Source organism: Rhinolophus sinicus, chromosome 14 (assembly GCF_057876585.1).
Source record: "Rhinolophus sinicus isolate RSI-liver-muscle chromosome 14, RSI-T2T, whole genome shotgun sequence".
Classification (NCBI taxonomy): Eukaryota; Metazoa; Chordata; class Mammalia; order Chiroptera; family Rhinolophidae; genus Rhinolophus; species Rhinolophus sinicus.
Window position 1 is genome coordinate 16,309,241 of NC_142514.1, and position 53,408 is coordinate 16,362,648.

Here is a 53,408-nt window from a genome sequence, read left to right on the forward strand (position 1 = left end):
AAAAAAAGGTAAAAATAACATTTCATATCTCCCTTAGTAATGTGTTTATAAATTAAAGGCTTAAACACGTCCATATTAGATGAAGATCTTTATGTGAGAAATTTAAATATGTAGCAGAAAAATGACAATATGTGAGCGGTGGAACCAATATATTGGTAAATAAGCTTCATATCCTAATAAGGAACTAAGGAATCCAAAACATTTTGATACTATAAAAGTTATTTATTCACTATACACAGAACATGTCCCCTATAAAATGCACATGTAAATCACTAAAAAGTATAACTTGGTGAACATTTTCTCAATTACAGAACATAACCAAATCAGTTGGGATAACAGCTCTGTTTGCCTCAAAATAATCTTAATATAGCACCCAGAGTCTCCTTTATGTCTAGTGCAAAGTTAAATACTTTTGGGGGATTATTTCCTAATGTGTTTGAGGAAGCAGAATTAACAATTTACTATAATTCTAGTATATTACAGTCACTGCACAATAAATCAGTTTATTACAGATTAAAACATCATTTTTTCATTATTTGTATTAATGGGATGCAAACAAATACTGGATACTTTTAAATGGCAGATAACCACAAAATTACTTATCTTTGATAATATATTGGGTTTTATAATTACATTAGGATGAATGGTGTAAAATAGTCACAAATAATACACCTCAAACAAAACAATGAGGCTGTGATATTATTCACTAGATTGTGCTCAGTAGATAATTAAGTGAATTTTATTTTTCTCCCCAATTACCCAGTACAATTTTTGCCCACAGTAAGGGCTCAGTAAATGTTTGCTGAATATACTGACTCGGAAAGAGGTGCGAAGAGATGGAACCTCTTAGCTGTATATCAAGTATTGTCATTGGAATTTACCTGGGAATGAGTTATTTAAGGAAGATGTAAACTGCACATGGCATACAGGTAAATAAACTCGGATGCCAATAAAACAAACCATTAAGCAGAAAACACTGGCACTAGAATAAACAAAGGCAAGATTTACCAATAGCAAAAATGGAACTGACTTGAGATAACCAAGGAAAAGTTTATATAGAACCATACCTTTTCTTACCCAATTCAGTTTGATACAGACCAAGAGAGGCACTGTAAGAGACTATGACCATGTTGATATTCAGACATCCTAGTTTCCAGTAATTTATTACGGACCTGTTACCCATGAATTAACATAAACCTATTCAGATTTAGGGATTAGTTTCCACAAGTACAAAGTTGAGTTTCCTTGTATTTGTCCTAAAATGCTTACTTTCAAACTTGAAGGGACTTCAATTATTCCATGTAGTTTCAATAACGTTCTTTTATCTTTTCGGACCAGAGTCAAAATACTCATACAGTATTCATACTGCAGCACCTTCCACCCACCCTTTGGTCGCTTGAACTGCCCTTCTTTGGTTCTTTTTCCGCTTTCTCAGATCTTTCTTGAAGTGTAGTAAGCAGAACTGTACTGGGTATTCCAGCTGCAGTTTGGTCTTAAATAAAAGAAGGATGTTTGTCAGTTTGGTTTTCTTTATTCTTCTCTGTGGTATACAGGATTTTGTTAGTTGAACTGGATGTAGCAGGCTTACTGGGCCAAATTTTCAAGAGAATAGTACAATAGTTCCCAGGTCTTTTCCCTGGGCTGTAACTTAATAGCTCATACTCTATGTAGCACCTTTCCTTTCCCACTGAAGCATTATCTGTCATTTTTCTTCTTGCTTACTTGGCTTAAAAAAACAACGCAGAGATCTTAAGTAAAAAACAGAGGTGAAATGTCAGCCCTCACTTGAGTCTTGATATGTTCTACTCTCATATATTGAGCAGAGTGCCAGACACACGGTTTTCAGTAAGTGTGGAACTCAAGGATGTAATCCCAAATTAAAGCATGTGTAAGGATCCTCCTCATCGGCAGGATCCTAACTACCATGGGTTGAACTAGAATATAGTCCTTTTGAAGCTATTACGTGTCACTTTAGAAATAACATAAATTCCTTGAAAATATCAAGTCTAAAAATAAGTGACGTGAGTAAAAAACTTGCAAATATCAGGCCTTCTAATTATACACAGAGACTGAGAACAATCTCCTCAATTTAGCTCTCAAATTATAGTCCATTAAAAAAAAAATTGTATAAGGACCAGGCCTGGACTCAAATTCTGGGTTTGCCTTTCATGGCCTTTCTTTGTGTCTCAATTTCCTTCTCTGTAATATGGGGAAAATAAAAGTATCTTTCTCATAGGGTTTTGTGAAGAGTAAATGAGTTAACACATAAAGCTTTTAGAACGGTGTCTGGCACATCATAATAAATATGTTATAATTGTCTTTATATAGCAACTAGACTCCAAACCACAAAACACCAAAACCAGTTCCCCCAAATGGTTATCACTTAATATTAACTGCTCACCAACATTCAATGCCAAAGTATTTAAAATCACACCATAAAACATAAGGCCCAACACATCGCGTTTAGGATGGGGAAGAGCAGAATTATTGATCTATCCAATAATGAAAATATGAACTTATAATTAGCTGACCTAAATTTCATTTTAATACGTATCTTAACACTACCAATAACCTCCAAGTTGTTTAACCCAAGGGGCTTTGACATTGAAGAATTTTTAAGTACTCTGTAAAAGATGTACCTTGCTGGCAAGTTCTATCATTTCCAAAGTAAGTTAGTTGTGCCTAGTGCAACACTGATCAAAACTATTCCTAAATCTACAAAGGATTGTTTCACTGTTACTTTAGAATCTCATCAAAAACTATAATAATTCCAGTTAATCATTATTTCCTTCATTTTGTTTTTATTATAGCATGTTTGCTTAATTTACAGCAAGCAGAAAATAAGCTGGGTCTTGTTTTGATCCAAACATTGATGTTTTAAAGGTTGTACACAATATTTGTTAAAAAGAACATATAAAAATACCTTTTTAGAAGCTTCTATAAGAAAGAAAATACAAAGTTTAACCCCACAACTTTCCTCTTAGCTAGAACTGCAAACTACTGCTACAGTTTTAAATAGACTTTTTGTTTAAACTATACATCCAGGAAAATCTAAAAAAATTAAAGAAACGTGCATATAAATGATTGCATAGCAGAACATGAACATTAACTGCAAACAGTAAAGAAATGAAAGTTAGAAATACTATCAAATATACAAAGGTTCTAGAATCAATCCTTTAAACACATTCCACAAACAGTATTTAAAAACCATCTTTTGTTCTTTACAGGCAAGACCTAGATTACTAAAACTAAAATTGAAAAAAAGAAAAAAAAAAAAAAACAAACCAAAAAAAAAAAAAAAAAAAAAAAAACCCTAGGGGGAAAAAAAAAACAACCCAACAAAACACCCCCCCCCAAATCCTCTAAACGGAATAATTTCCTCACAATATTTCTTACTTATAACCTGCAAGCAAGCAAGCTAAAATTTTTAAGGATGCTAGCTTTTATTGTGAAATGAGATTGGACATGTCAAGTCACTTTTATTGCCCCCCAAATGATCTTTCAGAGAAATGCTAGAAATTGTAAATGGTTAAGGGTATTATTTTCTCACTTTTAGTCAGGTACTACTACACACTGATAATCAATCAAAACCTCAGAAATGTGACTCATATTTAGTCAATTCTTTTTCTAAAATTATTTTAAATTTCATGGCACCACAGAATCACCTAGAATGGGAGTGTTGCCTTTCAACTTGCCTCATTAAATAAACCGATATGAAGAACAAGCCTCCTTCATAAAGAGGTAGGCAAATTTTGATACAAATGCACACACTAAGTGCTATAAGCATCAAAATTCAGTTCTTTTATACTATGCACACACACAAACCTACTTTGAAACAACTGACTTGCTTTTAACAGCAGCAAGAAAACAAAACAGTATTATGGTCAACAATGTTCCTTCAAGTTTAGAGTATCTACGTAAGAGCATTCTTTTCCCCTTAAAATTATCTCTGCCATCATTGACCTGCTCAAATTTTTAAGGTGAGTTTTTCTGATGTTTATGTTTCAAATCTTCACCGAAACCAGAAAAAAAGCAGTGAAGGCTCCATGTTTCAGTCAAAAACTCAATCTCTCAAAATGCTACTTAACCCAGTTGGCATCATTCCCTAAGACAATGGGGTTAATAAAAGAACTATTCCACACTGTGTCATAAATAACTATTCTCACGGGCCTAGACATCTTGACAAGACAAAAAGGTCCACCCTGAACCTAAATGTGTCTGATCAGTCAGTGTACTGTGGCTACAACTTCACTTTTGTATCATTCTATCTTATTAGCAAGCTACATTTCTAGGTTAACAGGTCTACCAAATATGGATATGAAAAGTTTATTTTTAATAAACAATGTTGCAAATTATGGTCAACCAACATCTTTTCACCAAACTTCAAGCATAAAAAATGAGAATCTTTACAAAAATATACAGAGACACCACAAATTGGTAGCTGCCCATAACATTAAACAAACTGGACTCTTAAGAGTGGCTTCTCAACAGCATATCATTTTAATTATAACCATTGCCTGGTACAGGGAAAACTGACAAGTGTTTTGTAAGCATCATTGCAACATTGTATTCCTGATAATTTAAGTAAACCAAACTATGAGTAAATGAATGATACATGCCTAAAAATATCGTGGTTTATACTATCAGTGGCCACTGGACTTAGGACTAGTCCAAGACCTTGATCTAGATTTTGACCTAGACCTAGACTGTGATCTTGACTGAGATTTGGATCTAGGTGGTTCTTTTTTCCTTGATTCCTTTTCATATCTTGAGCCAGACTTATAATGTGTTTTGGAATCTGTTTTAGAGGTGCCTCTAGTTTTGGTGTGAGATGCAGACCTAGAACGTGATTTAGCCTTCATTTCTTTCTTGGGCTGGGACTTGGACCGTGATCTTGAATTGGATTTAGATCTTGAAAAAGATCGATTTCGGTGTTTGAATCTTTCAAAACAGAGGAGAGATACAATTAGAGTAAAAATTAGATTCTATATTAATCAAATTTATTATTTTTAGAGCAAAAGTTCACTCTGAAATTGAAAAATGTATAAGTCTCTTTCAAAGCAAAGTTATTTACCTATCATTGTCGGAATGGCTTCTGCTACGCCGTGGTCTTCCAGTCGGTCTACTGCTAAAAAGTACATCAGAAAAAGCAAACAGTGACAAATGTCTATTTTCAGTTTTTTTAAAGTTTCTAATTAAAAAAGTGAACCAAAGAACTTTTTAAATGAAGCACTAGAATATTTTGAGTCTCAACGAGGCATACAATGTACATAATTAAAAGTATACAAAAGGGTAAAAAAATTTAAAAGCTAACAGACATAAATCTTTCCTGATAGATCACTGTGCTACACATCACACTTACTTTCTAGGACTATAAGATCTTCTATAGTTGTAATCAAAGGACCGACTTCTTGATCTCCTTCGTTCATAACTTCGGCTTCTAGAACGTCTATATCTGTCATAATCATCATAGCGTGAAGAACTGTACACATTCCTCCCTTCCTTGGCTTTCATCTGATTTGGAGCTATGAAATACATAGAACAGAATTATTTAGAAACATTAAAAATGTAGTATGTAAGTCTTCATATTATAGGAAAAATTTCTGCGTACCCTTCCCTTATAGCCCCCATCTGTGCCCAAGTTAATTCTTAACATTAATCTTGGAAATAGATTTATTTTCAGTGAAATCTATCAGAAGACTGTTTTATGTTAAAAGTGATACTCAAATGTCTCCCCAACTATTTTTTTCCCCAAAGACCTGTCCCCATACAGCTTGTTGTTCCAAAATTTGCCAACTACTCTGAAATTAGGAAACTATACCATTAAAGTATTTTTTTAAGATTTCAAAATCAAAATATGAATGACTTTTGAAACAGATGCTATTTTGGAGTCATTCCACCATGATTTGTTTCCATTTATTAAGAACACAATTTACAGTGACAAAATACTTGCTGGTGACCTATGAACAATGTGCAGTGTCAAAATGCAGTAATATACAATTATACAGCTTTGAGAAACCATGACAAAGAAAAGCAAAAAAGAGCTGATATTTATTGAATGCCTTAGGCATACCTATACCCCCGGACACTCAATTCTTGTATTAGCTCATCTGATTCTAAGAAGCTGGTACTTTATTTAAGTGTGTGTGTATAAATAACAATGAACTCCCAGGAACCCATCACCCAACCCCAAACCTAAAGAATTACCAATAGCTTGGGTCTACCTAAGTGCTCCTTCTCTCCTCAGCAGTTATTTTAACCTCTATCTTTTGGTATCTTGCCCAAGGTAACCATGGTTGAGCTAGAATTCAAACCCAGGTCTATGTGACTTCAAGGCCTGTTCTCCTGCCTCACTAGCACACAGCTAACACCTGGAATATGTCTACATAATAATAAAAACCAAGTACTAATATAAATTCCATTCTAGGTTTAATCTATATAGCCTTTCCCAGTCTATCTGTTCATTTCCATAGTCATGCACCCATGTTATTAGCCAATTATACACCTTGAAGGTCTTTATGAAGAAGAGAAATGGCTCAAGAGACCCCAAACTTTCCAAATTTTATCCCTTTCAATTACCACCCTCAGTATATTAAACATGTCACAGCTGATAGTATCGATGTACTTTCTTAAGAGTCCAAACACATTTCAGGCATTCTGATCTCCACATTCTACCTTGTCTACCCTAAAACTTGGTCATACATCTAAATAGGATGAAACAAATGATTCAAGATACTCTATCCTCTCAAAAACTGTATTTTTGGGTTTTGAACAGATAGACAAATTGCACAAATACTTCCAAGACAAAAATCTCAAAACGCTGTCTAAAAAATGATACATTATGTACATATTAGGCATAAAGATACTTACTCTTCCGGTCCCCCTGTGCAAACTGTATTTCAATTTGGCGACCACAAATCCATTTTCTGTCCAAATTATGTAAAGCATCTTCAGCATCACGAACATCCTCAAATGTGCTAAATGTTAAGGGGCTTGGGAAGTTTTGCAATCTTTGACAATGAATGAAAGTTTAGCTGGAAACCTTGAACAATTCACAATTTCTCGATATTATTCTAGAAAATCTGTCAGACCCCACTTACAAGTTGGTTGATTCAGCTATAAACACTTCATAGTATTAAAGCACTTGTGAATTCCTAAGGCATATGCTTGAAAACACATGTGATATATATTGTAGTTATTATTGAAATAAGATGTTATAGCTGAATTACCAAGTAATCCTATCAAGAAATGTCTTGAGTTTTAAGAATTTTACAAAACAAGACAAAAAACAAATGTCAGTTCTGTTTTATACTAAAACAAAAATTTCTTAAAACCAAATGTTTCTCATATTTTTATTTTAAATGAAAATAAGAAAATGCCAATAGTTCTTGTGTAAGCAAGCAGAATATACCTTCCTTTACAAGAGATGAAAGCATTAACCTCAAATTTTGCTGTTTTTCTCAGGCATATCTAACACTATTATTTAATGTACTTATACCACGCAGGGAAGACTGGTAGCTTAGCTACTTGTGGTTATCAAGACACAATCAAGCAAATACTCAAGACATCACTGTACCAAAAACTTATTACAACCATGCACAGACTATAAAAGCATGTTCTCAAGAAATAACAGACCATTTCTAAAGATTCCTGGACTAGAAAGCTCTAACCATATGAAACATACAGCATCCTGCAAAGTGGGTTTGGGACTGGCTTTAACTTGAAAATTTCAAGATACTATTTATCAGCACGAAGAACTGTTGGTCCGTTTTTGATGTCAGAGGCTAAGTTGCCTTGTCCTCTGCTCAATGTCAGCAATAATACCATGGCTTTACGTTATTTGGTCCAAATTTAGTTCCTTTCCGAAAACCATCATTCTAAAAGAAGCCAAACACATATTCAGAGCAGTGTTTGTAACACTTACAAGCTTCGGAAAGGAAGGTAGGTTAGGTCTGGGTGTGGATTTTCATTCTATCCTAAAAGTCACTATTCGAACTTGCCTATTTCTATTTCTGAAATTCCAGAGATCTTTGAGAGCTGATTAAAAAACACCCCTGAAGTGACTTTCTCCTCCCCTAATATTCTTTTATTCTAGACTAAAAGGTCTGCCTCACTTGATTTCCTATCTTTTGTTCTGAAAGGAACTAAGGACCACAGCAGATCTCCAGCTTTTTTTCCTGAGGCTAGTATGTGTAGGTTAATTAGGAAGAGGTTTCCCAAGTCCAGAATCATGGGGCTTTCAACATGAAAAGGCAAAGGCTGACGGGGAGTTTTTAAAAACTGTTTTAAGACCACAGAAAGACTGTCTGTGTATAAAAATTATGTAATTTTCCTTTAGATTCTTTTGGATGACAATTCTTCTGGAGTATCACATATTCGAGTCAAACTACTGCTGATTCTGGTTCATAGGCCACCCCAGAATCAGGTAAACCAGGTAAAATCAGGTCAACATTGTAAGCAGGAATGCATTGCTCCCTGTTTTCCTTCTTTAAACACCAAACCAGATATACTCCCTGCAACAGAGCTTTGCAACAAATTCCCACAATTGTCCTTGATCACTGGCCCTGTGGGAGTAGCAGCTTTCGGCATTTCCTCATTAAGCCTCCCTAGGACTCCGCTAGGTTTCAAGAGACCCACTGAACGTAAGCAGTAAGAAATTGTCCTCGCCTGAAGTCCACAGCCTTAACCTTTGTCGTCGCATGGAGATCATCTCAGTGAAGGAAGTAATGTCACCTGAAACACTGGGCCAGGGAACGATTTTCAGTAGATCCTGATTAGGTACCCACATTAGGGATAAGGTCATCTGCATGCTATTCAGGGCCAACTGATCATATGTACTAAAGCAGTGCAGCGCCAGCAGGCGTCACAGAACTAAGTTTCAGAAGTTAGGAGTATGTGTGTGTCCCGCAGCAGCCACTTTACAATCTATAAACAGGTAGTTTCTCTAGTAGATCTGACCCTACAAAATCACCAGAGCTGTTTCTAAATAGTCCCCAGTGCATGCACCTGTCTCCCCTTTAAGCATGGCTCTGTGGAGTCAGCTTGACCTCAGAATCTCGTGCTCCTCCAAAGAGCACCACCTGCTCCCCTATGGCATCTGACCACCTGGTCCAAAACAGAAAAATGCTGCATTTAAGCTTAACAACATTACATCCTTTAGTACACTTTTTGAGAAGCTAAGAGTGCATTTATACAAAACCACAATCACAACATCAAAGGCCCACACAAATCAAGTTACAGGTTTTGTCACTAGACCAAACCAGAATAATTTTGAAAATTAACTGCTTACAAACATTAAAAAAAAAAAAAAGAAAAAAAAAAGAGGAAAATAGTTATTCTGTAGGATACATCAGGTATGACTCCTTTAATCTTGGCCATCATTCAACTTCATCTTGACCTTTAACTCTTTAAGTGCTTGTCAGAAGGACTTGTCATGAGATGCTTGGCCAAATATGACAGATGGCTTTATCTTTAACTTTGAAAAACAACCTTTTCCCCCTTTTGTAGATAAAGCGAGGCTTTGTCTCCCATTAGGCTTGTCCTTCTTCCAGCTTTTCTGTATTTTTTCTTTTCCCAAACTCTCCCTTCTCTTCAAGCCTGATCCTTAAGTGGCCTTTGGCTTGTCTACTTGCCTTAAGTGTTGAACTCTACTCTAAAGGTTCTTTCATGCTTTCTCTTTGGGGTCGCCATAACTGTACAGCTTTACATTCTCTGAGGTAACAACAGAGGACAGCAAATTAGGGGACAATATTAAAGAAGTTTACCTCATTGTCATACAATTTGTTTTGATCAAGTGATTCAAATTAACAAATAAGAATACCAAACTTTAATTGCTAAGCACAAGAACATATTAACTTTTATTTTGATTTACATTAAAGGTGGTAGATACCCGAGTATTCAAATTTAAATCACATATTATAATCATTGATTTGAGTTTCAGCAGCATAAATGGGAAATATTTAAATATTTTACTATTTTTGGATTAACTTTAATAGAGCAACGTGTGAATTAGAATTAATTTTCAAAAATCTGAAGACATAAGACATTTATTAAAGGACAAAAATAAACTACTTTTTAGATGTTACCTCTTACATAAACTTGAATTTCAAACTTCAACACCCCTCACTAATCAGCCATCTGAAGAAAGGATATTGAACATAAGCAAATCCTCTTGGACGGCGAGTGTAGAAATCAAGTGGAACATACACATCAACTATAGGACCATAACGACCAAATTCGCGTCGTAAATCTTCAGACCTAAATCATAAAAAGACCCCAAATTTTTATGTTCACTCCCTTAAAAGAGTTTCTTTGTAATAAATAAGTTATCTTTTTGTAATATCTCAATTAATGAAAGGGACTGCTTTGTCCCTAGGTGACCTGAAACAGACAAGCTTTCTATAAATCTCAATATTAAGAGCCAATTTTAAGAGCAGACAAAAATGTACAGGCAATATATCTTTTTTATAAAGGAAGGCTATGATCCAAGATCTCGGAAGATACAAATGCAGTTATTGTTTTACATTAACAATAGGAAAACAGACATTTAAGGACACTTGATAAATCACAATTTATCTCTAGTTTTAATCCAAATCCTTCATTTTTCACAAAAGGTATAGTAGCAATAGGTTGTATATAAGCACTACTAATGTTTGTCTTTTACAGTTTCAAGTCAACTCTAGTACTCTGAAAAATGCCAAGCACTTATATTTACCCCAAAATTTTAGCGAAAGGGTTAGACACTTGGTAGGTAGATATAGCTCTAAAAACAAGTCACAAATATATATAATTCCTTAAAAATGTCAAATGATATGAAGGGGAAATTTTCCTAGAGGCTAGAATAACCACTACTGTTTACTTTCCCAGTTAAAGTTAGGACAGAAAAATGTAAATCACACAAGGCTACCAGAAATATTCGATTGGGGGGGGTTGGTAGAGTGATTATTTATGAAATATAGTCTCATTTTGTGATTAAAATCTCTAAAAATTCTGACGGCAACTCCAAGCAATTGGAATTGTGAGAACAAAGGCACATTCTGGATTAATCCAATTTAGTAATCAACGTCCTCACGGTAGAGACTTCTTAAGTAACCCCCACCCCCACCTTTTCATAAGGTGACTATTATTTCCGGGAAATGGGGAAGAACTAGTTCGCATCGTTTAACTGAAAGAATCTGATGTCCCAAATCTCAATATTCCCGTCTCCAAACATCTCCATTATAAAACCCACAAATAGAACACAACAACAAAAAAGGGGTAGGAAATGCTTCGCCACACTCTCCTCCTTCAATCCCGTTATTTCGTTGCAAAATTAAAAAAAAGAAAAAATTCCCTGGGCCGAGGGGGCGTGCACCCCAAAGAATGTGAACTTCAAATCAATGGGGAGCGGATGTTGGCCGCGGCTGGGGGTGGAGGCACGGAGAGGAAGCCAGGAGAAAGGAGTCCCGAACGGCAGAGGGGGAGGGGGACAAAAATCCCGCCACGCGGCCGGCGCTGGCCCAGGGGGACCAGGGACGCCGCCTTCGCTCCCACGCGGTAGTTGAGCCGGCGGCATGGCCTAATTCGGGCCCGAAGACCGGCGCGGGACCCGCCATCTTCGCCCCATCCCCTCCCCCGGCTCCGCGCGCCGCCGCTGCCGCACAGGTCCTCTCCGAGTTCCTGCGGCCTCCCTGCGTAGGCCCACAGTATCTCCCCTGTACATACCTGGTATCGTCGGCCACGTTCCTTACGAACAGAGACGTGTTGGGGGGGCGCAGGTAGCGGGACATGACGGCGGCGTGAGTCACGGCAGGGGCACTAACGGGTTCAACAAACCGTCCGCGGCTCCGGCGGCGGATCCTCAGACACACAGCCAGAAGGCTCCGCTACGGGCAACCGCCTCTTCTCGCGAGACTTCACTCCCGCCTCCAACCCCCTCCTACCTGGGCGCAACGCCGGGACTGGCAACGGTTCTTTCCCGCGAGATCAGCCGGCGTGCGCCTGCGCATGCGGACAGCTTGGGTACGTGCCGCAGCCTGGTTCTCATTCATTGGCTTTTCCCGCTGCCTCCTCTCGTCTTATCCAGCCCGCTCTTTCTTTCTTTAATGCCATATTTTCCCGCCCTTTTCTGCCTTGCACCAGTTGCCCCCCTCCCCGACAAGGCAGGAAGCAGATGTTTTAATCCTACGCCAAATTCTAGTTATTACTAACTGGACGGAGTTTTCAACATTGTAATTCAGAGAGACCGCCATGCGACTTCCTGTCTGTTCCAGGTTATTCCCTGGCTCTTATTAGACCGCTGACCAGCAAAAGAAGAATTTACAGCCTCTCCTACTGTGTGAGAGGAGTGTGTGTGTCCTTGCAGAGAGATGGGACTTTCTCGCCAGTACTTTCTGCAGACCTCGTGCACATTCCCTAAGGGCCTTTGTCCAGGCTACCCCTCACCCACACCCTTCTCGGACATTTCTTCCACTGTCCACGCTGTTTCCTCCTGATTAAAGGCCGTTCTCAACCTTTGGGTCGAAACCTCAAATCTTAGTTTTAAACTGTCATGCACAGTGTATTCTCTGTTGCTAATGGCTTCCTGGGTATGGATCATTACTATATTGATGTGGTTCTCCAACTTTTAGTTTCTTAAGGCCTTTACAAAGGGTTTACATAACTCTTAAAACTTATAGAAGACTCCAAAGAGCTTTCTTTCTGTGGGTTATAGTCATTAAGACAGTGTTTCCCGGGAAATAAGACCTAGCCGGGACCATCAGCTCTAATGCGTCTTTTGGAGCAAAAATTAATGTAAGACCCAGTCTTACATTAATTTTTGCTCCAAAGAGCTGATGGTCCGGCTACGACTTATTTTCGGGGAAACACGGTATTTACTGAACTAGAATTTAAAATGGAGAACATTTTGACACAAGAACACAAAAGCAGACATTGCACTATCCTTCATCACATATCTTGTAGCCTCTGGAAAATTTGTGTGAAAATGAGCATGAAAGAGGCAAATAATGAATAGTTTTGACCTTGGACACCCCTTTGAATGGGTCCTGGGGACCTCTCCCAGACCTTACTTTGGGAACCATTCCCTGCTCTATCAGACTCAATTTTTGGAGATGAGGGCCCACCTTTCAGAATGCCTTGACATGTAGCACATTGTCAAACAGATAGCAGGGACACAAATCCTGTTTAAATGAGCTTTTATTTTATAAAAGGCCATAAAAGCATTTTTGCAACCATCAGCATCTAAAGCAATTAAGTGATTTAACGTGGGTGGTGATAGTCTGTTGTGCTCTATAGCAGAGCTATTGTTGTTCTACATTTGTTTTCCAAGGTTTGAATACAATTTATTAAAAACATTCATTGATTACCTATGCTGGAAATTCAGTGATGAAAAACCTGGAGCTTATGTTTCCATAGAAAGTAAGCAAGCAAACAACTAAAGTAATTGCAGATTTGTAATATGAGACAGTAATGTGATAGGTTTGGGTTTAAAAATTTTTATTTTACAATAGAGAATTGCATACTGTTGACCCCAAGAAGGAATATATCTGCTAAGAAGGACTCCTTGTGGTTAACTGGGCTCAAATTCAGAGTCTAGCAGCCATTGCTGACAGGAGTCTCTCACACACATTGCATATTAGAGAAAAGCCACAGGCTGTGCTGCCAAACCTCCTGCACCGCATTCCTGCCTGCTGAGCTGACCCCTATGATTGAGTTCCTAGAATCATTTTCCAGTGGGCTGCCCATCCAGTTGGAGCTGCACAACTATATCCTTATTTGCATCTTTACTGACCAATTCATAAAGACCAATCAGGTTACTTGAAGCTGACCAATCAGGACAGTGCTATTTGGACCAATCAAACTGTCCAAATTTGGATTCCTCATTTGTATAAACATGGACCAGGGAGGATAGTTTATAAAAACCAGTCTCCCCTTTGTCTCAGTGGAGCGCACTTTCAGTTTCCAAACTGTTCATCTGAGTGAAACTTCTTTTACCTCAGATTGGGGTAAAAAATTGGGAACTCCTGTTGGCATTGGATTGGTGGAAGCAACCTTTGGTTGACAGTAGGAAGGTCTGGCTTCCCCCCATCCCCCAAGTTAAGCACTTTTTAGTGGCTAGAAAAGAGACTCCTGTAAATTACCTTAAGTAATTTACAGTCTGGTGGCACTCCAGCCATTCCAGCTTAATATGGGTAAAGGTTTAGAACAGAGGCTGATGCATAGTAAGTCCCCTATAAATGTTAATAGGAGTAGCTACATAATTTGTGGGGCCCAGTGTAAAATGGAAATTTTCAAAAATTATTAAGATGACAATAGAAGAGCACTAATCCAAGTTCAGGGTCGTTCTGAACATGGGGCCCCATGCAACTGCACAGGTGGCACACCCATGAAGCCTGCCCTAAATGTTAGCTATTATTATTGTTATTCATACTGACTTGAAAAATAATAGGAGCAAGTGAAGTAGAAATATTTACTCAGTGGAATTGCTTTCTGCTTCACACACTTTGATCTTTTATGATTTAGATCCCAGAGCCTTGAAAAAGATGATACGTGTATTGGGGAAAGTAGAGAACGTAAATACCTTTCCAGCAGCTGGGGTTTGAGCTGGGTAGTTTACTGAACTATAAATTTGCTGGTGATGGTTGGGGAGGGGAGAAAGAGGCACCAAGAAGTTTTGGAAGTCTAGGCCTACGTTGCTTTATTGCCCTTCACAGATGTGTTTATTTTTAATTAATTAATTAATGTTTTAAAGTGTGTGTTTTCAGGACCCATCAGCTCCAAGTCAAGTACGTAGTTGTTTCAATCTAGTTGTGGAGGGCGTGGCTCACAATGGCCTATGTGGGGATCCAAACAGCAACCTTGTTGTTAAGAGCACCCCGCTCTAATCAACTGAGCTAACCGGCCACCCCCAGATGTGTTTTTTTATAAATTGAAGGCAAGACCCTCCTACCAGCAAAAAGATTGTGACTCGGGGCTGCCCGGTGGCTCAGGCGGTTAGAGCTCCATGCTCCTAACTCCGAAGGATGCTGGTTCGATTCCCACATGGGCCAGTGGGCTCTCAACCATAGGGTTGCCAGTTCAAGTCCTTGAGTCCCACAAGGGATGGTGGGCAGCGCCCCCTGCAACTAAGATTGAACACAGCACCTTGAGCTGAGCTGCAGCTGAGCTCCCTGATGGCTCAGTTGGTTGGAGAGTGTCCTCTCAACCACAAGGTTGCCAGTTCGATTCCTCGACTCCCGCAAGGGATGGTGGGCTGCGCCCCCTACAACTAGCAACAGCAATTGAAACTTGAGCTGAGCTGTGCCCTCCACAACTAAGACTGAAAGGACAACTTGACTTGGAAAAAAGTCCTGAAGTACACACTGTTCCCCAATAAAGTCCTGTTCCCCTTCCCCAATAAAATCTCAAAAAAAAAAAAAAAGATTGTGACTCACTTTACTGAGACACTTGCTTTATTGCGGTGGTCTGGAACCAAACTTGCAATACCTCTGAGGTATGCCTGTAAAACACTCCCTCACGAAACTGCTTCCCAGTGTGGTTAAGAGCACTGCATTTCATTCTGAGAACAATATCAGGGCTGGTCATTTTTTTGAAGGCCAAATGTTAATCTCTGCAAAGGGTCTGTTGGCACAGCACCTCTTCTAGAAGAAATTATGTTTGATTGGGGCTTATGTCAAAAAAACACTTTTCCTGGGTGCTGTTCTCAGAACTGCACAAGTAAGACCCAAATACAAAATATATAGCTATGAATGTCCTTGATCCAGAAATAGCTCTTTCTTGATTTGTGGGCAATGGCACAGATATCACGCCTGAGTGAGTGTGCCATTTGCTGGAGGGGGACTCCTAGGGACAAATTCTGTGTGTTACAGCCATGCAATGAAGAGCCCCTCTCCATAAGCAGAACCAAAACCTTGAGTCAATACATCAAGATTCATTTTATTGGTACAACTATTTAATTCAGACAGTTGTCACCGACGGTGCTCAGCACTGTCTCTGTCTCTATGGACAATCAATTAGAAGCATGCTCTTTAAATTTGTTTCATAGGACATGACTTGTGTTTCCTATACATCTTCTCACTCTAATGAACAGGCAACAAGCCAAGTTCCCCAGACAGAGGAGGATTCAGCATTCCGTTTTAGATATTCCTTACTTATGGGTTGGAAACTCTGGGGCACACACACATACGAAGTTGGACAATTAAGTCCGCGAACTTGTTGTAATGATGTTGCTAACCTTTTTTTGGTATCAGAGGGATTATTCATTATGAATTTGTACCAACTGGACAGTGAACCAACTTTACTATTTGGAAGTGCTGAAAAGGCTGTGTGAGAAAGTTAGACGACCTGAACTTTTCGCCAACAATTAATGGCTCTTGCATCACGACAACGCACTAGTTCACACAGCACTGTCTGGGAGGGAATTTTTAGCCAGTAAACAAATAACTGTATTGGAACACACTACCTACTCACCTGATCTGGCCCCCAATGAGTTCTTTCTTTACCCAAAAATAAAGGAAATATTGAAAAGAAGACATTTTGATGACATTCAGCTCTGATGGCCATTCCAGAAAAAGAGTTCCAAAATTGCTTCGAAGGGTGGACTCGGTGCTGGCGTCGGTGCATAGCTTCCCAAGGGGAGTACTTCAAAGGTGACCATAGTGATATTCAGCAATGAGGTATGTAGCACTTTTTCTAGGATGAGTTCGCGAACTTAATTGTTCAACCTCGTATTTACCCATGTACAGGCTCTTTTAACCTTTGGCATCCACTAGTTCTGCTCTGTGGTGAAGTCACAACTGATGCAAGCATTTGTTCATCATATTCGTCAGATGATCTATCCTAGCACATAGATTGCTACCTTGAATCTACTTAAGGTAAAATCACTTGTTATATCTTAGCCTCATTTTAATGTCTCAACATTTTCCCCAGCTATAAACATCTTGTGTTTATTGTTAAAATTTTGGAAATAAAGAAAACTATAAAGAAACATCACCTGTGATCCTCAGTACTAATTACAATACTACTAAGACTTTTATGTATTTCTATGGCATTTATATAATTGTTAAAATTGGATTCATACTGTATATACAGTCTTATAATGTGTTTTCTGACCACACATTTTATCAAGAATATCTTCCCTGGCCGTTGAATAGTTTAAATACATATAATATTTAATAGCCTCTGTATCAATTGTACGTAACTTGGGTTCAGTTGCCAGTAACAAAAACCTTAAATAATAATCTTGATTATGATAGCTAACACTTATTGAGCAGTTAAATGCCAGGTACTTTTCTCACCAAATAGCAAGAGAAACGACTCAAGAAGCAGTACATTGGGGGCATCCGGATGGCTCAGTTGGTTAGAGCGCGAGCTCTCAACAGCAAGGTTGCCGGTTCAATTCCCACATGGGATGGTGGGCTGCGCCCCAAGCAACTAAGATTGAAGATGGCAACTGGACTTGGAGTTGAGCTGCGCCCTCCACAACTAGATTGAAGGACAATGACTTGACATGGAGCTGATGGGCCCTGAAAAAAAACACACTGTTCCCCAATATTCCTCAATAAAAAAATTAAACACACACACACACACACACACACAAACTTATATATGAATATTCATTCACAATAGCCAAAGGTGGAAACAACCCGATTGTTCATCAGCTGATGAACTGATTAGTAAAATATGGTAAATTCATACAGCCATAAAATAAATGAAGTACTATTATAAGCTACAAGCTTGAAAACAATGTGCTAAGTGAAACAAGCCAGACACACACAAAGAAAACACATACCGTATGATTCAGTTAAATGAACTATCCAGAAGAGGTAAATTTACAGACAGAAAGCAGATAGTGGCTGTCAAGGACTGGGAGAAGGGAAATCGGGAGTGCCTGTCGATGGGTATGAGATTTTCTTTTGGGGTGATGAAAATGTACTGGAACTAGATAGTGGTGATGGTTGTACAACCTTGTGAATGCATTAAATGTCACTGACTTGTACACTTTAAAATGGTTAAAATGGAACATTTTCATTTTTCATGTTTATTTTACCACAATAAGACAAGCCTATACAAATAGAAAAATAATTAATCTATTGCTGATGATGGACATTCGCTTTACTTCCCAATTTTTATTATTAAAACTAACCCTGAGATGAACATCACTGTACACTCAATTTTTCATACATTTTAGTTAGGACAAATTCCTAAGTGTTGAAGCCCTGAGTCAAAGAATATGAAAAATTTTAAGGACTTGATATACATGATCAGAATGCCCTTTGGAAAGGTTCTACCCATTTCACTCTTATTCATTCAACAAACGTACAATAAATGCTTGTATGAGTAAAGTTTATGCTCTTTGCCAGATACTATGCTAGGACTGGGAGTACACTGAACAATAAGCCACAGTTCTCGGGGGTATTGAGCTAACCGGATGATAGAGTCATATAAATAGCCAGTAACAATAAAGTATAATAAATACCACATGAAAGTTTAGGGTGACACTGGGACAAAAAAGGAGGACTTAATTCAGTCTTGGTGAGGAAGGGAGGTGGCATCTAGAAGTTTTCTCAGCCTGGGTCAGCCACCCTCACCAATTCTGGGTTATTTTCATTGCAAATACATTCTGTCATCTTGTAGTTTGCTGTCAAATCTTGTGTAGGGTGGTTTTTAAAGACAGCTATACGATTTTTAAGAAAAATTTTTTTATTGGGGAACCTATGGGTCTTTCTAGGACCCATCAGCTCTACGTCAAGTCATTGTTTTCAACCTAATTGTGGAGGGCACAGCTCACTGGCCCATGTGGGAATTGAACCGGCAACTTTGGTGTTATGAGCACTGCGCTCCAACCACTGAGACAACTGGCCGCCCCTAAGACAGCTATACGATTTAACACCATAGAATATGCCCATGGTAAGTGTGCAATTCAATCCTTTTTAGTAAATTTAAAAATAAAACTCAGTAAAACTGTACAATTCAATCACACACACACACACACACACACACGAGGTTGGACAATTAAGTTCGTGAACTCATCCTAGAAGAAGTGTTACGTACCTCATTGCTGAATATCACTATGGTCACTTTTGAAGTGCTCCCCTTGGGAAGCTATGCACCGACGCCAGCACCTAGTCTATCCTTCAAAGAAATTTTGGAACTCTTTTTCTGGAATGGCCATCAGAGCTGTCGTCGTATTACCCTTGTGGTCCTGAATGTCATCAAAACGTCTTCTTTTCAATATTTCCTTTATCTTTGGGTAAAGAAAGAAGTCACTTGGGGGCCAGATCAGGTGAGTATGGAGGGTGTTCCAATACAGTTATCTACTTACTGGCTAAAAACTCCCTCACAGACAGTGCTGTGTGAGCTGGTGCATTGTTGTGATGCAAGAGCCATGAATTGTTGGCGAAAAGTTCAGGTCATCTAACTTTTTCAAACAGCCTCTTCAGCACTTCCAAATAGTAAATTGGTTAACTGTCCAGTTGGTACAAATTCATAGTGAATAATCCCTCTGATATCAAAAAAGTTTGGCAACATCATTGCGACAAATTTGCAAACTTAATTGTCAGTCCTCGTATATACACAAATTATCTCTATATATAAAGCATATAAATATACAGGAACATGATAGAATTGTACAAAGTGTTTTAAAATATATATGTATATCTTTCATTGTATGTAATCAAGGTTTTATTAAAAAATTTTTTTTCTTTAAATATTTCTTTGGGGAGGGGACACCACACTTCTCAATTAAGAGAAATATTTTTAACAGTACAGAGGTCTTTTATTTTTTTACGCGTATCGTGCTATGAATTCATAGGGAATGGGTTCCAACAGCTCAGGCTTCTTTCCATTGGTTCTCACAAAGTGTGCTTCTCTTGGGGGGGTGGGGACAGGCTTGCATTTCAGTTGAACCCAGGTACCGTTCTCTTTGGCTTCCTTCTTTTTCTGATCATTTTCCTTCACCCATTGAGGAAGCTATCTCGGCTCTTAGAATGCTTACTATGCTCAATACGTACATTAATTCTCTTGGCAAGAATCTTGCTCTTAACTTGTTTGTTTATAACAATGCCAACTGCATGATGGGTAACATGTAGACCCTGCCAGTTTTGCTGTGGTAACATTTGTGGGGCATTCCTTTTTGAACAGTGCCAGTTTCCTGGATGTCTACAATATCACTTTCCTTGTAGATTCGCATGTATGCGGCCAAAGGAACAACTCCATGTTTTCTAAAGGCCTAGAGAACATATAGCGGGTGCCTCTCCCCTTTTCCTTTGTGTTGGCCATTTTGACGAATTACTGGAAGATGGTGGTCTTGGCCAAAAAGGGAAATCATAGTTTTATTATTATTGTTTTAAAGCTCATACTACTGTAGAGATTAAAAATACCAGTAAACAAGTTCTTAATATTCTTTTTGGAACCATATTCCTTAATCAGTTGCTATTTATGTTCATGTCTGGAGCATGAAAAGATGCACACAGTTATGGGGAAAATTCACAGTAGATTTTTTCTTCATGTGGAGAGACCTTAGGCACGAAAAACAAAGATGCAGAGATTTAATTGTTTAGTTTTACTGCTGCTGTACTCGCAACTGTGACTTGGTTAGCATGCAGCGTGCTGGCATGTGGGAGGATCAGGTGACTTGGAGCCCTTGGTGAGAAGTTGATGCTGTTACCCAATCCTGCTATAGGGCAAGATAACCTCTGTTTTGGGACTGCCCTACGTTTTGACTTTCCTCCCTCTCCTGGTTCTGTATGCACAGAGTGTCCCAGTTTAGAGCATCTTTCTCCCCTCCCTTTTGCCTTTCTTTAAGTCTGACTCTTTCTAGAATCCTCTTTGCTTAGTAATAACTGTTGAGAGGAATAACTTCTGGATCATTTGTACTTTTAATGGGATTTCAGCCTCGGTTCTTGCCTTGATGATCAAAATGTAATCCCCTTGGGTCATGTTCCTTACAGCCATCTCCTTCCTCTCCTGGGAGTGTCTCCCCTTTCCCCATCCTGCCACACCTCCACCTCCAAGACAGAAAGGCTTTGGCTTTGGCTTTGTCTCCTGGGCATTCACTCCGTGAAGTAGGTGTTACTCTCCTTAATTTCAGTTGAGGAAGCTGAGGCCAACAAAGGATAAGGGGTTTCCCTAAGACCCACAGATTAAAATTGCATAAGCGTTTGTTGACCTTTTTTCCTGCCCATACCGCTTGGGGAATTTCCCACTATTATGGGTCTCAGTGAGAGGCGAGCCTGCCTCACAGTATAGATGCTACAGAGCCTGACACTTGTATTCTCAGCCTCCCTTGCAGCTAAGTTGTGGACTGTGAGCTAGGCTTCACCAATCACACACCTCTTTCCAGACTTAGACGGCAGGGCTGGAGCCACAATGTGGTAGGGACCAGAAAACACTCCCTGGTGGCTGTGGTGGTCACAAGAGTGGTAGAGACCAGTGCCCAGCACCACACAGCTCTCCAGGAGGGGCAGCTTCTCTGTTGGAAGTGGCACAAGGAACCCTGGGGTTTAAACCTTAAGCATCATGGGAATCTTGGGAGTGAGTGAAGTCCGCATGGCTGGGCTGGGCATGGAGGGATGGATGCTATCAACTGTCATCTTTTAATGGGCCATGTGTTTTTGGGTAATGAGCACCTTAGTGAGAACCTTGAAAGACTAAAGGTTGATAAACTTCCCCCAAATTTTGGGATCGCCCCAGTACCCTGAAACCCAAGAACAATTCTGAGAAGGGTGTAGGCCACTACACATAACTGAGATTGTGTTTTCCCCATGCAGATAGGTAAGAGTTCAGAACCAGATATAATTTGGTGCAGAAAACTAAAGAAACAATTATGTCTCACCTTCAAGGGTTATTGAGCAGAAAATATTAGCTGTACCTGAAAAATAATTCACACAATTTAACTTTATTTAGAACTCCACTTCCCCTACTCTCATAATCATCGTCATAATGATTGGTCTTTTCATATTGAGAGGGAAAACCTGGTCTGGATGTGAAACTTTTGCTTATTAGGATGTCTTCTAGTTCTGTTGAGTGATGCAGAGTCAAAAGGTAGGGTCTGTAAAAGAGCAGACAACATCTGTTCTTCCACTTAACCTCCTGCTTGAGTACCACTCTTGTGTCAGCCCTCGTTAGAAATGCCATGCATGATTCATTGGGAAAATCCTCAAAAAGCTGGAGACACCAGAAGGAAGGAAATGAAGGTTACTGATAGATAATAAGAATCTCAAAGTCTACAGATTTATATCGAATAAACGTTCCTATCTGGGGGCTTGAAGGAAAGGGGGAGTATAGGAATGACCTGTGGGAGGCACAAAGAAGCAGAGACCATCAGGAACTTTCCTTGGTGGCTGAAGTGGTCATGAGAGTCATACAGAGTTTAGTTGAGGTCAAAAAGAGTAGGGAACTGAAAAAGTCAGAGAACATAAATAACGAAATGCTCATTTCTATAAGAATTGCTGGTACTTACATATCCTAAAAGGTCTCAAGAACATCACCCCTCTTTGACAAGTGACAACACTCAAGCTCACAGAGAGGTAAGCGCATCTCTAGTGAATAACAACGTAAGGATGGAAACTGGAGAATGCTAACTTTCCAGCATGTTTGTGCTACATTACTGCTGTTTCAAGTTAATTGAATGTTCTAATTACTTGCTTTTGTTCACTGATGTCAGAAGAGTGTCAAGCTGTAGGGAGATTATAGAGCATATAGACGGTGCTCTAATGAATAGTGAAGTGGAAAGAGGATGAGCTTTGGAGTCAGAGGTAAGTTTGAATCCTTTTCTCAGCCACTTTCTAGCTATCGCTATAAACCCTGGGGCAGTTTACTTTGTCTCCCCGAGCTTTAAATTTCTTATCCAAAGATAAGGATAATAATTTATATCTCACAGGATTTCATAAAGATTAAATGCAATAATGTATGTAAAATGTCTTGCACATAGTAGGTGGTCAATAAATAGATTGTATTGGGGCCAGCCCGGTGGCTCAGGCGGTTGGAGCTCCGTGCTCCTAAATCCGAAGGCTGCCGGTTCGATTCCCACATGAGCCAGTGGGCTCTCAACCACAAGGGATGGTGGGCAGTGCCCCCTGCAACTAAGATTGAACATGGCACCTTGAGCTGAGCTGCCGCTGAGCTCCCAGATGGCTCAGTTGGTTGGAGTGTGTCCTCTCAACCATAAGGTTGCCGGTTCGACTCCCGCAAGGGATGGTGGGCTGCGCCCCCTGAAACTAGCAACGGCAACTGGACCTGGAGCTGAGCTGTGCCCTCCACAACTAAGATTGAAAGGACAACAACACTGCTCCCCAATAAAGTCCTGTTCCCCTTCCCCAATAAAATCTTAAAAAAAAAAAAAAAGGATTGTATTAATGTTGTTGTCCTCATTTCATGTCCACGATTCAGAGTTAATCAATAAAGAAGTTACTTTGCTAAGTATCAGATATTAATGTAGTTTCTTCTCTACTGGTAGAGACCCAAGACCAGGAAAAATGAGTATTAAGAAAATAAAAGGAGAAACCTTAAATATTTACAAAATTGAAGAGCATGATCAAGGCTGCTCTGTACGGATGTTCAGGTAGTGGACCACCCAACACAGGGTGATAGTTTACACAGACTATAATGTGAATGGTGCCTTCTGGGTTTGTTCAGTGCACAACCTGGACATTCATATGTGGTAGCCCTGAGGAGAATATATGATCAACAGTCTCCAATAAATAATCAGATGTTTTGTAACAGGGAGAGCAGAAAGCAGTGAAAAATGTCTTTGGATTTTAAGGTTGGAAAGGCCTGTGGAGATTATATAGTTTAACTTCCTCATGTTTTACATGAGGAACTTGAGATGCAGTGAGGGAAAGAGACATACTTCATCCAGGGCAGAACTGGGGCAAGAACCACGTCTCTAGGTTCTTTGCTAATGGCCCTTTGCATTTATAAACAATTTCCTTTGTTGGTAGGAGTTGGCATTCTGAACCACCTCTTAAAACCTCGAGGGTGAGGGGTGGAGAGTGGGGGTGGGGAGGAAGATTTATAGCTGATTTGCTTCTTCTTATCTTTGTCAGGAACAGATTCAAAATGCTTAAATACAATTTTGTTGTCTGGATCTTTGCACTTCAGTGTCTTGCAAGTTTTCTAAGGGCAAACACTTCCTGTTGAGCAACACCCCTCCCCCCCCCCCTCTGGAACTCATTTTGTTTGCTTCTGTCTTTGACTCGATATTAGCTGGCAAGCTGTGTGGTTTACTAACTTCAACCAGGTTGCTAGCTTGGCAGTAATCTGAGAAGAGTGTCTCTGGAGGCCAACTGAACTCCTTTGAAGTTTGCTATGGAGAACTGAAGAACTGCTTCGAATTATAACTCAGAATCAAACAGGCAGAGCCTTAGTGGGCCCTAGGGGAGGCTGCAGAAAGCTGATATTGGACAGTAAGTGCCTTGGGCTTCAAATTAATAGCCAGCCATGCATTGCCAATTCATTTTCCCTACCTTCCACAGCCAGGTGTCAGCCAGTAAGTGGATATGTGGGAGGCAATATGCCATTAGGTGCCGTGGGGAGCCAGGAAGGCTAGCTGGTCTTTGTCAGTGGCATAGACTAGAGGAGATTAGAGTGGAGCGAGTCCTGAGGGCTGGTGCCTTTGGGAGAGGGCCACGTGGAGGAATTGAACCCGAGCCATGCCTTGAAAACTGGGTAGGCTTGGATGGAGGAGGCAGAAAAGGGAAAAGATGGGGAATGCATCTTCATTGGGGGAAAGAATAAGTTCAAAGGCTTAGTGGGAGAAAAAGCCAAGGTGTGTCTTGAGAAATAAACTATGAATGTAATTGGAGTAGTGAGAAGTTATAAAACGAACTTGGATGTAAGTTGGTAGGTCCTTAAACTCCAGGCTATGGGTTTTTGACTTTACTTTGAAGATAATGGAGAGCTGTGAAAGGTTTACAAACAAGAACAATATAAAATGAGGCAATGTTGGTAACTAGCTTCACTTTAGTCTCTGAGTTATACAATATTCAGACGGTATTGTGATTAGGCTAAAAGAGGATTTAACATGACCCAGAGATGAATACAGAGATGGATTTTAACTTTCACCTCTTTTGGGGGGCGGGGCAGAGGGTGGGGGGGCGGGGCAGAGAGTGGGGGCGGGGCAGAGGGTGGGGGCGGGGCAGAGGGTGGGGGCGGGGCAGAGGGTGGGGGCGGGGCAGAGGGTGGGGGGGCGGAGGAGAGTGAGTCCTTGTGGGAAGAATTATTGCATATTCTTAGGAAAGAAAGCATGAAGTTGTTATAGTTATTGCTGTATGAAACTTAAATATAGGTAGAAAGATGCGAATGGGTGCTGAGTAACCAAAGGGGTAGATTGTGCCAGTCATGTGCCTACTGCTCTCAGCCTTTATCTGCCCCTCTGTGCTCGGCTATGCATCAGAGAGAGATCAGTTAGGTTTTCCTGGCTCCCATGCTAGCAGGTTTCTGTTTAGGTAATGTCAGCGAAAGGCACTGGAAGATGGAAGGAGGAAAGAATTGACTTGCTTCCTGCCTCTGGCTTCTGATGGCATCTTTGACAGCAGCACAGCTGAGATGACAGAATTGGTGATGATGACAGCATCGCCTCTAGTGACAATGACAGCTATGGATCTGGGTGGTGGCTGCAGGGACCATCTGCAAGTGCAGGCTCTTGGGTTCCCACTCAATCAACTGGGCTCCAACAGCCAACAGGAGCCTTAGGGACACTGCCTCTGAGCTTTGGGTAACTTTTTTGCTCCTCTAGCCTGGGGTGGTGATGGTTTCCTGAAGTTAATAATCGTTAAATAATCTGCCCTACCCTCCTTTGCTCCTGCACCCCTTCTAATATACTGGTAGCCACCTCCTTTATTAATTTCTTCTATTTGAAATACCTACACTGGTTTTCTTTTCTTTGATCGGATCCTATTTAATACAGTATCTAGTATATTTTCTTAACTTGGCTTCTAGGAAGGACACCACTGAACATTCCTCACTTCCTACTGGACTTTCCTTTTCACTCTCCCTGGCTGGCTGGTTTCCCCTCTTCGACATGACTCAATATTGGAGTGCCCCAAGGCATGACAAGTGTTAATGACTTTTATGTGAATAGTTAACTTTCCAGTGATCTAAAGATCTAACCTTATCTGTAATACAGCTCCATCAGCCAGGAGCACAAGAACTGATTTCACTTTACAGGTGGGGAATCTGAAGATTTCTTGTCCTCGGGACTATATCATTAATAGCATCTTGAAAGGTGATTTCACATGTTGTGTTTACCTCTGAAGCTGAGGCTTAATCCTGGATTGTTATAGCCAAAGAGGAGTCAAAGAGATTTGCTCACTGCTGGGATCGTCCCTCATAAAAAACCCCCACAATCCTGGTTCTTGTCACCTCCTTTGCAGGCTCAGAAACTACTTTTTTGTGGAGCCAACCCTGAAATCAAACCAATTCAACAATATAGAGTGTCCCAATAAAATGCTTACACTTTACAGATGCTAATGATATAAAATGTAAACCACCATTTTAAACAATGAATTACTGATAATGGGCAATTGTGGTTTCAAGATAACCAAAGTATCTCAACAATATTGAGTGTCCCAATCTATGAACATGGTATATCTCTCAATTTAATCAGGTGAGAGCATCCTGTTAACTCTTTGACCTCCACAACTCCAGTGACCTTCACCTCTGCTTCACCCACTGCCATGGTCACACCCTGAACCTTGTATCATCTAGGACTCCCTCATTTCTTAAATCTTGAGTTCAGATATCTCACTGTGACCACACCCTCCCATCCTTTCACATTTTCCCATCCAGTTGCTGCCACTACAAGTGTTCCTCAAATTTGTTAAAATGGCCTCTCTGCTGTCTCCTTTCTATTCATTTTCTCTAAGGTTCATTTCCGACCCAGTAAAGATCAAATACCTTCACCACCTCTTTGCCAATCACCCCTCTTTTGCCTCATTGTCTCTCTGTCCTACCTGGATACTAGTAGTGTTTGTGCCATAAGAAGACCTGGGCTCTCTCAACTGGGTCTTCAGTGTTGCCTGATGATCTTTCTGTAATTTCCTAATCAGCTCTGTCTTTCATACTTTAAACCCTCTTCATTCTTCTCAAATGTCTTACCTGTTGAATAAGAAGGGAATAGAGAATTTTTCATGTGGTAATCCTTTAATATCATGTCAACCCACATCTATGGAGCAGAGGCTGTCAGAGCTCTGCCCATGTCACCTTGGACTCCTTCATGATCTGGGGGCATACCAGCTCCCCATGTACTTCCATTACCCACGGCCAGCAACTCTGGTTCTGTCTGAGGACTGCCATTAAGCTGCCTGAATAACTGCCTTCACAGAGAACCAGAAGTGGCTGGGAATTTACAACCTCACCCCTTAAAGGGCAGCCCTTAACCTTTGACTGATGGGTTTGGGAGTCTACCTACCCCAGCAACCTTGACCTATGATTGGGATAACTCTGAGATGTGAGAGCTCCCCAGTGGGGGGAGCCCAGCCAAGTCACCCTTCGTGGCACTTTGCTGTCATGCATTTTTGCTCAGCCCCCTTCTCTTCCTGCTCTCTCTTCCCACTTCCCTACAGGTTATTTCTAGAATTGCTTCCTAATAGATCACACTGCACAGGAATCTTCATCTCAGGGTCTGTATCTGAGGAAACCAATGTCAGACAATCTGCACCCAGCTTTTCCTCCTTCCTTTCACAATGGAAGAGGGGCTTTTCTTTCAGTAGGTCCCCCAGTTAATAGCCCTCCCTCTCCCTCCCTTTTACATCAACACAATCTTCCCCGGCAAGATTTTTCTAATCCCATGGTTTAATTTATAATCTGTATTAGTTTCATAAGGCTGCTGTAACAAAACACCACAGACTGGGTGACTCAAGCAACAGAATGTATAGTTTCACAGTTGTGGAGGCTAGACGGCTAAGATCAAAGTGCCAGTGGAGTTGGTTCCTTCTGAGGCCTGTGAGGGAAAGCCTCTTCCACCGCTCTCTCCTCGCTTCTGGTGGTTTGTTGACAATCTATGATAATCCTTGGCTTGCAGACCTCTGCCTTCATCTTCCCATGGCATTCTCTGGGTGTAGGTGTCTGTGTCCAAATTTCCCCTTTTTATAGGGAAACTAGTCACATTGGATTAGGGCCCACACTAATTATCGCATTTTAACTTGACTTCCTCTAGAAAGACCCTATCTCCAAATAAGGCCATATTCTGAAGGTCTTAGAACATCAATATATGAATTTGGGGGAGATACAATTCAACCTATAACACCATCTTGATGCTTCCTAGCCCAGGTAGTCCCCCACCCCGAACTACAGTTATGCGTATCCATCATCTACCGAATGGATCCACAAAATAATCCTTATGCTCTACATAAACTTCGCAGTAGTTGTTCATGTTTTCTGGCTTTTCAGCACTTTTTGCTCTATTTGGGGAATTTCCAGCCTCATGAGCCCCATTTCCTCAAGGTGGCACCCAGAAAGGTATTTCCCAGTCTCTTTTGCCATCAGAATTCAGGACAGTGAGGTATTCTGTACCCGTGAGACCCACCCACATGAGATTTTGACTCAGAAGGGAGCAATTTGAGGAAGGAGACATTTTCCTGGCCAGGGTGGTGGCAGAAGTGACTGGCTTTCAGGGGTGCAGTAGTTTCAAGTTGACCTGAGTTCTTTTTTTTTTTTTAAATTAAAGTTTACTGGGGTGACAATTGTTAGTAAAGTTACATAGATTTCAGGTGTACAATTCTGTAATACATTATCTATATCTCACATTGTGTGTTCGCCACCCAGAGTCAGTTCTCTTTCCATCACCATATATTGACTTGAGTTCTTGATGTAGAAATGAGCTTTCTTGGTGTACTAGTGATACAGGAGTTAGCATGTCCCTAGGTAGACAGGGAGGTCCCTAGTGGAATAAACAAAAGACAGCCATGTCCTAAAACTTCAGGTTTTGAAATCACTCCTTGGCTCCAGGACATAACGTAACAAGGTCTTGAGGTTAATCATAAAATTCATTTTGGCCTGACAAATGGAGCAGATCTGACAGATAAGAGTAGGTTACTTTGCTAATTCCTTTAGGATGGGCAAGCAGAACAAACCTGGTAGATGAATTTCATTAGAGCTCCCCTTCCCCAAGCAGGCAAGGGAAGGTATAAAAGTAAGAGCTTTTGCCTCAGTCATGGGGCACCCCCACTTTCGGGACCCCCTCGTGCTCAGGAGCTGCAACCTCTTCTCCTGCCTCTAATAAAGTTTTAAAAAGAGGATAGTTTATTAGAGGCAGGAGAAGAGGTTGCAGCTCCCGAGCGGGAGGGGGTCCTGAATGGGGGGTGCCCGTGACTGAGGCAAAAGCTCTTACTTTTATACTTTCCCTTGCCTGTTTGGGGAAGGGGAGCTGTTTGGAGAAGGGAACTTGTTTGAAGAAGGGAACTAGCACCTTCTAATGAAATTCATCTACCAGGTTTGTTCTGCTTGCCCATCCTAAAGGATTTAGCAAAGTAACCCACTCTTATCTATCAGATCTGCTCCGTTTGTCAGGCCAAAATGAATTTTGTAATTAACCTCAAGGCCTTGTTACTTTATGTCCTGGAACAAAGGAGTGATTTCAAAACCTGAAGTTTTAGGATATCGCCGTCTTTTCTTTATTTTACCAGGGACCTACCTATCTACCTAGCAATCACACTAACTAACCTGTCTCAGTGGGGTTGATGGACTGGGGGAGGCAGAATGGTAGTTCAAGAGGTCCTACCGACTGCAGGCTGGAAAGCTGGAGACCCTTGTTATATAGTACCATTTAGACAAACTACTTCCTGCTATACCTCAGGACAGAGGAAACTAGAGGAAATGGTAGAAAAAAATCTAGAAAATTGCCCCTCTTAAGCAAAGTCCTCGAAAAGAAGGTCAGGCCTTTTGAAAAGGTATTCTATCAGAATTATCTAAGGGAGTAAGTCTACCAGCAAAGAGGGTATTAGGGGGTGTTTCCTTCCCTACTCCAGCCTTCCCACACCTATGATTCTGGATTGTCTCAATGAGACAGGTTAGTTAGTATGACATTAGGCAGTCAGGAATTCCCTGGTAGACTGAGCAAAAAGAAAACACTGACCGGAAACAAAACACTGGCCATTTGTTCCAAGTTTCAAAATAACACACTCTTAACAGAACAGAGACCTCAATCACGCTATTTCGGAGGACATTTCAAAAGGCCTCCCCCTGGCTAAGCAACAGAGCAAATTTGATCAACACCTTAACACTAAGCACCAGCATTCCAGCATTCCCCTCCCAGGTAGAAATAAAGGTCTATAAACACAAGCTTTTTGCCTAAACTAGTGGGCATCCCAGTTTCGGGTCCCTCCTCCCGCTTGGGAGCTGTAACTTTTCTCTTGCTTTACTAAACTATCTTCCTTTGCAACTCTTTGCCTCTCCCTGGTCCATGTGTCCATTCTTCAGCTTCACGAGACTATGACCCCGGCACAAAGAAAATATTCTACATCATCAAGACAGAAATCTTTAAAGTAAGTGTGAGAAGAGGATTAGCAGAATGCACAGGTAAAAAAAAATCAGGTCTTTAGACTTAAGGGCTTTGTAAGGGAGGCAGAACTCTACCTCTGTCGTCTTAGGATCTCCCGCTGGGCCTGAGAATTAAATGGACAGGATAGATTAACAGGAGAAAAGCATACAGATATTTACATGGACATGGGAACCCCCATAGGAAAATAAAGACCCAAAAAGCAGATAGGCCCACCTGCTTATACACTAGGTTGAACAATGACAGGAAATTGTGGCAAAGTAACTAAAATACATGGAGAAACTAAAGGAAGATGAGTTATTTTAACGAGGTCTGTTTGCATAGGCTTCTCTTTGCCTTAACTCCCATCTCTGGTGATAAGAATGTTTCTTTCTTCCTAGTATAGGAGGCCTCGTGGCAGTTTCACATAGCAGTTTTATCTCTTGCTTTCAGGAAGAAAAGGGGGAGGAAGGTCAGCATGTCCTTCTTATACCTGCTGTTTTTCAAGTATCTCAGAAGTAACTCAAGTATCTTTCGAGTAACTCAGAATAATCCTTGGGCCGAAGTGGCATATTTTGGGGTGGCACATTCTGCCACTTCTCAGCTCTAGCTGGACAAGATCTTTTGAGAAGGGTTAGTCATGGCACTGAAGCAAACAGAGGAAGGCTGCTATAGGATCTTGAAGGTCTGGATCATCAAAGAACCTCAGGGCTATTTAGCATAGCTTGTCTTGAAGGCAGCTGATAAACATCCAAAGTGGACCTCATCACCTTCTCCCTGAAATCTACTTTTCCTCCGTTCCCTACTCAGTTTGTTTGACTGTTGTCTGCTCAAAGTCAGTGTGTAACCCTTGACTTCTATCCTTTATTTGCCCCTCGTCCAAATATATAATCAATCGTTAAGTCTTATTGTTTCAATTTCTTAAATCTCACCCTGTTACCAGTTGAATTGTGTCCCCCCAAAACATGTTGAAGTCCTAATTCCCAGAACCTCAGAATGTGACCGTTTTGGGAAATAGGGTCATTGCTGATGTAATTAGTTAAGATGGACACACTGCTGGAGTGTGTGTGGAGGGCTGGGGGTGGGGGTGCGGGGTATCCTTAAGCCAATACAACTGGTGTCCTTGTAAGACAATGATGTGACGCGATGGACACACAGGAAGAATACCATGTGATGACAGAGGCAGAAATGGAAGTGATGGCAGCTGTTAGCCAAAGGAAACCAAACATCGATGGCCACTACCAGAAGCGAGGGACAGGGAAGGCAGATTCTATCCAGAGTCTCACAGGGTGCATGGCCCTGCTGACACCTTCAGTTTGGACTTTTAGCCTCCAGAACTGTGAGAGAATACATTTCTGTTATTTAAGCCACCAAGCTTGTGGGACTTGGTTATTGCAGCCCCAGGAGACTAATACATGCCATAATCCATTTATGCTCTGCTCCAGATTACCAGAGTCATATTTTGCTGCAAAAGCTTCTGAACTGGTTTTCCAGCTTCCAGGCTTGCTTCCTTTCCGTTCATTCTCCGTTTAACAGCCTGAATGAGCTTTCTAAAGCTCAAATTACTCCCCTGTTTACACATGTTTGAATGGCTTCCCAGTACTCTGAACATAAATTCTCAACTCCCTTACCTGATACACAAGGTCCTCTGTAGCTTTCCAGCATCAAATTGTACCATGCTTTCTAGCTACTCTCAATGCCTGCGATTCCCCAATGTTCCTTCCATCTTTGACCTCCAAGCTTTGATCCCCATTAGCTGTCCCTTTTCCCAAGAAGCCATCCTCGACTCTCTCAACACTGACAGTGCCCCTGCTCTATGCTCTCTCAAAGCCTGGTTCTTACCTCAACAGAAAATGGATCCCATTCATTACGATGCATGCCTGCTTGTCTATCTGCCTCCCTAGTCTGTAAGCTCCCCAGGGGAGGGACTGTGTCTTCTTCAGTGCGATAGCATCAGTGACCAGCAGTGACTGCTCCATTTCAGGAGCTCAGTCCATTGGATTGAAAGGAACAGAGGGCTGACTGCTTTTATTATCATTCCCCTTGGGTTTCAGATTTCAGACCTGGAAAGATTCTAACCACCAAACACAATTTATTAAGTTAACCTAGTTGAGTTTATCAGGGGATTCGTGTGTGGTTTTCTTTTTTCTTTTCCTTTCTTTTATTTTTTTAAAAATATTTAAAACTGTTTGAAGAATTTCCAAGCTGTTTTGTTTTTTGGGAAATAACTCAGGACATAGTGATTCTGGTTTTTGAATCTAGTCAATCTCCCTACATTTAATCCATAAGGAACCCAAGGCCCAGTGAGGTGAAATGACTCTACAGTGAGTTAGTAATGACACTAGGCTAATGCTCAAGTTTTCTGACTTCTATCCAGGATTCTTCCTGCTCTTTTACAATGGCTTAGCCAGTTGTGTGTTGGTGCAATGTTTCACAAGAGGCTCTCTAGGCGGGAACAAGTCTTGATTCATAGCATTTATTGGTTTCTATCGTATAAATATTTTTACCTTGGTGAATTTCAAGATGCCTACAAGAGGTCCAAGCCATGAAGAGTTGGTTCAAGCAGGCTCCAAATTCCATGCTCTCTACTTTCTTAAAGGTTTATAGTGATGGAGAGTCCAGCCATTCAGAAAGTGGCTGTTGCCAGAACATGTTAAATTCTGGCAATGAAATGATACAAAAGGCTATAAATAAAAACAAATGATCCCGAAGGAATGACCTGCTGAAAATATGACAAGATGGAAAACTCATGTGAATAGAAAGTGCTGTTCATTGTCATGTGTTAGAACCAAAAGCCAGTGATAACCTCTGCAAAGATGAGCTAATGAACCAGAAATACAATCCCCAAAGCAGGCCTACTTCCTCTATATAGCTTTTCTGATTTATCTCAGGCAGAAGTCATTCCTCCTTCCTTAGTAGTTCCCATATATTTGTACTCAGCTGCTGTTTAATTTTTAGAATTGCCTACAGGATGTATCCAAACTTCCTAGCTTGACAGAGAGGCCTTTTACCAAATGAGTTTCTAAAGAAGGTGTGGTGAGACAGCAGGAACATAGGCTTTGGGGCTTGATCAACTCTGAGTTCAACTCCTGCCCTACTACTTAATGCTGTGAGGTCTCAGGCTGGTGTCTTGACCTCTTGGCCTCAGTTTCTTCATTCTTAGATTCCTTCCTTGTGAGATTGACACAAGGATGAAACAACCTAAGACGGCCTAACGTGCCACCTGGCACATGTTGAAGATGCAAGAAATCCTGTTCTCTCCTTTTGATAGGTTGGCCCGTAAAGGGACATGCACAGTCAGGCAAGTTAGGAAAGTTTAAGAAAGTCTGTTTTAATTAGAGAAAGTCTGTCGGGCTGAGCAAAGACGGCTACAGCCCGGGCTGCACGTCTAAAAGACTTGCAGTCCCAAAGGAGGAGGTGAGGAGGGTTATATAGGGGTCGTGCTGACAGATAGCATTGTTTGAACAGAAAATGCTGACTGCCTGTAAGCCAGTAGCTGTTTTGGGGTGTTTTCTGTTATTGCAAGTTTGGCTCTGGCTGCAGGTGCAGGCCAACAGACATTTTGTTGTTTTCTTGCAGACACGGATCTATCTGAAAGTCAAAGTCTCTGAGATCTAACATTCAGAGACCTAACATTAAATCAAGGTCTCTAACATTCAGAGACCTAACACCTTTTACAGGTTAAAGTTTTCCTGTGTGTTCGAATTGGCTTTACATTTTTGAAGACCTGGTTTTCCTATGAGTGAATTAGTTCCTTTACTCCGTCTCGTAACACATATTTAGAGACAGGAAAAGGCCTCTGTGGACTGAATCTCTGATTCCATTGTCTTTAACATCTAGTGGGTTTGCAGAACTAGGACTCGGGTAAGTTCTTGGGCTCAGGGAGGCAAGGTAAGATCCCCTGAATGTTGTTCTTAACTGTGGACCAAAGTGCTAAAGGGTGGTCATGAGGGCTTGTTCATGATTAAGTCTCACCAAATGAAGCCTGTTAATTGTCAATGACACTTAGTGCCCCATCTGAAGGCTGGGTACTTAACCCCCAGCTTTAAACCCATTCCTTTAACTTTATATTAACCCTACAGGCGTAAAATCATCCCCATGTTGCTGATGAGAAAATAGACGTTCAGAGAAGTCCATGTTCTGTAATGTTCCTTGTGTACCTACTATGTGCCTTTCACTGTTCTAGGCATTGGAGATAGAGCATGGATAAAATAGACTAAAACCCCTGTCCTTATGGAGCTGACATTTGAGAAAAGAGTGAAGAAAGAAAATGGAGTCACTGTAGTCAAGCTGTCAAAACATCAGAGTGGGCTAAAACATGAGAAAAATAATTGTATTTTAGTTTAACTAGCCTGGCAACTTAAACTTTTGAACTTTTCAGGTGTATGTCAGAGCCTGGAGATATGTAAATCCTATAGATAACCCTTTAAAGAACTTAGAAAAGAATGTTCATGTGTCTAGACGACCAGATATCTGGAAGATCACCATCTTAGACCAAATCAGAAGTTAAGAATGCAGGACTAATTCTTCTCAAAAATGTGCTTTTCACTGTAAAAACTCTCACTTTTTCTCTTTTCTTCATAATATATTGGGTATTGCCTATCAGTGTTTCCTGGGTTGCAATTCACTCACTCAAGAACCTTGAATACAACTTTGTCATTTATTTCTAGCAAAGCCTGATTCACTAATGCTTGGTTGACACATGGACAAGGCAATTAACGAGATAAATAAGTAAAATATAGTGTATGTCAGGTGGCGCTAAATGCCATGGAGAAAAATAAAGCAGAGCATCAGGTTGGGGTCGGGGGGGAGGCTACAACTCGATTTAAGGTGATCAGGGAAGGTCTCATGGAGAAGGTGACCTCTGTGCAAATATGTGCAGAACGAGAGCTAGCGGGCCATGCGGATAACTAGAGACTTGCCTGAGGTTACCAGGAAATGATAGTGGACACTGGAATAGCTGTTTGTCAGGCTCTGAAGCGAGTGCTCTCATTTCATCAGGCCTCTTTTTCAGGAAGCAGTGCTGCTGTTCTCCAAGGTGTGTGTGTGTGTGTGTGTGTGTGTGTGTGTGTGATACGTCTCTGGGCTGATCCTGTTGTTGGGACCCAAGCTTCCCTACTGACAGCTTCCAGGGACAGAGGCTTCACATTGTTAATTTGCACGAAAACTTGGCAACTTTCTAGTTGCCCCGCCCTGAACCCTGTACCACATTCCAATGGCTTTATTTGTGTGCCTTGGAGCCCTGCCAGCGCTGGGCCTGGGACAGGTTGCCATGGCGATCTCTCACTCTTTCCAGATAGAAACCTCTGAAGGATGTCGCCCTTGGGCCTGAAATAGTTCAGGCTCTCAGCCAGCAGTAAGGTGAACTTTAGCATGGTCAACCCAGTCAGGAAACCTACTCATTCTCTTGGCTTTTGAACCTGCGCAAACGGAGCCCTGGGTGAGAGGCTGCTGGGGAGCCTGCTGCAGGGCCCCCAGATTTGGGGTTGGGGCTGGTTTTCCCTGGGATATGAGGAGAGCTCCTTCTTTCAGTTGTTACCATCCAGTTGCCATAGTCAGAGCCTGCCTCTAAGTGCCTGGCTGAAACAGAACAGTTTTTAAAAGCTCAACTTCACTGAGGTGTAATTTGCATACACTGAAATGCACCCATTTAAAGTATACAGTTCTGTGAGTTTTGACAATGTATACACTTGGGTAATGACCACTGCACTCAAGATATAAAACTTTTCCACCAACCCCCAAAGTTTCTTCCTGCTGCTTTGCAGTTATCCCCTTCCCCCACTATGTCCCCGGGCAACCGCTGATCTGTTGTCTGTCACCATAGATTCCTTTCGCCTTCTCTGGAAGTTCATAGAAATGGAATCATCTAGTACGTACACTTTTGTGGTGGGCTTCTTTTGCTCAGCATAATGTTTCTGAGAGTCACCTGTGTGGTTGCTTTTATCAGTAGTTCATTCCTTTTCATAGCTGGTTCCATTGTATGGAATGACTACAGTTTGTCCGTTGTCTTGTTGATAGACCATCTGGTTGTTTTCAGTTTTTGACTATTACAAATAAAGTTGCTAGGTACCTTTGTGTATACATCTTTTGTGAACATATACTTTTGTTTCTCTTGGGTAATACCAGGAGTGGAATGGTTGGATCTCACGGTAAATGCATGCTTATCTTTATAAGAAACAACCCCCAGTCTGTTTTGAGGCAGCACTAGGTACAATTGGTTTTGGCTCACAGGGACTGAAACTACCCCTCTGCACCCCACTCCCTACCACCCACCTGCCTCGTGAGTAGGATGCAGAGGGGATTTCAAGAAGGGAGAACAGGGAGTAACTTGCCTGCTTATTGAGGGAAGGCCATACACACCTACTGGTAGGTAGCTGAGAACAGGTGAGGCAAGAGTCAGGTAGGGAAGTGGACCCGAGGAGTAATGTTTGAGGACAATGGGGTGACTGGATGAAGTAGGATTGTGGGGACTTTGGAAAAGTGGGGGAGTGGAGGGTGAGGGGAGGTCATGGTCACAGATGAAAAAAAATCTCAGTACAGTTTGCTTTTAAGTGATCAACTGTTCTCTTTGTGGCAGCTTGCTTTTCTGTCCCATTTTCCACTTCTGTCCAGGAGAAAGGGAGCTAGAAAGAGGAACACATATTTGCTACTCTGTACTGGGCGCTTGACACACTTATCTCTTTTGTCCTTAAAATGACCTGGTGAGGTTGATTTTTCCTCCAGTTTTGGAGACTAAGAGTATTTTAACAATAAGTTATAGACAATCATTTAAGGAGGGTGCTAGATGCAGTCCCTGCTATTCATAAGAAAGGGATAGCTGGACCTGGGGGGAAGGCTCGAGGGTGTCCAGCAGCTGAGAGGGTGAACACCTGTGGCTGCTGCTAAAGGGAGAGGAATTTGAAGAAAGAGCTAAAGGGCAGCAGAACACGCCAATGACTGTAGGAGTTCAGCACATACCTCACCCCAAACTATGCCGCGTTGGTCTATTGATTATTTTGAGCTGTAGGCACTTGAAAAAGAGCAAATGCATGCAGAGAGGCTTTCTCTAAACTCCTCTTATCTGCCTAAAGATCAATCCTCCAAAAGGAACTCAATTTTTCTAAGTCCCCTCCTTGAGAATCGCATCACCCAGGGAAGATTGACTCTTATCACAAGAGGGGAGACTAGAAGTCGACAGGGCGGGTTCCAAGCCAGGCTGGCCCCAAATATCCCACAATGACAAACTAACTTTAATTGCTTTGAATTAAAATTACTTGAAAAGCAGAAGTGCCAGACCGGCACCTTGACCTTCCCTTGTCTTCTTGAATGCAGGAACTAAATCTCCCATAGAAGTATCCTCCCCAGCGCTGATTTACTCCTCCGTTCATAGGTGGAGCACCCCCTAACTATTATGGTATTAGTTTTGTAACTTTTTACTGTGTGCCGAATACGCCACCTGTGCAGAGAGAGAAGGCGAAGAATGGTCTAGTGTTTCACAACTTGAAGTGGCCTCCAAGATAATTTAGCCCAAATCTCTCACTTTATAGATGAAGATTTGAAACCCAGAGAGGGGAAGTGCCAGCCCTCGTCCCCTACTCTCTCCCATTTTATTAAGCCTCCTCTGCGAACTTTTTCCATCTGTCCTAGTGTGCTCATTTCCCACCTTTCCTCACAACTCCTCTCTCCAATCACTACTCAGTCTGTTGTATGACCTTCCAGACATTTCCTCTGCATCCAAGAATACAAGGAATCTGTAGGTATAGCCATTTGTAAAAACTAAGACTCATGCTATAGAAATGATTGTTATTTATTTCTTTTTCCCAATAAATATTTTGCCCAAATCACTATTATCAGATCTATTTCTGTGCAGCAAACCATTCTCAAGCTTAGTGGCTTATGACAACAGTCATTCGATTTGCTCTGGCTTCTGTGCATCAGCTGTTTGGCCTGGGCTGGGTTGGGCAGGGTTGGGGGGTTCTTCTGCTGGTCTTGCCTGGGATCATTCTATAACTGCAGTCACCTGGCAGGTTGGTTGGGGCCTCAGCTAGGATGAGTCACTGTTCCTTGTGGTCTTATCTTCCAACAGGCTAGCCTGGGCTTCTTCACATGGCAGGTGTAGGTTTTGAGGCCTGCTGCTTCCCCAGGCTCTGCTCAGGAGTGAGGCTCAGGGCCCTTCAGCGGCGGGTCCTTGAGCGTATACAATTCTGCGGGCCCTCTCTAAAAAAAAAAAGAAAGAAAAATCGCTAACATAAAAGCAGGTATAGAGCTTGGGAAGAGGCATATGCAAGTGAGGGGCCCAAAGCTTATACTTCACGAACTTCCTGGTACATCTTCTGGTCGCTGTCCTTGGGTTCCATTGTCATTTCCATTCTCAAGAATGAGTCAGGGATTGGGGATGGCAGTGAGCAGGGCCGCTTCTCAGTGACAGACCAACACCTAAGCTTCCCCGCTCTCCTCTCAATCCTGGGACTGGAAACACTGCTCTTACTTTACTGCACATTCTTCTGAATTTATTGAGACATAAATTCTATGTTTTGAATCTTTCATGACTTAGACTGTAAAATTCAACACCCTCCTACCCTTCTCTCCTCTCCCACCTCCCCTTTTCAAATATGCTCTTGGCCATAAATTTCAAAGGTCTGTTTTGAAACTCAGAAGCTAAGAATGGATTCTTTGTTCTGCTGTATCTTCCATCGCTTGGGGGAGGGTGAGCTTCACATGCCCTAGATGCTTGAGGGGATGGATTCGGGAGCAAACTCCACATTGGTAACATTATAAAATAGTACCCCGCCACAGGCTTAGAGCTGTTTATTTATATAGGCCGAGGAACCAATGCAGGAGTAACGAACTTTCTCTCACTTGGGGAAAGAATTTACTTGAACTTATTTGGTGTGGGGGGTGGGGTGGGGGTGGGGAGGGTGGCTCCTCATTGACTCAACTGTAAGTGGATTGTGCTCCAAGGAGAGGCAGCCGTGGGGAAGACGCTTCCATTCCTGGCCACTCTAAGCTCAGATATGGGGCTTCGGGTGGGATGTGAGCAGTGGCTCTTGCACAGGAATTGGAACACCATGATGGTGATGCACGGTTACACTGGGGAAAGAGAGTGCTCTGGGCATAAAAGCTGAGAGAGTTGTAGCATCCAGAGCCCAAGCAATGGAGAAAGCTGAGTCCTTGTCATGTCAGCAGCAGATATATAAGTGGCAATTGGTGATGGTGCTGTTGGCAGCTTGTGGGCAAGAACAGAGGTGGCGGCAGGCAGGCAAGTAGCGGTAGCATTGTCAGAAGCCCAAGGGTGGGGACCTGAGTGATGGGTAGCAAGAACTGCAAGAAGTCCGTAACAACTCTACCCAAACTCCTGCAACAAGAGACCTGACCAATCCTAGCATGGCTTCTAGCAGCCTAAGGCAGAATCCCTGGGACCACCTAGCATCCTTTTGAGATTCTGTCTGGAAAAGCTCAGGGCTGTCAAAAGAATTTGCTGTTTATTCTAGCCAACACCTGCTGATAAGCTTCTGCCCTCCTTTCCCTAGAGCATTTACTTTAAGGGGCTTATAATTCCTTCCTCTGTCCCTTTGAGATGATCTGCATTTCCTACAACTCAGGAGTGTCTTTACCAAGGACCTGAGAGCCATGCCTTTAAAACATAACCATCAAGAAGGATAGGACTGCAATCTCCCAGTCTCCTTCCCTTCCTAACTCTCTCATCCTCCCTTGAAAACGCCGTGCGCAAATTGGAACGGAGTTCAACAATTGCCAAACTATCGGTAGTGACTGAGTAAAATCTGTTCTTACTGTTTTAACTCGTGTACAACTTTGTTTACCTTTGAAAGTTGCTAAGGAGTTGGCAATGGCTGTGGGAACTCAAAGCTGCAGCCTGGAGGAGGGGCGATTGGAGTGAGCTGGTTTCCAAGTTATTGTGAAAATGACAGCACTGAAGGGGTGACCCAATGTGACTGGTTCCTCATGGCAAGAGGGGTTTAGGCAGCGTTTGAGGGTACATTAGGGGACTGTGGTCCAAGACAGACAGCAAGATGCGCAGTCTGGAGTGAATTGACGTGGGTAGAGAACATGGGAGACGCCCCCTGGCAATCCCTGGAGAGATACAGAAGCTGCCAGGAACCCCAGAGTGGAGGTATCTGGCATCCTGCCCTTTCACATGGTAGCTGTTGAAACCACAATCTTTCTGTCTTTTGATGGGACCTCATTTGTGCACACAAACCACAGAAGCAAACCTGCTGTGTCATTGTGGCAATTCTTGGAGATTTCTGTATTCACACAAATCTATTTGTTGGGGACCATTTCTGGAGGTCATGGTCACTGACCTCTTGACTAAACTGATTTTGTTTTTGTTTTTGTTCCAGGAGGAAGAAAAAGTTTCTTTTGAAGGAAAAAAAATGCTGGAAAGAAAATTCTAGTAAATAGAAAATGATTTGGAAGACTCCTCCTGCCCCTGATATGCATACAGGGGCTTTTAGGGTGAGGTCAGACTTTTGGGAAATTCAGGAAGCCCCACTGGGGCGGGGAAGAGAACTGGGAATAGGGCACAAAGCCAGGAACCCAGGGCAGGAAGTTCCCTGCCTGCCCCTTGGGGACAAAGAGTGAGAATTTCAAACCTGGATTTCGAGTGATAATTCAATTTTTATATGTGGACTTAATGTTTGCTATATCATTTGCAGTCAGTTATGTTTCCTTGTATATTTTTGTGTTAAGATAAATCCTTATGGGCAGAGGACCTGAAGAGACATTTCTCCAAAGAGGACATACAAATAGCAAATAGACATATGCAAAAATGCTCACCATTACTAATCATCAGAGAAATGCAAATAAAAACCACAATGAGATATCACCTGACCCCAGTTAGAATGGCTATCATCAACAAGACAAATAGTAACAAGTGTTGGAGAGGCTGTGGAGAAAAAGGAACCCTCATACACTGTTGGTGGGAATGCAGACTGGTGTAGCTGTTATGGAAGGCAGTGTGGAGGTTCCTCAAAAAATTAATAGAATTACCATATGACCCAGCAATCCCTCTGCTGGGTATCTACCCAAAAAATCTGAAAACATTTATACATAAAGACAAGTGTGCTCCAATGTTCATTGCAGCTTTATTTACGGTGGCCAAGACATGGAAACAACCAAAATGTCCTTCGATAGATGAATGGATAAAGAAGTGGTAGTATATATACACAATGGAATACTATTCGGTGGTAAGAAAAGATGAACTAGGACCATTTGTGACAACACGGATGGATCTTGAGAATATAATGCTAAGCGAAATAAGTCAGACAGAAAAAGCAGAGAACCATATGATTTCACTGATATATGGTATATAGATAAAAAACAACAAAAGAATAAGACAAACAAATGAGAAACAAAAACTCATAGACACAGACAATAGTTTAGTGGTTACCAGAGGGTTAGGGGGGAGGTGGGTGGTAGATGAGAGTAAAGGGGATCAAATATATGGTGATGGAAGGAGAACTAACTCTGGGTGGTGAACACACAATGTGATTTATAGATGATATAAAACAGAATTGTACACCTAAAATCTATGTAACTTTACTAACAATTGTCACTCCAATAAACTTTAATTAAAAAAAAAAAGATAAATCCTTGCTCCAGATATTTTTTCCCCAGATAAGTGGAGTGGGGCACATGCTAAGTGAAGGGGGGGGTGCCCCCAGCTATTTAGCTGACACAAGGCTTCAGCTAGATGAGCTTAGCTACCCTCCAACCTATCTTCAAAAGTAAACTTTTTTTTTTTTAGATTTAAAAATACATTTAGAGTTGAGTGAAAGAAGCAAGATACAAGAGTAACACTGTATAATTCCATTAATATGAAGTTCAAGAACAGGTAGAAACTAACACATGGTTGTAAAAATCAGAATAGTGGTCACCTCTAAGTGGCTTGACTGGCAAAGGTTCATGAAGAAAAATTCTGGGTTGATAAAAATATCCTACGTCTTGTTTCAGGGATTGGTATTGTCTTATACGCATTTGTCAAAACTCATCAAACTGTACACATGAGACCCATGCATTTTTCTGCATGAAAATTATACTTCAACCATAATTTAAAACAAAAATTTTAAAAGACACTGTGAGCTCCCAAATTTTAGATGATGAACTAGCTTGGGGTGCCAGCTCACCTCCTTAAAATCAACCCTGGAGAAACTATGGAAGCCAGAGAGAAACACAGATTCCAGAGCGAAAGGAAAATTACCATGAGGCCACCTTTCTCCTCTCTGTCCCACCACCCCACCTCTAGATCGAGGCTGCCTTAAAGCAGAGTATGGGAGGTAGGTAGCTGCAGCCTGCGGTGGAAACCTGTGGTGAAGGTGGGGGTGAGTCCACAGTTACCTGGCATTACCTGGGGTGCGGGTGCTCCCAGCACTGGGGCTCATCCACGTCCCTCTCCTTAAATTCATAAGGGCTGACTTAAATTGGGGCTTCAACTATAACTCGTAACACTACTTACCCGGACATTAACTGGTGGAGATCTGATTTGATTCTGATCATTTGGCCACAGACTGAAATTTTTTCCATTTCATCAGTTTTACTTTCCGTCCCCCCATCCCCCGCTTATTTTTGATTCGCTAGGCATAGCTCTTTCCCTATTTCACACTCTTTGTTTTTTGTCCTTTAACATTGTTCCCACGGTGACAACTTCTTCCATATGCACATGCAAAGCTACATTCCTCATTTTCTCTCTGCTTTCAAAGTAAGTATTATTTCTGTATTTGTTTCTTTTGTAATCGTTTGGCGCTTAATGTTACTTTCAAGATTCTCACTGGCTTTATGCTTATTGGCTACTATGGGGTTGATAATATATGAAAAATTACTTGGGCACAAGAACGGCACACAGTAGAGTGGTGGACGGAACGATGAGTCGAAAACAACCTTTCACCCTAGACAATGCCATCTGTTGGTGGAGGGAGTTGGCATTCTTTTTTTTTCTGTTTTCTTTTTTTGGAGTTTTTATTATTGTGAATCTGTAGACTGAAATTTAAGTGGAAAAGCTTCTCTATACATACTATTCTGTGGCTTTAAAAATAATTCATTATGTATAACAGACACCTTTCCTTGTCAATGGACATAGATCTACTTCATTCTTTTTATAGCTGCATAGTGATCTATGGTATAGATATACCATAACTTATTCAATCATTCTCCTATTGATGGACACATAGGTTGTTCCTAAATTCTTGTTTTTTTTTTTTACTACTATAAAATGCATATCTTTAAGTTTAAACGTACGTTTCTTTGATTTTCTATGAAGCTGAGCGTCTTTTTACATGTTTCTTGGTTATGCCGATAAGTAAACTTTTACTTCATGAGTTTTAAGTGCTACAATAGTACAAGATATGGCTATATCACAACTTATCCAGGTAAACACTAACGTTGGACACTGTGTTGTTTCTTTAGTGGCAAAGTCAAATGCTTTTTATATCTCCTGAACTGTCTTAAGGTGAGAAAACTTGTCTAGTTGACCAGCCATCTGAAAAATGCCTTGCAGTTAGTGAATTGGCTTTTGTTACCAACTTGGTTAGGTGGTTTCAAGTACTTACATTTTATTATGGAATTATAAAGCATAATTTTTGAAATCTTTGCCCAAACACTGAGTGCCAGCCAAACTTCCACACTCTCCTCTATTATTCTAAAGAATAATTCTCAAGTTATAGTTGGAGAAGCATTATATCATAACCATTTTATTTCCTTTTTACGTTTTATGTATATATTTGGATAACTGCTTTTCAAATTAGGACCTGTTTTATTTGTCCATAGGAAGATTCAGGACTTCACAATTTGTCATAAAAGGGGAAACTGGGCATAAAACTAATAGGCCAAACTTTTTAATACTTTGAGGATTTTTCTTCTTAGCATCACTCAAGGATACGTGTCCAGTTTGTAGTGTTGACTAGTATAAACTTGAAAGATTTTTACAGCAGCTTGAATTTGTTTATAATTGGTTCGTTCTGATGTGTTTATCTTGATTTATGAAGCTGCATTATAGCTGATAAATTTAAGCACATCCTCCTCTTTGAGCAGTCAGCAAATATAGACAATGTGATTTCACACCATGCATTCTCAGGAAGGACGCTTGCCTCCCTCCTGACCCCCCTTCTTTCTTCTTCTTCTTTTTTCTTTCTTTTTTTTTATTGGGTAATATTGGGGAACAGTGTGTTTTTCCAGGACCCATCAGCTCCAAGTCAAGTCATTGTTTTCAATCTAGTTGTGGAGGGCGCAGCTCACTGGCCCATGTGGGGATCAAACCAGCGACCTTGGTGTTATGAGCACTGCGCTCTAACCAACTGAGCCAACTGAGCCCCCTCCCTGCCTCCCGTTCTGTCTTTTTTCTATGGAGGGATAGACATGTATTGCAAAGTTCATAGCCTGTACTAATCCTACGTGCCTGATGGATTTTTCCAGATGAACACATCCAAGTGACCACCACCCAGATGAAAATGGAGAATATTTTTCAGCAACCCAGTGAGCGTCCTCGTGCCCCTTCCCAGTCCATACCACCCCCTTGCTGGAGGTAACCATAATTCTGACCTCTATTATCATCAGCTTTTCCTGTTCTCATACGTATAGTATGTACTCTTGGGTGTGGCTCCTTTCACTCAAAAGTCTATGTTTTTGAGATTTGTCCACGTTATGAAACTGTTTTATTGTTGCTGCTGTGTGACTATCAGTTTATCCATTCATCTGTGGATGAATTTGAGTTGTTTCTAGTCATTGGCTATGACAAATAAAGCTGTTAGGAACATTCTTGGACTTGTCTTTTGGTACAGTCCTTTCTCTTGGGTATACACTTAGGACTGGAATTGCTGAATGAGAAGGTGGCCATATATGTAGCTTTAGAAAAATCTGCTAAACACGTTTTCAGAGGGGTTGTACCATTTTATGCTCCTGTCAGCAAGAGGTGAGCATTTCAGCTGCTACAGGTCCCTGTGAACTGGTCATGGTCAGGGCTTTTAATCTAGCCATTCCCATGGTGTATTGTGGTTATTTTTTGTGGCTTTTAATTTGTATTTCAAGACTATTTGGCTCTGTGGGTCACTGTACGCAACGTTCACTTTTTATCTAAAAGCCCTTATATGATGAGTAGTGGAATATGCCAATTGTCTAACACGGTTTCTGAGATTACTGGATAGCTTTTATGAATTTGCTGTCCCCAGCCTGGGCTTCAGTGTTCTCATGGCCTTACGAATGCCAGTTTTCCTTTGTGTTTATACCCGGTAGGTCTCTGTTTCGGAGAAGCTTTCTCTAGAATGTTCTTGGCATATGGAGTTATGACAGGTGACTCCACCTGTGGTAAGTCCCTCAGATTGAGGTATCTTTCCAGTTTTAGGAAAGGGCTTTGTAAGACTGAATCCCTAAGAGTCAGCACCAAGCCTGTTTGCTCAGGACATTGAAGCAGGTCTGTCTCTTCACTGTAAATCTGGGTAAGAAAAGCCTGAAGGAGTGAATTTTGCTGGCCCTGGACAGACACTGGCAGAGCAATAGCTGCTTAGGGGGCACCTTGGCTGGGGCCATTGCTAGTTTCGTGGTAAATCTCATGACTAAGTTACAGCTTACATGTCACCTTCTCAATGAGGCCAACCCGATCACCCTAGTTAAAGTGTAACACCCCCCCCATCCTTTTTACCTTGCTCTATTTTTTCCCCATAGCTTTTATCACCTCCTAATATAATTTATCTATTTATTATTGTGCCAGTTACAAGTTATTGTCTCTTAGCCGCAGCCCAACTTCCTATATTCTTTGCTGTGCTGAGCTGGCACTCTGCAAACTACATTTCTGCTTTGCCAGTTGGTTCCTATTAGACTCTGCAGATGGATGACATGAGAGTGAGGCTGCAGGGATGAAGGAGGAAGAAGGGACTTGCTCCTTCCTGTTTCCTTCCTGATTCCATGAGTATCTCCCCAGCAACAGATTTTCATCCCAGCAGTGGCAGGTCCTTTCTGTAGCAGCTGCTGAATCCACTTTGTTGCAGGATCCAGTTGCAGAAGTAGCTGCACTGTACCCCCTCAGAGACACCAGCACCAGCCAAGCAGTGCCTCCTCCTTAGAGTTGTGAGTGTAGCTTCTGCAGGACCCGCCTCTAAGCTTCTCAGTTTTACCGTCCCAACAGCTTGCATTCCCCTGCCCTGAGGGGGTAGCTGCTTTCTGCACACGCTACCTCTGTGATATCTTAGCATTCTCTATTTACTCTTTTAGTTACCTAGTCAACAACTTTACACCTAGTTAACAATGCTTTACATTATTCAATTCTCTGTGTTTGCATCTCTGATGTAGTTTTGAAACAAGACCTGGTTGGCACCCCCATAGTAGAGGCGTCTCTAAGTCCCTGGTCTCACCTTTCCTTGACCTACCTATGGCTTAACAATAGATCAACCCCTGTGGCTTGAGCTGGGAATGTCTGTCCTCTGTCCACCCAGTACCCGTTTTAGAAAATTACCCTGAAACTTATGATTAATACCTTTAGACTTATTGATCACAATCCCTACGGTCTAGCATTCTTTTCAGGCTGCTTCCATCATTGTTCGAGGGTTGCTGTCTCCACCATAGAATCACGTGGCCAGAGGGAAGGCTCCATGCAGACCCCCAGAACCATCCATCTTGTAGCCTCTGGAGGAATGTCCAGATCTTCCCTTAAAAACCCCAAGCTGGTCTGAGAATGGGAAGGCAGTTTTTGGAGGTGTTAACCCGCTGCCTTCTCAGACCACTAATGTTCTGATAATAAACGCTTATTCTATGACCCAACTCCTGGGTCGATCTATTGGCTGAGCAGTGCAGGCCGCACAGAACCCAGACTCGTTTGGACTCTGGTTTCAGTTTCTGTCTCCTGAAACAATTCTGTATATTGTTTATTGTCTGCTGCCCCCTCCCCCCCTTAATGTTGGCTTCATAAGGGCAGGAGTTTTGCCTTTTGTTTACTGAGCTTATTCCAAGCAATTAATACAGTGTCTGGCACTTTGTAAGTGCTCAATAAATATTGTTGGGCTGAGTGATGGGTGGGTGGATGCATGGATGGTTGCTGGTTTATGATTTCATTTGAATGATTTGTTTGAGTTTTCCATTTAGGTTTTTGTTGGCTTTGAGCCAAGATTAACCGTAAAATGAGGTTTTAATAAATTAGAGTGGCTTTTTTTGTTTTGTTTAGTTTTTTAGAGATAGAGGCAGTCCCCAGAACTTAGGTGTGTTGACTTAAGGTTCATCTAGTGAAGTTTGGGGAGCTCCCTGGATTGGGAGATAGAAAAGCAGGCAGGACAAGCCTGCTAATGACGGCGACAGCGGACTGTCACTCTGGTCGGTGGTCAGCTCAGGAAATCAATGTATTTAACAACACATGTTTGGGGCAAATTCAGTCTGGGCCATCCAGTAGCCGCACACTCTTTTTTGGAAACTTGTGTTTTACACTCAGGGCAAGATTGTAAGGGTGAAATTTAGTAGATCAACAATATAGTTAAACTTAGCTAGTTCGCAGTTTGATCCATCTTGATAGTCAGTTTTTTCCTCTTTGTTTCTCTTCCCACTGATTAACGGGAGAACTCTGTTCCCTTTTTCAAGGCTATCCATACCGTGTTAACGAACAAACATCCTAACCTGAAAAGAGCAGCTTCTTTAATCCTGAGGCACCTGTAGGGACCCAAGATCACAAATTCCTAGCAGTTTTTCACAGATGGCAAACACAATAAGATTAAACATAACATCGAGGCAGACCTGAGACCTCGGAAGACCCCAGAACTTCTCAGCTATTAGCCGTGAGACCTGCTTTCCTTGGTTCTTTCTCATTTACCTGCCTATAAAACCTATTAATCAGTTTGGCTCAGGGAAGGTGGTTTTTTTCAGACATGAGTCTGCCATCTTCCCCAGCTGCTGCATCGAGAATAAAGGACACTTTTCTCCTCACCAACCCTTGTCATTCTAGTTGTTTGGACTGTTCAGGCAGCAAGCGGCACCTAACTGAGTTCGGTAACAAGATCACTGGAGCTTCTGAGATCTGGAGACGGGAATAGAGACCAATCTCTCCAGCAAAAAGTGACAAGATCACATGAGGTCACCGTGACAATTAGTCCAAACAACAGAATTAATGCAATGGTTTTCCATCCGATCAGAGGACAAGTGAGTCATTAGGATCCAAAGGTGTCTCGGAGAGGCAGTCAGAAAGTCAGTGTATTAAAATAATTTTTTCGCTAGTCTGTCAGCTCATTAAACACCAGGCAGATAGAGTCAAATGTTTTGGTTGGACCCCTGAGAATTCTTTTTAAGATTTTACTGTTTATTTCTACAGAGTTCTAAATACTGTCATAGGCCTCAGCGAACATATATTACTTCTCAGCAGCACCTGTCACAGAGTTGCTTCTTTAAGTTTGGGTGTCCTAGGAAGAAAAGGGATGACTGAGTAAATTTTGGTCCCTTTTTTTCTTTTTGGGTGGAGTTTTAACTGATAGTGATGATGTTACATAGAGAGATGTTTGTTGTGCTCTGTTTTATTAGTGATGTTATGATGTCTACTAACTCTTTAAGAAAAGAGTCTGGTCCACTGGGTCTTTGTGTAGAGTAGGTATCGTTCGCTTGAGTGACCTGTGTACCCACACCATAAGGGTCTGAAGCTTCACAGAAGTTCCTGGGCTCCGGAGAACAAAGTAAGGTAAATCAGGATTATTTTTTATGTGTCTTCTTCCAAAAAGATGGTATGAGCTCAGATTCATTTACCTGTTGGAGTTTCTGCCATGCTTATTAGCCAAAGGGGAGTGATTTAGGCCACTTAATATTTGTGATGACACATATTTTAGCTAAACTGTCTTTCAGAAAAAAAAAATCTGAAAAATTGCTCTGAATTCTGGGTATCACAGAGACCATACAAACTATGTTGACTCAGGAAGAATTTTGAGATTTTGAAAAACAATCTCTCAAGTGAAATGAGCACCTCTGTTGCTTGAAATGGAGAAGGTTGGTTTCCAGGAAGGATTAATATAAAGGAGTTTCTTAGCAACAGTGGCAGAAGCAGCATTTGTGCACCGGAAGGCTTTAATTCTTCCAGGAAAAAAAAAAAGCACCTTATTTAATTATGAAAGAGGATTGATAGGAATCATTCTTAGGAAACGGAATAAACATCATTTGGAGGTACAGGAAGGGACCAAGAGGTATATGCCTCTCCTCATCTTTATGGGCTTTCCCTCATTATGGGTTTGGCAGATAAGGTGAAAAGAAGTCTAGTCCAGTCTGATATAAAAACTGCAGACTGTCCTCCAACTGAGTTTCTCATTTCCCGGGCATGGAAGCCTGTAGAGTGGGGACGATGTCGTGGTCGGCATGTCTGTTTCTCCTTCTACTTCCTCCCCACTCACCAGCTGCTGTTTGGGGTCCCTCCAGGGTTGGAGCAGCGGGAAGAAAGGTCTTCCTTCGTGGCTTCAGTAGCAATCTGGCATTGGTGTTTGTGGGTGCGGTGGAAGTCCAAGAATGACTATTTTATGAGGTGATTTTGTGGATTTTTTTTTTTAGGTCCTGTCACTGGGGACTTCCGCCTACAGTTTCATGGAATGGAGGATGCCACCCCATCATAGCTTCTGTCTGTGTTTGACGATCTGCTATCCAGCCTCTTTCTATTGATGTCACCTGGCTTCTGGCAGGAAACTGTCTTGGGCAGATTTCTTTTGGGGCATCTTGTACCTGGCAGATCCCAAGAAGAGCGTGCACTTTCACCCTCCTGCGGGTTAAACTTCTCTTCCTGAGATAGATATTTTACCAGTTTTTTAAAGAGTACAGTTCAGTGGCATTGAACATTGACAATGTTGCATAACCATCCCCACTGTCTATTTCCAGAATTTTTCATCCTTTCAACAGAAACTCTATACAGATTAAACAGCAACTCCCCATGCCCGCCTCCCACCAGCCCGTGGTAACCTCTATTCTACTTTTTTATCTCTATGAATTTGCCTATTGTAGGTTTCTCTTATAAGTGGAGTCATACATTATTTGTCATTTTGTGTCTGGCTTTCAAGTTTCATCTATGTTATAACATGTGTCAGAATTTCACTCCTTTTAAGGATAAATAATATTCCATGGTATGCATGTGCTACGTTTTGCTTATCCATTCATCTGTTGATGGGCATTGAGTTGTTTCTACCTTTAGGTATTGCGAGTAATGCTACTAAGAAGTGTACAAGTTTGTTTGAGTCCTTGTTTTCTACTGTTTTGGGCATATACCTACGAGTAGAATAGATAATATTATTGTGTATTTGTTCATTTGTTTATTATCTCCCTTTCACTAGAATACAGACCCCAGTGCTTAGAACAGTGCCTGACTCACAGTAGGAGCTCAATACATATTTTTGAAATGAATGAATTTCTCAGGTAAACTGAATAAAGCATTGTAATAGGAAGCCCCGCCACAGAGCTGTTAAGAGGGTTACATGCCATCCTCCGTGACCCACCACGGGACCCGAGCACCTGGTCACAGCTCAGTTTATGTGAGTTCTAAAGGAACACCTCATCCGACCCAAGTTCCTTAAGTTTTCTTCTTCTATTTAACTCTATGTTGCCAGCAAAGGTTTTTTTAAATGTATTATTTTTTCAGTTTTAAAATAATTTTTAATTTTTCAATTACAGTTGACATCCTATACTAAATTAGCTTCAGATGTACAACACAGTGACTAGACATTTATATGACCTACGGAGTGATCACCCCAATAAGTCCAGCACCCATCCAACACCACAAGTAGCCATCGCAACACTGACTATACTCCCTTCGCTGCACTCCACATTCCCGTGACTGTTTTCATAACTGGCAATATGCACATCTTAATACTTTCCTCTTTTTCATCCATTCTCCCAACCCCCCTTCCCATCTTGCAACCATCAGTTTGTTCTCTGTATCTGTGAGTTTGTTTCTGGTTTACTTGTTTAGTTTGTTCTTTAGATTCCACATATAAGTGAGATCATATGGTATTTGCCTTTCTCTGTCTGACTTATTTCACTTAGCATAATATCTTCTAGGTCCATCCATGTTGTCGTAAATGGCAAGATTTCACTCTTTTTATGGCCGAGTAATATTCCACTGTATATATGTGCCACATCTTCTTTATCCATTTGTCTGTTGATGGACACTTAGGTTGCTTCCATATCTTGGCTATTATAGATAATGCTGCAATGAATATAGGGATACATATATCTTTTTAAATGAGTATTTTGGGTTTCTTTGGAGAAATACCCATAAGTGGATTTGCTGGGTCCGTCTTTGCCTCATCTTATAGCCTTTGTTTTAAAGTCTATTTTAAGTATACAAGTATTGCTACCCCAGCTCTTTGTTGTTGTTGTTTCCATTCATCAAAGATTGTTTTGGCATTCTCCAATTTAACCAATGCTACGAGGGCACCAAATATCAAGATGATCAAGACCTGGCACTTTCCTCAGGCAGTGACATAATGAGCAAATTAAATTTAGAACATAGTCTTAAAGGCAGAAATTAGAGGAACTGTTTATGGGGTGAATTCACTCGTGTTTTAATTTAAATCAAATTAGTTTCATAACTGACAATGTGACTTGGGAAGCCTGTTGAAAATGGGTGAAAACACACCCAGAACAAAAGGTCACCCACTTTGTTTGTATTCTCCTGCTACTTTTGATGATCTAAGTAGGATCTGAGGTCCTGGGCTAGAAGATGATGTCCACCTCAGCTTTTCACTTCACCTGTTCCAGACCAGGTGGCAAGAAGTTGTGTAAACTTTTGCCAATCTATACTCTCATTGTGCTCTCCTTGGAATCTTTGAGGAAATCCCGGAGGAAAATGGGCAGATAAAGGAAAAAGAAGTCTATTATGAATAGACTTTAACCAAGTATCAAAACACCAGCAAGTGATTATGGTGTTGACTACGTGCTTGCTAGTGAGGTGAAACTGCATTTGGGGGCCAGAGGGAGCAATGATTTACTTTAGTTTTTTTCCTCAAGGAGTTTATGACCAGAGAAGGGCAGATAGAGCTCCCAGCTGAGAACCCTCCTACAAGACAAAGATGTAAGTAACTGTTGGGAGCTGAGGGGGTTGCTGGTACAAACTTAGACGTCAGGGTGGAAGGGCTCATTGAAATCATCTGATCCAGGCCCTCATTTGAGAGAGAGGAAACTGAAGCTCAGAGAGGTTAAGTAGTTTACTTAAGACCACACAGCTAGATAATGTCAAAGCTAAGACTTGAACTCTGGTGCCCTAACTTCTCCACCAGTTTTTATTTTTTATTGAACCACAGATGTGTCTATTATTTAAACAGTCTAGATTGGCTCTCTGTCCAATAGAAATATAATATTAGCCATATATAGAATTTAAAACTTTTTAGTAGCCACACTAAAAAAAATTTAAAAATAGGTCAAATTAATTTTAATAACATTTTATTTATCCCAGTGTATCTGAAATATTATCATTTCATCATGTAATCGATATAAAAATTATTAATGAGCTATTTTATGTTCATCCCATTATATTAAGTCTTAGAAATTGTGTGTATTTTATACTTCAGCACATCTCAGTTTGGACCAGACACATTTCATGTGTTCAGTCGCCACAAGTGCCAAGTGGCTGCTGTATTGGCCAGGGCCAGCTAGCTATTTCAATTTCATGATTAACACGTCAAATTTTCAGGGGAAATATTGAAGAATGTGAAAGGTATTGTACAGGCATCATGGCATATAATCAAAAGAGTCTTAGAGTTGACAGCCTGCGGTTTGGATCTTGGTTCAACCATTTACTAGCTGTGTAGACTCTCTGGCAAATCACTTAACCTCCTTGATCTTTCTTTCCCTAATTAGTTTATGTCTACCAAGGGGCAATGGTAAAGATCAGTGGTGTGACATGAATGAAATATGTATATATGTAAATATGTATATATATATATATATATATATATATATATATATATATGAAATGATTTGCTAGCATAGCATCTGGCATTCAAAGTGTTATTTTTATTTCCCTAGAATA

At 41.2% G+C, this 53,408-nt stretch overlaps 1 protein-coding gene, 1 long non-coding RNA gene and 1 pseudogene across 6 annotated transcripts; 1 reads left to right on the plus strand and 2 right to left on the minus strand.

The window, feature by feature from the left end:
- Nucleotides 1-201: 201 nt before the first annotated feature.
- SRSF10 (serine and arginine rich splicing factor 10) lies at nt 202-11,897 on the minus strand. Of its 5 annotated transcripts, none has more exons than XM_088790514.1 (6): nt 11,704-11,896; nt 10,151-10,257; nt 6,871-6,972; nt 5,363-5,525; nt 5,075-5,125; nt 202-1,492 (listed from the first exon to the last, which is right to left on the minus strand). In XM_088790514.1, the coding sequence occupies exons 1-6, from the start codon at nt 11,766-11,768 to the stop codon at nt 1,432-1,434; spliced, it is 549 nt and encodes a 182-aa protein (XP_088646640.1). In that variant the 5' UTR covers nt 11,769-11,896; the 3' UTR covers nt 202-1,431. The 5 variants fall into 5 exon arrangements, with proteins under 5 accessions (XP_088646640.1, XP_088646639.1, XP_088646641.1 ...); XM_088790513.1 differs by having other exon boundaries at nt 1,292-1,492; nt 5,075-5,128; nt 11,704-11,895; XM_088790512.1 differs by lacking the exon at nt 202-1,492 and adding an exon at nt 2,779-4,941 and having other exon boundaries at nt 11,704-11,897.
- Nucleotides 11,898-19,761: 7,864 nt separating this feature from the next.
- Nucleotides 19,762-20,473, minus strand: LOC148755464 (large ribosomal subunit protein eL21 pseudogene; annotated as a pseudogene).
- A 22,562-nt stretch (nt 20,474-43,035) lies between these two features.
- LOC148755465 (uncharacterized) lies at nt 43,036-51,360 on the plus strand. The gene is made up of 3 exons (XR_016018461.1): nt 43,036-43,151; nt 44,861-44,969; nt 49,943-51,360. It is a non-coding gene; the product is annotated as an uncharacterized LOC148755465 (long non-coding RNA).
- Nucleotides 51,361-53,408: the final 2,048 nt, after the last annotated feature.

Coding starts and splice junctions, on each gene's coding strand:
- SRSF10 (XM_088790511.1), bottom strand. CDS start 11,768: ATGTCCCGCTACCTGCGCCCCCCCAACACGTCTCTGTTCGTAAGGAAC. Junction 6,973..10,150: donor AGGATTTGCTTATGTTCAAT/ATCCTTTCTTCA, acceptor CATTTAGCACAT/TTGAGGATGTTCGTGATGCT. Junction 5,526..6,870: donor TGCACAGGGGGACCGGAAGA/GTAAGTATCTTT, acceptor TGTATTTCATAG/CTCCAAATCAGATGAAAGCC.